The following is a 72,089-nucleotide window of genomic DNA, read 5'->3' as shown; positions in this document are numbered from 1 at the left end:
GAAGTCCCAAACTAAGAATTATATACAAGATGGAGAAGAGTATAGAATGATAACAAATAATGCAGATTTGGTATCTCCAATGATAAAAATACTATTTATGTTTTACCAGTCAAACCGCATTTTTGGAATGCCTAGTCATCTCCTTTTAGAGGTACCGATAAAGATAAGTGATATGGATCAAGGATATCTTGGAGCAAATGAAAAACATGTATCATCCCATTAAACTTATCTCACCTTCTCATAGAAACGGCAACGATTGCATCCGGACACTCGACTATCTCACAAGACTGTGAGCCCTCACCACAATAGCTGTGGTGACGACCATACCCACGTGCCATCAAGTATAGAAATTTTCTCATATAAAATGCTTTCAATAAGTTGATGCGGTAAATTTTTATTGAATAAAAATAATTATGACATGATATAGTGACACACCCAATAAGGGCATACAATTTTTAATCAAGAGGGAGTTAAAAATTGGGATTTATCCGTGAAGAACCCCAAATACCATATTATCCTCTCAAGTCTGAGCAGTTGGGATCTTTTTCCCAATTGCTAAACTTGAGCTCATTTTTTCGGACTTTCAATCTAATTTCAAGCGAGTTTGAATAATGGGCTTAAAATTAAATATTTTGATTCTATCTAGATAGAATGAATGCCTAGACAAACACAATGTAAAATAAATAAAGATAACAAATTTAGACTGCTCTGATATACAGCTATGTAACACATCCTTACAAGATGATATCTGAGATGAAAGGCAAATACAAACATAAGTTTATATATTGGAAGAGTTTTTACATTTTTGAAATAATTAAAAAGAAAGGACCTATCCTGGGCTACCATTCCTAAAAGGTACAAAGGTCATAACTGCAGCTTAGTTCCAAGATTTGGGAAACAAAATTTGCAACTAGATAAAGAAAACAATTACTGCATACCCCACATGAAAATATAATTCACATCTTCTTGTGATCTTGATTATTGCTTTTAGAATGAAGCCAAGCGGTATGCTAAAATGGACTTTTATTTTATGATTCAAAGAAAATCATCAAAGAAAAAGTGCAATGCAAGTTCACACAAAGTATATAAGATGCAACAAAAATTCATGCCAGAAAATGGCATTAAAAAAAAAAAAAAAAAGAAGCGAGGGAGTATGAACATAATAGATTTCAACATGGCATGTAAAATCCATGGAACAGATATAATGGCTTTCCTTCTCCATGCAAGCCATTTCTATCATATACAATCATTCCCACCAAGAAGAGAATATAATTCATGTAAGCAAAAAGTTAAAAAAAAGCTTATACATTTCTGACACAATTGCTTATTTGTCCATTGGTGATTGGTCCAAGACCATGTGATAACTTCTCAGTGATTATATGGTGCGTGCTCTTTTTCTATTGTACATTGGTTCTTCTAATTTTCTTGGTTACTCCAACTCGGTTCTTGGTGCCTGCAATAGAGAAGACCTCCCACTCGGTTATTGGTGCCTCCAATAGAGAATACTATGCTTGCTCCCCAAAGCCTCCATTTACTTTGTCGATTAAGACAAAGCTCTCTGTGCACAAAATGCATGTCCATGTACTCCAAGATACTTGACCTTTTGAGTCTTATGTCAACTGAAAGTAGCCTCATTTCTTGTAAGAACAACATCGCCATTCCCCTTCAAGCCAATAATAACTCTCACATAAGCTCCTCTACCAAAATCATCAGAATTGAACAGATTGGTCCACGACTCCACAACACCGTATTGTTTCATCGCCCTGATTGAGATGTTGCCTTCCAGAGGATCATTATGCAACACAAAAAGTGAGTCTTGAAAAACTCCAAGAGACATAAAACGTAGCCACCTTGGTAGCTCCATGGAGGAGAAAACCTTGCTACCCAAATTGATGTTAGGAATTATGTCTCAAATTCCCATTATTATTAGTTTCTATTTTAGAGTGTAATTTTATGGTAATTTCTTATAGAGACATGAATTGGGCTCTAAGAAATTGTAATCCTTGTCCACAAAGGAATTGGGTATGTGACTCTATAAATAGACACTTAGGCTATCGTTAAGAGTTATGAGTTGAGAGAGATGTAGCCTCATGAGGGAGTACGATGATGGTAGGGGTGAGTTACGGGTTTGGTAGAGTGAACACTGATGGCGAGAGGAAGTCTCGTGGCGTACACAGAGAACTCGGTCAAGAGTTTGTGTGCATGGTCCGGTGTTGAAATTCTCTACTATTGTAATTTCTCTACATATATAATAAATCTCTTTTCATCCGTGGATGTAACACTGATTTTGGGTGAACCACGTATATATCTTGTGTTGTGATTTGAATTATTTTTTCTTTTTTTTTTTTGCCTTTTGCTTCCGCTGTGTCCCAACAACTGGTATCAGAGCCAAAGGTGAAGGAGATCCAGAAAACACAAGAAGTCTCAACATGTACTACAACGGGCTTCAGTTGTAGGTGAAGTCAATCGGCTTGATTACATGGCATGGAGCTTGAGAAGTTAAGGTGGAGCCTTGGGGTTTGATTGATTGAGCAACGTATAGTGTAATACCCCTAATTTTAAAAGGATAGTCTCGGTATTTATTTATTTATTTTTATTGTATTTTTTTTAATTGTTTAATTGATTATTTGACTAATTGTTTATGTGTTTAATTGAATTAAGTGTTACTTGATTAATTGGCTACTTATCTATGTGTTATTTGTATTTTGTCTAGGTGTTATTTGTATTATTTGTTTAATTAGATTGTGTGCTTAAATGATGTATTTGATTAATTGTAATTAATTGTAAATTAAATGATTAAATATTTTATTTTATTTTATTTTATGGTTATGATTAGTGGTAATGAGCTAACTAATTGGGTCCCATGGACTACTTGGATAGGAGGTTGGATGGGTATGGATAATTACCCATGGATAGTTGTATATGTATATATATAGATATATATGTATATACATATATATAAAAAGGAAAGTAATTTATTAATATTATAGTAACTTTAGTATTAATAAATAATCTGATGTATATATTTTATATATTTATATAATAAGGATATACATATATTTTATACGTAACATGTTTTAAGTTACCTTTTTAATATTATGGTAACTTTAGTATAAATAAATAATCTGATGTATATATTTTATTTATTTAATGAGGATATAGATAGATTATATACGTAACATGTTTTAAGTTACCTTTTAATATTATGGTAACTTTAGTATTACTAAATAATCTAATGTATATATTTTATTTAATTAATAAGGATATACATAGATTATATACATAACATATTTTAAGTTACATTTTTAATATATATATATATATATATATTTTTTTTTTTTTCTTTTTCTTTATTAAGTTGACTTGAATTGGGAAAAGGAATATGGTTATTATTTAGCCTATAAATACACAACTATAGGTTGAAAAAGGAGTGAAAATATATCACGTAATATATTCTAGAGAGAGAGAGTTAAAGAGAGAAAGAGAAATAGGAAGGAATGAGGAGAAAACCCTTTAGAGAGAAGATCAAGGAAGAAGAAGTTTAACTTTCAATCCGAAAGTTTAAGGTAAGTTCTTCTTCTATCTCTTTCCCTTTGATTCGTGTTTCTGTACATGCCTAGGAAATTTCAAGATTTATTAAACACATAAAATTAAATAATTATGCATGTTTAATTGGATTAAAACATAGGTTTTTATAAAATTGGTTCATATCTGTTCTTGTATTATGAATTGATAAAATGCATGATTTTGATTTGATTTCTTATGTGAATTTTTACATGTTTAAATTATGTATTTTTCATATCTGTGGAATGATAGAACGTAGAAACATGCCTAAGATTCCTGAACATTAAATAGGGATTAGGTTTGGATTTTAATAAATTTAAATAGACTCAATTATAATGATGCTTGCTATTTGAATGTTTTAAACAAACGAATAGATTTAATCTTTTAAAATATTTTAGCAATTGAGATTAAATGTGTAGGATGAATTGGATATGGAGAATCCTTATTTAACGGTATAATAAAATATCATCATGTATAAGATTCAGTTTGTGTAGGACATATGATATAGGAAGTTTAAAGAAATAATAAGTCATTCATATTATGTGATAACTTGATATCATATTTATCATAGTTATTTATGGAATGTTTGATGTATTTCCTTAATTGTTATATCAATTGATGGATTGTGTGGTTTAATGCACCGGTATGGGACGGTGGCATTCTAGGGATGGATTAACTTATTAGTTAAGTCCTACCTATTTTATATAAGGGAATTGATTAACTAAAATGTTAAGTCCTACTTATATTTAAGTCAGGTCAGCTGAACAAGTTGAATGACTTATAGATGATTAATTTATTATATAAGGGAATGGATTAACTAAAATGTTAAGTCCTACTTATATTCAAGTCAGATCAGCTGAACAAGTTGAATGACTTATGGAGGATTAATTTATACTGGATATGATGGTTACTAGATTATATATATATAAGTATGGTGCCATGATATGAGCTCGAGTCTCAGGATCAATGGTTAGGGCGCGTATATCGCCAGGGATGTGTAACTAGATATAGTGTAGTTGTGTACCCTGGTAGGTCTAGGTACTCATGCCCACTATATGTGCGTTTTGCATGTTGCCTACTATTCAAGTTGAGACAACCCTATAGTCTAGTGAGGTTCCTTTAGTGTGTGTATATATATATATACGGACTATTAGTTATTGTTGGATTGACTAGGATGTATACGTGTATCGGATCTCTGCTTGGACTGTAGTAGAGTAGAACTTGTTTGTGGGCCTGACCCACCATTATTTTTCAGGTGTTCGTCACGAGTAGAGGTTGTTCGTGCTGAGCGGGGATCAGTCTACTTCATTCTTCCGATGCTACATAGGAGTTCCTTTATGATTCAGTTTCCTGTTTTAGATTACTGTCATTTGTTTAGTTTGGATTTTCTCGGGGTCCACACAGTATGGATTCCCGAGTTGTATTTTGGAGGATCAGTTGTATCAGAAAAGTTTATTAATTAATGGAAATATATTATGAGGTTTATTATTAGATTATCATTTTAGTTTCTTGTCAGCATTTTATTTATTCTTCTTTATTCTTTTGTACTCTGTGTTCGTTTATTATCAATTTGTTTTGATATCCTCGAGTATTCGGGCGTAGGCCTGGCCAACCCGCATTCGGAAATTCGGGGGTATCACAGTTGGTATCAGAGCACTCCAGGTTCAAGTGTCCTTAGGAGTGTCTTTTGTTATGTGACTTCCGCGTTGCGTCTCTTAAAACTTAGAGCCCATATTAGGATTTGTTGTACTTTATTTACGGTTTGTTAGGAGGAGCTGATGTCAATTATATTCTGTAGTCATAGAATGGTTGGCACTAGAAAAAGGATGGGTTCAAGGCGAAAGCAATAAAGACCCAAAGGAGTAGAGGAGTATGTTATCGATTTCGTTGCCAGAAGGCAGAGTTAAGGATTGACGGTTTAGGTTCGTTTGGCGTTACTTTAAAAGTATAAACCAAGGAAGGATTTAGGTATACGTGATAGGTCACCGCATATCGGGACCAACACGACTTCAGTTGATCTCAAAAAGGAGACAAGCAAGGAGTAGGAGCCGAAGAGGATCCTAATGGAGGAGATTTATGTGTATCCAATAGAGAGGGTACTAAATCTTGAAGAGGGATGATTGCGCGAGGTGATCTAAATTGCTAGTAGTATAGCGAATGTTATTAGTAGAATTGTGGTTGATCAATCTACAAATAATTAAATCTTTCTTATCATCTCTAAAAGAGGTATATAAGAAGTATTGTTCAGGAGTTTGGGGATCGGATGTGTTCTTATCAGAACGAAATACATAATTTTTAAATCACATACAAAAAGGCATTGGTATTATGTTGTGACGTTCTAATTTGATTTATAAAGTCAAGTAAGACAGTTTACATTCCGCATATAAGGAGGATGAGGGTTAAGCCCTTGGTATTTGCTTAGGAAAATATTTGTGCTTTTAAGCGATATTTTAAAGGATATGTTTCGAGGTTGAATGATTATTTACGAAACTATAAAAGGAAATTTTGAAACAATCTAGTAAGGTTGATTTCAAAGGAGACTTTCTTTTCTAGAAAGAACGATGTCCTAAGTAGGAGTATATTGTGTTCTATTGTGTTTATCATACGTGTTTTATTTTATTTTTTTTGTTAATTACTCGGGATCTGGTATGTGGTTTAGTTGGGGACATAAGTGTGTGATCAACCAATTATTGTTTTAATAACATGGAGTCATAGCGCTATTTACGTTAAATTTGTGAGCATACGGTCATAGGATTTGGTAGATACACATAAATCTAACCAATCTATTGGACCTGGACATGTGTCATTATGGTGTGTTTTGGGATGGGATAATTAAACCATCACTACGAGTCAAACAATCTAGAACGATTAATTTGATATACTTTACGTTATGTATGGATTCGTATCATATTATAACGCCATGATATTGGTGATTGTTAATGTTTCGGTATACGTGAGGTAGTGGTAAATAAAGATCACTAAAACGCCATGATAATATATTAGAGGTGCTGGATTTGCTGAACATCTTCTTGAAAATTTCAGAAGTTGTTACCAAGTCAGAAGGAGGATTTAGTACTGGATTAAGTACTTATTGGAATGACACCGAGTGAGGATAGGAGACTGAATAAATATTCATCAGTAAATTCTTAATCAAGAATTTATTCAAGAGGGTGTGTCATTGGGAGGAATTTGCCGGTGTTGCACATGGAGGAGGAAACTAAGTCTCTTCATTTCCATAAATAATATGGAATTATTTTTTTAGTCACAATTTGCAACAATTAGCTGTTACTAGGAAATTGATAACTTATATAGAGGATGAAAGGATTTCATATTCTTTTGAAGTTAGACAAAGAAGTCGGATTGTCATTAACTTGTTTTAAAGAAGCAGGGTGTGTCAAAGACAAGATGGTGAGACCAAACACCTTTATAAAGATGAGGTGCATGGTATGTATGGAAAGGTCGTAATTTGTTAACTTTTGTTGAATTAAAGTTATAGTTGACTATTGATAAATGGAATTACTGATTGATTTTCAATATCGGCAAATTTATCACGGATCAGTAGTGGATAGATCTAGTTCCAGAATTCGCTTTTGAAGACGCTCCAATTTAAACGTTGGGTACAGATGAAAACTGGTGGTACTGGATTAACAATACTTTCTGCAGACAAATTGGATGGAGGATGCAAAGACTGAGTTTCACAACTCTTAGTTCTTTATTTATCCTAGTGGAAATATGATACTTCACGGTATGAAGCAGACGTTTGGAGGACAGGCAGGAGGGGGGACATAGTGATTTTGTCTCCCATTGTAATTTTTATTAGATAGTCGAGATGGACCATTAGAGATCATTAGATCATTTACAGCTATTCCCTATATTGAAGTGGAAATGAGATAGCATTTTCCACGGAATTAGTTGAGGGATTGCTGACTTCGCACAAGGGTCATGATTCTGGATGGGATATTGGTTAACTGATACATTAGGTCAACTTGATTCTTGTCTATTTCGAACTGGTAGGACTTTAGTTCATACGAATAGAATGGATCACAAGACGGTTTAGATGGATTACATTGGTGATTCACACTTTATATTAAGTTCCATCTGGTGGAAGCAATGATGTAAATGGATGCTCTCAACAAATGATAGAATATTTAAATCTTTCGGTTAGTTGTTGAGTTATTAGATGCATTTATAACAGGTGTAATAATAACACTTGTTATTACTACGGTAGTTGAGAAGGTCAACTTTGAATATTGGAGCTGACCTTGGAGACGGTGTTACCTTACTCAGATGGAGTTTAAGGTACTCAAGGAGGATTTTGTAGTTTCTGTAAATAATGATATGACGGTCGGGCGACTGAGTTAGAAAATTTATAATTTTTCCTGGTGTGATCAAATGGTTAGAAGGTACATCACGACATCAAATGTCGATTTTGGTGAACAGATACAGATAAGGATGCATATACAATTGCCCTAAGTGTAAAACCTGCTACAAAGGTGGAAAGTTAATCATCGGATATCGTAGGAATCTTTAGCCACTTCCTATAACAAATATGGAAGTTGAATTAATTAGGAGTGACGGTCGATGGGAATGATCGACATTGATTTGGAATTTCAATTTTCCATATGGAATCTGAGTGGTGGATTGAGAAAGATCGCTTGAGGACATAAATTTGAGTGATACTTATTTTAGAACTTCATAGTAGTTCTATAGTTCAGTGATGGTGGTGTTATAGCATGTGAATGTCCATATTAGTGGATGCAAAGTGCTATTTCGAAGGAGCTTTATGAAGATTTTGGAGCAGCAGCTCTACTTTATATCTATAGACGGAGGAATTAATCGAGAGATTAAATTAGACCATAAAGGATATGTTTGAGGTGTATATCCTAGATTTTCATGGACAGTTGGAAGTGTTTACTTCACTTGTCGGAATTTTATCTGTGATATTGTTGGCACAAGGAGGTGAGTATGACAACTTTGGAGGTTTTGTATCTTTCACAATGCATACCTCTCATTTGTTGGTTGGAAATGGAAGTAAGGGTTGTACAATCAGACCTCGACTTCATTTAAAAATACGTCGGAGAGAAATACTCCCCTTTATAATGGACTGCGCACAATTTGAAGGAAGCAGTGGGATGTTGTAAATAATCGACCTCATATACTAGATTTTCTATCTGGGAGTAGTTTGCTCGTTCTGTTTTCTATGTAGGAAGAAAGACGATTTTTGGAGAAAGGTCCATTTTACTTATTACATTGACTTTTAGAGGATTGTGTTTCGCAATTGAAGTAGTTGCCTCTGAATTAGCGTTACCTAATTATTAGCGTTGGGTGCATAGGAGTTTGTGCGTATATTCTATGGCACTTGGAGGTATGTAGATCATTCCCTTGTTGACATGGGAGGATTGCGTTGTTATTTGATACAACCTACGCATCGTATGATTATTGTGTTTCTTAAAATATAAGAACCCTGTCTACCACTTGATATATTGGAGTTAAGTGGAGCCCTTATAGTGAGGTTGCGTCTACTTGGAAATAGGAGGATGTTTTTCGCTCACAGTTTCCAAGCATAATGGAAGAATAATGGAAGGAAGTAAGGGCGAATTTCGAGGACGAAATTCCTTTTGTTAGGGGGGAAGAATGTAATACCCCTAATTTTAAAAGGATAGTCTTGGTATTTATTTATTTATTTTTATTGTATTTTTTTTAATTGTTTAATTGATTATTTGACTAATTGTTTATGTGTTTAATTGAATTAAGTGTTACTTGATTAATTGGCTACTTATCTATGTGTTATTTGTATTTTGTCTAGGTATTATTTGTATTATTTGTTTAATTAAATTGTGTGCTTAAATGATGTATTTGATTAATTGTAATTAATTGTAAATTAAATGATTAAATATTTTATTTTATGGTTATGGTTAGTGGTTAGTGGTAATGGGCTAACTAATTGGGTCCCATGGACTACTTGGATATGAGGTTTGATGGGTATGGATAATTACCCATGAATAGTTGTATATGTATATATATTGATATATATGTATATACATATATATAAAAAGGAAAATAATTTGTTAATATTATAGTAACTTTAGTATTAATAAATAATCTGATGTATATATTTTATATATTTATATAATAAGGATATACATATATTTTATATGTAATATGTTTTAAGTTACCTTTTTAATATTATGGTAACTTTAGTATAAATAAATAATCTGATGTATATATTTTATTTATTTAATGAGGATATAGATAGATTATATACGTAACATGTTTTAAGTTACCTTTCAATATTATGGTAACTTTAGTATTACTAAATAATCTAATGTATATATTTTATTTAATTAATAAGGATATACATAGATTATATACGTAACATATTTTAAGTTACATTTTTAATATATATATATATATATATATTATTTTTTTTCTTTTTCTTTATTAAGTTGACTTGAATTGGGAAAAGGAATATGGTTATTATTTAGCCTATAAATACACAACTATAGGTTGAAAAAGGAGTGAAAATATATCACGTAATATATTCTAGAGAGAGAGAGTTAAAGAGAGAAAGAGAAATAGGAAGGAAGGAGGAGAAAACCCTTTAGAGAGAAGATCAAGGAAGAAGAAGTTTAACTTTCAATCCGAAAGTTTAAGGTAAGTTCTTCTTCTATCTCTTTCCCTTTGATTCGTGTTTCTGTACATGCCTAGGAAATTTCAAGATTTATTAAACACATAAAATTAAATAATTATGCATGTTTAATTGGATTAAAACATAGGTTTTTATAAAATTGGTTCATATCTGTTCTTGTATTATGAATTGATAAAATGCATGATTTTGATTTGATTTCTCATGTGAATTTTTACATGTTTAAATTATGTATTTTTCATATCTGTGGAATGATAGAACGTAGAAACATGCCTAAGATTCCTGAACATTAAATAGGGATTAGGTTTGGATTTTAATAAATTTAAATAGACTCAATTATAATGATGCTTGCTATTTGAATGTTTTAAACAAACGAATAGATTTAATCTTTTAAAATATTTTAGCAATTGAGATTAAATGTGTAGGATGAATTGGATATGGAGAATCCTTATTTAACGGTATAATAAAATATCATCATGTATAAGATTCAGTTTGTGTAGGACATATGATATAGGAAGTTTAAAGAAATAATAAGTCATTCATATTATGTGATAACTTGATATCATATTTATCATAGTTATTTATGGAATGTTTGATGTATTTCCCTAATTGTTACATCAATTGTTAGATTGTGTGGTTTAATGCACCGGTATGGGACGGTGGCATTCTAGGGATGGATTAACTTATTAGTTAAGTCCTACCTATTTTATATAAGGGAATTGATTAACTAAAATGTTAAGTCCTACTTATATTTAAGTCAGGTCAGCTGAACAAGTTGAATGACTTATGGATGATTAATTTATTATATAAGGGAATGGATTAACTAAAATGTTAAGTCCTACTTATATTCAAGTCAGGTCAGCTGAACAAGTTGAATGACTTATGGAGGATTAATTTATACTGGATAGGATGATTACTAGATTTTATATATATAAGTATGGTGCCATGATATGAGCTTGAGTCTCAGGATCAATGGTTAGGGCGCGTATATCGCCAGGGATGTGTAACTAGATATAGTGTAGTTGTGTACCCTGGTAGGTCTAGGTACTCATGCCCACTATATGTGCGTTTTACATGTTGCCTACTATTCAGGTTGAGACAACCCTATAGTCTAGTGAGGTTCCTTTAGTGTGTGTATATATATATATATATATATACGGACTACTAGTTATTGTTGGATTGACTAGGATGTATACGTGTATCGGATCTCTGCTTGGACTGTAGTAGAGTAGAACTTGTTTGTGGGCCTGACCCACCATTATTTTTCAGGTGTTCGTCACGAGTAGAGGTTGTTCGTGCTGAGCGGGGATCAGTCTACTTCATTCTTCCGATGCTACATAGGAGTTCCTTTATGATTCAGTTTCCTGTTTTAGATTACTGTCATTTGTTTAGTTTGGATTTTCTAGGGGTCCACACAATATGGATTCCCGCGTTGTATTTTGGAGGATCAGTTGTATCAGAAGAGTTTATTAATTAATGAAAATATATTATGAGGTTTATTATTAGATTATCATTTTAGTTTCTTGTCAGCATTTTATTTATTCTTCTTTATTCTTTTGTACTCTGTGTTCGTTTATTATCAATTTGTTTTGATATCCTCGAGTATTCGGGCATGGGCCTGGCCAACCCGAATTCGAAAATTCGGGGGTATCACATATAGTGAGGGGATAATCCGAGTTCTGCAATAAGATCGCGAAGATTGAAGTTGCAGAGAGTTGTCCAGATTCAATTGCCATAAGAAGCGATGATTGATGTAATGGAATTTGAGCCAAGGTGGAGATTGTTAGGAATTATGTCTCAAATTCCCATTATTATTAGTTTCGATTTTAGAGTGTAATTTTATGGTAATTTCTTATAGATACGTGAATGGGGCTCTAAGAAATTGTAATCATTGTCCACAAAGGAATTGGGTATGTGACTCTATAAATAGACACTTAGGCTATTGTTGAGAGTTATGAATTGAGAGAGATGTAGCCTCATGAGGAGTACAATGATGGTAGGGGTGAGTTACGAGTTTGGTAGAGTGAACACTGATGGCGAGAGGGAGTCTCGTAGCATACACAGAGAATTCGGTCAAGAGTTTGTGTGCATGGTCTGGTGTTGAAATTCTCTACTATTATAATATCTCTACATATATAATAAATCTTTTTTCATCCGTGGATGTAACCCTGATTTTGGGTGAACCACGTATATATCTTGTGTTGTGGTTTGAATTATTGTTTTCTTTCTTTATTTTGCTTCCGCTGTGTCCTAACAATTAAAAGACACAATGAACGGGTAACGATCACCGGGCTCAGAAATCCAGTGGATAGTCCCATTGAGAGAAGCATGAGATGAATCAAAACGGATACAGGGTATGGTACCAGAAACACTAATTCTTGTCCAACAGCCCTTTTTAAGAGAATAAATGTCAACCTCAGGGTCACTAGAAACATAAGCAATTTTGGTAAAAGATTACGAAATTATTTTTAGTGATGAGAGAACATTATGATTTGCAGACACACGTAATTTGCATAAGTATTCTCACCGGCAGTCTTAGAGTTTTTAATTATTGAATTATAGATATGCCCCCAAACGGGTATGCTTAGAATTATGAAACAATTATTTTGACAGGATGTATCGATTATTAAAAGTTATTAATACCATACTATAAGGGGAGCGCCCCGGTGAGAATATCAGATAATTTGTACTCATATTTCCTTTGTTTTATAATAAAGATAGATAGATACAATTTAGAGAAAGTGCAATCCAATTATTCCCAAATTCGCAAACTTGAACAACAACTTCCGTACGTAATTGCCAGACTATTAAATTGGCCCATTTAAATCATTAAAGTATAATATTAACATTTATAAGTCTTTTTATTTGACCAAAATGACCCTTTGAAAAAAAAAAAAAAAAAAAAAAAAACCACCACCAAACTCCACCACTGTGACTGCCAAACAAACAAGGGTGGAGCCAAGAATTTTTTAAGGGGGTAACTAGTAATGTAAAATTAAAATTTTAAAATAATATAAAATCATTATAAGAAAATTTTTTCTTTCCAAGTTTAATATGCTCGCTGAAATAGATGGATTAATTATATTATCTAATACTTAAACAAAATTCTAATACCAAACTCTTATTTAGCATTTCAAAAAGTAAGAAATATGATTTTTAAATATATATTTTTTATTATTCCGTAGTAATATATTAAATATTAAAAGACCATTTTTAATAGCCATATATTAAATATCACACATAAACTAATCTTTTTATTTCTTAGTGTTTACTAAAACATTATTTACACAACTTGTCACATTTTTCTTCTACAAAAACAAAGAAAAAAAAGAAAAAAAGAAAAAAGAAAAAAACAGGTCACAATGCAATCATATTTGTTTTTTCATTCTTGAGGGCTATTTTGGTCAATTAATAGGAGATTATAAAGGTAATTCAATATTTCACATGGGTCAATTCAGAAGTCAAAGGCAAGTATGTACTTTTATTGTATTTTATCGTTGGGGTGTCTTTATTCATTTTACCAAATCTAAAGATATCATCATCTGAAAAGTGTTTAAGTTGTAAATAATTGTCTTTAACTCACAGCGTGGGAGGGGCTATACAACTGGTAGACTTGATGATTATTCTATGAGTAAATTGCACTTAAGTTTTGGTCAAACAATGATGTAACTAATTTTTTAAGTTGCTACAAAAATTATTCAAATTTTGTTATAAAATCTTTGATGAAAAACCACAATATATTTTTTTTCTTTCGTACATTAGAAATTGCATGACAGAATGTCACTTATTATTATTATTTTTTAACCCCAGGTGAATGAGTTGGCTTAAATCTAACCAAATTATAACAATAATCAAATTGGTATTATAAAAAGTCTTCATTTAAATCCACAACCCAATTAACGTTACTTGATTAATGATAATTTGTTTCTAATTTTTTTGTACCAATTTTATAGTATTTTATGAAAAATGTGATGATATTGGCACTCCAAAATTTATCCCTGGGAAAATTTTACCCTCCTACATCTCCTTCAAAAAAAAAAAAAAATTGTCGTACTGACCCAAAGCATTAGGTAGGGGCAAGAATGAATTTTTTAATAATTTTAAGGGGGTAATTTCAATATTTTATAAGTATATAATGAAAAAAAAGGAAAAAATAGCAAGTTAGGTAAATTAGTTAAAAAAAAAAAATTGGCAAAGCTAAATCGGCTTACCAATTTGAAATAATTTATTTTGCATTACGTGGAAGTAGAATAAAATTTTTAAATCAAAATCACCGCCCGAACCAAAAAGTTGAAGGGATCAATGGTCTTTCTTTCTGTTTATTTTTTATTTCTCAACTAAAGAGAGAGAGAGAGAGAGAAAAAAAAAAAAAAAAAAAAAAAAACAGAAGTTATTGGGTTGGAGGGGTGAGAGGGTAAAATTGTCAATTTATTAGATAATTTTTTTTTTTTGTCTTTAATTTCTAAATTGGAGGCGTTAACCTTTATGGCAAGTAAGTTACCTATATAAAAAGGCCAAGGAACGCTCGGCTCTCATCATTTCTATCTAGATTTTAGGTTTTCCAAATAAAGACCAAATTGGAGGCGGCAAATCGGATTTTAGGTTTTACAAAGAAAGACTACTGCACCTACCGCCGACTGCTTTTCTGGAATAGACCTAGCGCTTTGGAGTCCTTGGCTGACCAAATCAATAGGGCTCAACTCCGTCTAGCTTTACAGGGAGTTATTGCATGTGAAGAGGTGACTCGAGGTGCTGCTGATCAGGAAAGATATGGAAGAAATTTTCATTGGTTATAAGTTTCATCCAACCGACAGTGAGTTAATTCAGTATCTTGTGTGCAAGGCGAAGGAAGAAGCCCTGCCATGGGAGGGTGTTGTGAAGGACTGTGACATTTACGGCATGGAGCCCTCGGAGCTTTCCGAGGGTTCGGAAGAAAAAGTTCTTTATTTTTTCACCAAGTTGAAGAAGAAACACGGAAACGGTTCGAGGATCGATCGTGTGACGACGACGATGGGTACATGGAAGGGACAAGACAAGGCTAAACCTATAAAATATGTCAATGGTACTACTGGTACCCGGGAAGAAGATGATCAAGAACAGCTTCTTTGATAGGAAAGAAGAGAACTTTTACATATAGGATGAAATCGGATGGTAAGACGGCGAAGGCTAAGAGTGGATGGAGCATGACTGAATACATTCTTGCCGGCACTAATCTTTAAGAAGCAAAAGTACAGTGTGTGTATATATGTCTCTTATATTGTATAATATTGTATATATTTGTGGCACCTTGTTTTTTATGTTACTAAAACCGTAATTAGATTTTATTCATATACACACACTATATACTTGTTGATTTTATAGTATTACTAGCTTTGTTCAGCTTTCCAAATTTTATTTTATTTTTTATATTTTTACAATTCAACCGTCGATCTGATATGTTAATCAGGACAAAGATTATGTAATTTGCCGAATTAAAAGGCAAAAGCGGGAAGAAATTAAGGTGGAATCCCAAGTTAAGGTGATGCAAGCAGAGGAGTGCAAAGTGACTGTAACTCCGGCACTTGAAGACTGCCCAAATTACTGTCGTTAGTACTAATGCAAGCTGAAGACTGCAGCAACCTCATCACACAAGCAATCGAATTTGATGGAACAACAGTACTAACGCAACCAGAAGAAGATTGCATGGATTGGTTGAACGATTTTGACTGCAGCAACCTCATCACACAAGCAATCGAATTTGATGGAACAACAGTACTAACGCAACCAGAAGAAGATCGCATGGATTGGTTGAACGATTTTGCTACACAACTCCTCCAGAATCAAGAACATTTAGAGGACAGTGAAACACTGATGTTGCCCAACATTTTTTATGCAGATAGTTGGTCCCTCTTAGCTTGATTTAGATTGTCTACAATCAAGTACTGTACCCTACTTTTAACTGTGTTTGGGTTATGTGTGTAACTTTGTGCAAAATTTAATAAATATATGAAGATAAATTGATTGTCGACCTTTAATTAAAATGTATCTGATATATACATGTGTATGTGTGAGAGATGGGCTTTCACAAGGCTGATACAACCTTCTTCTCCCTTAATTCTCAAAGAAGATGCTGCTACTACTAGCATAATATAATTTGATTCAAAATGGTTGTTTGTCTTATGAAATTTTTGTGTCATCACCATTCGACACTTGAATAACTTGCACACACAATGGTATGATTGGTCCAAGACCAATTGTCCTGGGACCATGTAATAACAAACCAATCTCTACCATAGAATGAAGTAATGGCAAGGATAGAAGGCTTAAACCAAACCAGTCTCTACCAGTGAACAATTAGAACTGGAAATCACCTTTTGTTCCCGTTCCACTTATATAACCTTTTGTTAAGCTTCCACTGATATCACCTTTTGTCCCGATTCCATTGATATCACCTTTTGTTTTGGTTCGATTGATATCACCTTTCCTTTAGCTTCCATTGACATCACCTTCCCTTCCATTTGACTCGGCCAATTACATAATCTTTTACCTGAGTAACATGTCAAACAAAAAAAAATTATCATACCAACTCTTCGTTTTTTTTTTTTTTTTTTTTAAATATATAAATTTGGATAGCTGAACATAGTAATAATATAAAAAATCAACAACTATTTGTGTGTGTGTATATATATATATATATATGAATGTTTAATTTTTTAAGTTAATGCAGTTAGGCAAAAGAGAAAAACCCCTTAAATCAGGTTACAGGAGCGGTATTGTTTTCTTAGTTATATCTAGTTACAGTTTTGGAAAGAATATATATATATATATATATATATATATATATATATATATATATATATATATATAGTTTTCGGGTTTTTGAAGACAAGGGCCGTAGATTGAGTGTATTTGGATTAATGAGGGTTAATCTTCAGGAATTAATTTAGGGCTTTTCTCCTTTAGCTCTTTTATTATTACAGGGTTTTCAAAAATGTTTCTACAAGTCGGGTGTTTGGAAGGAGAGAAAATTGGAGTTTCTTGATGTTAAGAGAGGTGTTGATAAAGGCTATGTAGTAACCTCTTCGCTTTATTTTTGAATGCCAAGGCCAAGAAGGGTGTCGTGTTCTTTTGCAGTGGTGGTGGTGAATTGGGTGTGATGTTTCCGGGTTTGTTAATGTGAGAGGATGGTCAATTTGGTACATTGGTGTTAAATAGGTCATAGATGGATTGGTAACTATACATTGGTCAGTGAGGTTAAATATATCATTTTAAACATTAGAAGAGCAAAATTGACCCTCAAACAATTTTCTCATGCTGACATCAACATAATATGTCAAGTACTTAACGGCATGGGGCAATTTGTTATATAATTCAAAACCTCAAAGGAAGCAGGCTGATATAACTTCAAGTTATTCCAACTTAGATTTTTTATTTTGTAATATTATTATTATTATTTATAAGTTATCTATTTTATTCAAGAAAACACAGCACAGAATTAAAAGGGGCATTCCCCAATAGTACAAACAAGAACTAACCAAAGCTCAACAGCAAACCAACAGAAAGAATCAAACATTCCAGAAAGGAATGTATTCAACAGTATGCCTTTTGAATCTAGTTGCAGGAAAGGGCAACATTTTAAGTCTAATCAAGTTGTAATTTGAAGAGACGCAGAGAATTCATCCAAATATGAATTGGAGTATCTTACAGAGTTTGTTTCTCTCCAAATCATGTGAAGATTTTGCAAACTTGATGGTACCAATTCCTCTTAGACTGACACTTGTGATTGCTCCATTTGAGAATCTCAAACAGCAATAGCAACAGACTCTTAGATCAAGGCATACTGACTTATAAAGAATAGATGCTGAACACTTTCAGCAGTCCTTTTGCAAAGGATATATTGGTCTGATTGAGCCATACATCATTGAAGGAGCTTGTTCATAGTGCTTAGTCTATCCTTAGCAGCAAGCCAGAGGATGAAACAATGCTTTGGAACACCTCCATTGAATCAAACAGCCCCACAAGTTATGGTTGACTCTGACATCTTCACAAGCATCCTTAACTGAGAAGGGCTTATTGGAGCTGGACCAAACTGTTGGGAGTTACATGTCCTGGCATAGCAAATTCTCATTTGGATTATAGTGACATAAGTTCCTAAGGTTTCTGAAATATTTATACTTTATACAATTGGTGAATTCAATGTATTATGTTTCGATTTATTATAGAATTGATTGTGTCCACTTGATTACAAGAAATATTTATATATGTATGTGATGACGATCAATACATGAATATAAATAGTAATCATAAATTGTTCATAGTCGGTAATTATGGATGGACTCATAATTAATTAAGACTTGAATTGGATCCGCGTTAGGTTGAGATATACTGCGAGAGCTATCGTATGCAATTGCTCCCTATCACTGTCATGGTATTTGACTCTTAAGTATGAGAAAAGTATAAATTCTTTTATTAATTAATAATTACTTTGATTTGTTCAGCGGATATTTCGGGATCCTTAGACCGACACTTTGGGTAGTTATGTAATTAATAGTTAAAGGGTTATATTTTCAATATTTGCATCATTGCTACTTGTATTTATTTTATATTAATTATGGTTGATCACAAAGTAAATTCGAAGGCCTTCGTGTGTTTTTAGACATAATGATTTATTATACATTTATTTATTTAAATTATTATTTTTGTCAAACAAATGCTTTATTGTGATCGAGTCAGAAATAATCAAAGGTACCAAAATAAATATATTAATTAAGTAGTCGGATTGATGCCTATATTTATCCGATAACTAATTATGCATAGAGGGGTCAAAGTGCAACATTGACTTAGAGGTTATTTATTATTTAATTGGAGTTCAATTAATTTCTTTTAGTGGAGTAGAAATTAATTTATGAATTAATTGAATTGGGTCCATGGACCGGGCCAATTATTAATTCATTATAGCCAATAAAATAATAAGCCCAAAGAATTCTCACTCATAGTCCAACTTGATATTGGAATCCTATTAAATTTGAGACATGTGAATTAGAGATTAAGAAGGATTTATTGTTTCCTTTTCTTTATCTTTATGTTGCCTATATATATACATGGTCTATGTATATTTTATGAGTGATTTTTTTTGGAAAATGAAAAAAGAATCTATTTTCTTTCTCTAGAAAATTAAGGTTAATGTTCTCATCTAATGGAGGCTCCCACAAGCCTAGTTTTCCAAGGTCATTCATAAAGGCTTATGAGTGATTCCTAAAGGCAAAACAATTACCAAGAAGATGGAGATCTAAGGAGAAGGCATCTTGCTAAGGAATCTACAATAAGTGAGAACGTTCACTTTAGAGGAAAGATTTAAAGGTTTATTCAGACCTTTGATGTAAGTATTCAATCCATTAATTGAATAATACATCATATTGTATTTTTGCATAAAACTTGTCTCTATGTGATGAATCAAGATCTGTGAATGGAAATCCCTTGAAAAGTTTTTAAAACAGGCACGTTTCCTAACAGTGGTATCAGAGTATGGTTTGATTCATTACTAGAGATCATGTTTTTATCAAAATTCATCATTCATGGATCCAATTTTAATATGCATATATTTATTTATTAATGTATGTTGATGTATGAATTAATATATTGATACATAATGATGTATGTATAATTGTGAATGGATGATGATGTGTGTTTGGGCCATGGATGAAGTTTATAGGCTTATTGAATGTAATTTTATTTTTGGATGAATGTAATTAAGGCTTTGATTTAGCCGTTTGAAAGTTCAATGATGTAATTTAATTTTTCTTATTGTATTTCCAATTGTAAATTTATTTAAAGCCATGTAATCTTCATAAAAGGAAGCTATGAAGCTTCAAGAAGGTCCAAAAGGGTTAAATTATGCTTCAGGAATTTTCTGAAATTTTTCTGAAATTTTTCAGAATTTTTCTGGAATTTTTTTGGGCTTAATTTAATATTCTGGGTTTTTAAATATTTTTCCAGCAATTTTCCAGTGGCTGGAGCACCGTCGGCGGCAAAGGTGGCGCCGGAGTAAGGCTGTCGATCCGGTGCAATGCGGTGCACCAACATTCCATGCAACCGGATCTGCAACCATTAGATCAGCATAGGCAAGGGTGAAGATCCGGTGAAGCGCACTTAATATGCGCGTTAATGAGCACCCAATCCAAGGGCGCGTGAGGAGCACGCGCCGATGCAGTACGCACCAACAGGCGCATGCCAGCGCGACAGGAGCACGCGTCGATGCAACACGTGCCAACAGGCGCGTGCCAGCATGTGACACGCGCTGGCAACTCCCACGCGCCCGTGCAGGCGCGTGACGAGCAATGCCACCTCCCTCCAGCGCGTGGGAGCGCATAAGGACTCTTTGCACACTCCCCAAGTACGTGCCAGCGCGTGGGGACGTGCTGCGAACTCTCCGATCGCGTCCTATGTGCTGTTTTACCTCTTCAGGCGCATACCAACCTCCTGCGGGTGTTTATAAGTCGACGAAAGACCCTCACGCAATACTTAGAGCAATTAAATGTTAAAAGCTGATTCCATTGGCCATTTTTATTTGCTTTATCTGTCATTAATTGATGTATGTGATGCATAGAATAGATAATTGTTTATTAATTATTATTTATGCATTGGATCCATGATATTTAATTAAATGATTTGATTTATATTAATTAAATTATGAAAATTAATTGGATTTGATTAATAATTAATTTGAGGGCACTTATTGGGAAACGAAAAATTATTTTTGTAAATTATTTTTAAAGTGTGCTTCAAATTAAATATTAGCGAATCATTTAAAGTCCAAATATTTTCTAAATTTAATTGGATTAAAATTAAGACGTTTTGCATGCATTATATCATGTAAATGAATAAAATAAAAACCCTAATTATGAATGATTAAAAATTGAGTGGGAACGAGAATTTTTATACATTACCCTATAGCCTTCGTTATTAAAACCATTGTAATTAGATCTTCAAAAATAAGGTCCCAAGCATGATTCAAAAATAAGTTTACTCATGTTTTGAATAAATTTACCTGATGCGACACAAATCTTAAACTTTTGGTATATTGCGAGAGTGTTAAGACTGATGTGCAGCAAAGATTAGGTAAACTTATCAAGACACTTCGATCTGATCGTGGATATGAGTATTTCTTGGGATACTGCAAAGACTATATGGTCAATAAGGATGTTGTGTACCAGTTTTCCGCAATTGATGCTAAATTGATTTAGGTGTCAAATAAGAATAATAGAATTTTGTTTAACATGGTTAGATCTATGATCAATTATGCTACATTATCTCTTTCATTTAAGAGTTTAGCGTTAATGATATCAATGCACATTATGAACTGCATTCCATCTTAGTCTGTCTCAAGGATACCGTTTGAGCTGTGTTTTTTTTACTAAATCTTAGTTTGAATCACATGCACATATGGGGTAGTCTTGCATATGTGCGCTTGATATGAACAAGTAAGTTGGAAACAGATCATACGCATGATAGATTTGATAGCTACTCTAAAAAGCACTAAGATGGATTATTTTATGATCTCAATGATAAAATTTGATTGTTTACACTCACTGTTTATCTATACGAGGATCATATTATGAATCACATACCTAGTAGCATAATGTTAGAGAATATGGCATGAGTACCAGATGTACCATATGTGAACACACTTATTATAGAGATTAAGAATAATATATGAATTCCCTATTGATGTGTTAACATCATCTAGTACACAGATTCCTGGATCGGTACATTGTTGTAGTGGGAGGATTATCATCCAATCTGACAGAATCATGTTTTTAGGTGAGATCTTTATGGACATCCCTGTTAAACATGAGTTGGACCCGGTAAGCTACACGGAAGCGTGAACCGATATGGATATAGATCATTTTGGCAAGTTGCTATGAAATCAGAGTTGGAATCTATGTATTCTAATTAAATCTGGGATCTTGTAGAACTTTCTAGTAGAGTGATACCTATGGAAGGCAAGTTAATCTACTAAAAGATACCAGAAGATTTCTTAATGAATAAATCATGAGGGTACAAGAGAATGTCATTATTTTTCTAATTCTATATATATTGATGACATCCTACTCATTTAGAATGATATGAAAAGTTTTGTTATCAATAAAGAGGTTCAATTACTTTTGAAATGAAGGATCTTCAAGATGTAAACTATATTCCTAGGATCAAGTTTTGGCAAGATCAGGTTAAAAGGAAAAATAGGCTTATCTTAATAATCTTACATTAATAAAGTTTTAACCAAATTTGGTATGCAAAACTTAAAGAATGAGTTCTTGCATTATTGACATGGATTGCTCTTTCTAATAAACAGTTTTCCAAGACTATCAGAGGAGATTGAGCAAATGAGACTGGAACAATATGCTTCGGCATATGGGAGTCTCATATATGCCATGGTCTTCACCAAACAGGTCATCCGCTACTTGGTAGGGATAGTTAGTAGATATCAGTCTGAACTCGGATTTGATAACTGGTCTGTTGTGAAAAATATCATAAAGTACCTTAAGAGAACCAATGATCTCATACTCATTTATGGATGTGATGATGTGGTTCCAGTCAGATATGATAGTTCTGATTTTAAATCAGTTATATAAAGTTCATGACTTAGTGTATGTTTACTCAATGGAAGGGAAATCAATTAGTAAATTGTTAAGTAGATTTTAACCGCTGACTCAACCTGAAGGTGAAGTACATTGCAGCCTTAAAGGCAACAAAGGAAGTTTTTTGGTTTGATCTCACTGATTTAGAGGTTATGGAGCATATTAGCCTGCCTATCAAGCTATATTGTGACAATAGTGCAGAAGTAGTCCAAACCAATGACCCAAGGTTCCATAGAGGAACAAGGTATATTGAAAGGAAAGTATCACGTCCTACATGATATTGTTCGGTAAGAAAATGTACTCGTGGCTATAACATTGCGTTGGAACACAACTTTGTTGATCCATTAACAAAGGTGTTATGATCAATAGTTTTGATCGTCACCTGGATAACATTGGAGTTAGATGCAATCTGAATTGGCTATGAGGGCAAGTGAAAGCTGTTGGGATTTATATACCCTGGCATAGCAAATTCTCATTTGGATTATAGTGACATAAGTTCCTGACGTTTCTGAAATATTTATACTTTATACAATTGGTGAATTCAATGTATTATGTTTCGATTTATTATAGAATTGATTGTGTCCACTTGATTACAAGAAATATTTATATATGTATGTGATGGCGATCAATACATGAATATAAATAGTAATCATAAATTGTTCATAGTCGGTAATTATGGATGGACTCATAATTAATTAAGACTTGAACTGGATCCGCGTTAGGTTGAGATATATTGCGAGAGCCGTCGTATGCAATTACACCGTATCACTGTCATGGCATTTGACTCTTAAGCATGAGAAAAGTATAAACTCTTTTATTAATTAAAAATTACTTTGATTTGTTTGACGGATACTTCGGGATTCTTAGACCGACACTTTGGGTGGTTATGTAATTAATAGTTAGAGAGTTACATTTTCAATATTTGCATCATTGCTACTTGTATTTATTTTGTATTGATTATAGTTGATCACACAGTAAATTCGAAGGTCTTCGTGTGTTTTTAGACAAAATGATTTATTATATATTTATTTATTTAAATTATTATTTTTATCAAACAAATGTTTTATTGTGATCGAGTCAGAAATAATCAAAGGTACCAAAATAAATATATTAATTAAGTAGTCGGATTGATGGCTATATTTATCCGATAACTAATTATGCATAGAGGGATCAAAGTGCAACATTGACTTAAAGATTATTTTTTATTTAATAGGGGTTCAATTAATTTCTTTTAGTGGAGTAGAAATTAATTTATGAATTAATTTAATTGGGTCAATGGACCGGGCCAATTGTTAATTCATTGTAGCCAATAAAATAATAAGCCAAAGGATTCTCACTCATAGCCCAACTTGATATTAGAATCCTATTAGATTTGAGACATGTGAATTAGAGATTGAGAAGGATTTATTGTTTCCTTTTCTTTATGTTTATGTTGCCTATATATATACATGGTCTATGTATATTTTAGGAGTGATTTTTTTTGAAAGAAGGAAAAAGGAATCTATTTTCTCTCTCTAGAAAATTAAGATTAATGTTCTCATCTAATGGAGGCTCCCACAAGCCTAGTTTTCCAAGGTCATTCATAAAGACTTATGAGTGATTCCTAAAGGCAAAACAATTACCAAGAAAATGAAGATCAAAGGAGAAGGCATCTTGTTAAGGGACATATAATAAGTGAGAACGTTCACTTTAGAGGAAAGATTTAAAGGTTTACTCAGACCTTTGATGTAAGTATTCAATTCATTAATTGAATGATACATCATATTTTATTTTTGCATAAAACTTGTCTCTATGTGATGAATCAAGATCTGTGAATGGAAATCTCTCGACAAGTTTTTAAAACATGCATGTTTCCTAACACAAACAATATCATTATTCCCTATCCTAGAAGGTACAGAGAGTTTGCTTAATTGACGTACTTAATTGAACTTTATTATCAATTCTTTCATATTATGAACCTTTGATTTTGATATAGAACTGTCTACATTAGAAAACACATTATTTGTTTGCGTATGGTTTGTGATTCAAGTTCATGCCCTTAATTCAGAATAGGACGACGAATCCTTATGTTATAGATTGAGGCGTGACAATTTTGATAAGTGAGATGCACGAGTATTATTCTTCTCACTTTGTATAATCTTTACTATACAATCCTGAAAACCCTCTTATTAACCTGTTTCAACAACTTTTCTTGCAAGTTATAAGTAAGTTCACACTTAGTAGGAAAATTGTTATAGGCCATGGAGTTCAAATTTCTGTAGTTTCTGCGAAGAATCTGAATATAAAGTTCAATTAAGTATGTCAATTAAGCAAACGAGAGAACTTCATCATAAATGTAAATTAAAAAAGTGCCACAGTATTTATCAAGGATATACTGCACAAAACTTATAAAAATCATCATGTGATTGTCCAGGCACTTTTCCAAGATGTGTTTTATGGTCTCACGCGGATATCCCCGATCTCTTTGGCATGCATAATTTTCCTTTTTCTAATCTTTGCATTTCATTGCAAAGTTAGCCTAAGAACGGGATCCGCGATATTCCACGTTATGATTCCAGGGCACGGTATATACGTTCCTTATCGATGTTTCTTAACCATCAAGGTGCACTTCAATGCTAATGTGATTCTGATACTGATAATGACGGAAATTGTAATACTAATATGGTGGTTATAAATAGTGAATTTATTGTTAAGTGATGCGTATAACATATAAAAAATTAATAAAGAGTTCTTTATGGACAGACGGGCAAGGAAATGACAAAAGAGGGCTAGTCCAGTGCACGATGCACCTGCCATTACAGAATTTAGGGAGGGTCAAATGTATGCAACCTTTCAACGGCATGCGGAGATGTTGTTTCAGTGACTCAAACCAGTGACCTCTACGTCACAATGAAGCAACCTTAAGGAAATGACAAAAGAAATCGTCCTCAAATTGGATGGCAAGTCAAATTAATACTACCTTTAAATATTTTCCTATTTATTAACTCAAAAACTCAACAAAACCTTATATTCCAAAAACTTGGAGTTGGGTTACACATGAAATTTTGTCATACAGCTTTATTAGGGGCTTTCCATTCTCATAAATCACACTTCATCACATATTTTCTCATCTAGGGATAAAAAGAATCACGTTTTTTCTATTCGATCCGACAGCCTTCTGGTCTTCATCTTGACCTAGTCATTCCTTCCAAACTTAAATTGTACCTATGGTCCTTGTTCAATTGGTGACATTTCTAGTTTGAAGTCTAGTACATATGTGAACATTTCCACTTTTTTTTTTTTTCCCTGAAGGAAGTAAGAAAAATTATATTTTTATTAGGTAATTAGAATTATATATTACAATTGTTCATGAATCCACTCTACATAAGGGCATTTCAAACCTAGGCCTACCCAAGGGAGAATCCAGGAATTGTTAGGGGAGGGGGGACTAATATTAAACAAGGGGGAATTGAGGATCGAAATATTAAAGAATTGAAAAATTTTAGAGTAAATAGGGTTAGACTTTAGAGGGAAAGAATGAACAAGCTCTCTGATTTGTGCAAGATTAGAAATTTAGGAGTTCTCTGTCATTTGGCTTAATGATTATTTAGGGCTTGTTTAGCTTGGGCCTATTTGGTTGGGCCTTTGTTTTAAAATTGTGGCTTAAATATTGGGCTTATTTGGATGGATTAAAATTTAGGGGGCTACTACTGCACATATATTCATTTTTCTTAATAACCAAACTATTACAATACCTTGTTTCCTATAACATAAACATATATATATACACACACATATACATACACAAACCGAAAGAGAGAGATACTTGGGAGAAATTGTGGAAATGGGAGGAGAATAAAAGGAAGATTTTGTCGAGAAGTGGGTTTGGGGAAGCGAATGTGTCTAAGAATGTGAGGCAATTCACAGCAGTGGATACGATAGAGCTATGGAGATGACGAACAATGTTTACATTGAATTGGAGATGGGGTTTAGAGTGAGAGGACTGCGTGAAGAATTGGGGAGGGAATGGGGTGTTGATAAATGGGGAAGGGAGTAGGAGTAAACTGTTGTAACCGAACCCGTTGGCCATGGATCGGAAAAGGAAAATTTAAAAATTAGATCTTTATTTTTTATTTTCTATCAATACTTATTGACGCGCTCCCCACGTAGTAGACCTTCTGTGCGTGTGGCCTCTGTGTGATAAAATTGAAAATTTGAAATTCTCACCCATTTCTCAATTTAGTCAATAAAATTTTTATTCTCTTGATTAAACACAAGTGTGAATGTTCGCTGTATAAAAGAATATTAATATATTCGTATGGCATTTTTGAAAATTTATTGTATCATATATATATATATTTGTATTGCATTTTTAAGAATTTATTATTTATTTTATCCCTTCCGTTTATGTATGAAAGAAGGTACCCTTTAACAATTTTTTTATATTTTCAAATTACAAACAAAGCAGGCTTAAATTTCACAACATTATAAAAAAAAAAAAAAAAAAAAAAAAAAAAAAAAAAAAAAATTGTTTTTGCATTTTTAACCAAATCATTTTGTCAAAATACATATATTTTTTGCTAGCTTGCCCCACCAAGCACATTTTTTGGGTAAGCATCTAACCGAGCTATATAACCTATGGCAATGTACGCTCAGGCTGAACCAATTCCAAAATCAAATTTCCTTCATTCTTTGTAAAGCTTAATTTACAAGCATCAATTGTTTTATTCAATTTTTCTTTGGTCTTTTTTCAGCTTAAGAAGTCCCAAACTCAGAATTATATACAAGATGGAGAAAACTAGAGGATAGAATGATAACAAATAATGCAAACTTGATATCTCCAAAAATAAAAATACTATTAATGGTGCACCAGTCATATCGCATCTTTGGAATGCCTGGTCATCTCCGTTTAGTGATACCTATAAAGGTAAGTGATACGGGCTAAAGAGATTTTGGAACATATGAAAAACATGTATCGTCCAATGAAACTTATCACACCTTCTCATAAAAAGGGCAATGATAACATCCTAACACTCGACTACTCGGATATCTCACAAGAGTGTGAGCGCCCCCTCACCACAAGAGCTATGGTGACGCCCATACCCTTGCGAGACACTCAACGATCAGGTGTCATCAAGTATAAAACTTTTCTTATATAAAATGCTTTCAATAAGTTGATACGGTACATTTTCATTGAATGAAAATAATTATGACATGAAATACCTGGCACACCCAAAAAGGGCATGCAATTTTGAATCTAGAGGGATTTAAAAATTCAGATTTATCCATGAAGAACCCCAAATGCCATATTATGCTCTCAAAGTCTGAGCATCTGGGATCTTTTGGTCAATTGCTAAACTTGAGCTCATTTTTTCGGGCTTTCAATCTAATTTCAAGTGAGTTTGAACAATGGGCTTAAAATTAAAGGTTTTGATTCTATCTCGATAGAATGAATGCCTAGACAAACAAAATGAAAAATAAATAAAGATAACAAATTTAGGCTGCTATGATATACAACTATGTAACACATCCTTACAAGATGATATCTGAGATGAAAGGCAAATATAAGTTTCAATATGAAAGGCAAACATAAGTTTAAATATTGGAAGAGTTTTTACATTTTTGCCATAATTAAAAAGAAAGGACCTATCCTAGGCTACCATTCTTGAAAGGTACAAAGGTCATAACTGCAGCTTAGTTTCAAGATTTGGGAAACCAAATTTGCAAATGGATAAAGAAAACAATTACTGCATACCCCACATTAAAATATAAATCACACCTTCTTGTGATCTTGATCATTGCTTTTAGAATGAAGCCAAGCAGTATGCTAAAATGGACTTTTATTTTCTGATTCAAAGAAAATCATCAAAGTAAAGTGCAATGCAAGTCCACACAAAGTATATAAGATGCAACGATACCGGCAACAATTTAGCGCACGCAACCAAAATTCATGCCATAAAATGGCATTAAAAAAAAACAGAGAGAGAAGCGAGGGAGTATGAACAAAATAGATTTTCAACAAGGCATGTAATATCCATGGAACAAATATAATGGCTTTCACTCTCAGGCAAGCCGTTTCAATCATATACCATCATTCCCACCAAGAAGATAATATAATTCAGGTCAAGTCTCATTCTAGTTGAATATTAGTCTCAAATGAACCATTAGTGGAGCTAATAGCATGAACCATTAGTGGTAACAAATAAGATCAACATTGAAACTGTAGCTAATACCATGAAAATAAAAATAAAAAATCACACTTTCTTGTGATCTTGATTATTGCTTTTAGAATAAGGCCAAACGTTATGCCAAAATAGGCTCTTACCTTCTAATTCAAAGAAAAAATCAAAATTAAAGTGAAATGCAAGTCCATACAAGGAATATAAGAGGTAAATACTAAATATATCAGCAACGATTTAGAAAAAGCAACCGCCGAAATATGACGTTAAAAAAAGAAGGGTTAATTTCACCTATACCCCCTGACGTTTGCCTATATTCCACACACACCCCATCTACATTTCATAATTTCACCTACACCCCCCTGTCAGTAAATTTGTGATTTTACTATTTTACCTTGAATTATATATTAAAATTAATAACTCAATGAAAAAGACTTTTAACTCCCTCAGTTTAAATTAAATTTCTCTCTCTCTCCTCTCTCTCTCTCACACACACACACACAGATATATATATATTTTTCCTTTCTTCTTCATCGTTGCCGGTGAGACCACCGAACTGAACTGACCTTCACCAGACTTGGGATCGCCGGACTGAACTGGGTCGAGGTAGCTGTGAACTTCGCCGCCGTTGTCTTTGATCCCGCTTACCTCGTTCTTGTCCAGCGTTACGACGGTGAGTACACGGCCGTAGATGCGACAGCGTTGAAGTCCAGCGTTTGGACTGAACTAAAGGATTCCTCCTTTTTCAGTCCGGCGAGCAGCGATTCAGTTATGCGAAACCCAATTCAGCGATTCAGTCATTCTCAAAGCTAGAACGAACTAAGTTCGACCAAACCCAGTTCAGCCCGGCGAGCAGAGATTCCTCAACCCACCTCGGTGAAACCCAATTCAAAACGGCCATAGACACGCCAGAGCTCTGTAGAAGAATTCGGCCTAGCTCTGTAACTTTGTCACCATCCGAACCATCACCATCACAACCCCAAGAATCTGATTCCATTCCTGTGAAGAAAAACGAAGTCAGATGTCGGCTCCTCCGCCTCCACCACCGCCAAATGGACGTCAATGCCGAAGAATCGAAGGCGAAGTCGATTGCGGAAGACGACGCTAAAGACCAAGTTGATGTCGGCAGCAGGTGTCGGATTACAACCTCTACGGCATCGCAATTAATGTCTCTCCACGTCGGATTACAGGCTCGATGGCATCGTAATCGGCGGCAAAAATCAGTGTCTCGTGCTCCGACGGGAGACCGGACCCAGCCTTTACAGCTTCTCCAACATTGCGCTGTTAATCAACATCGTCGGCACCGAAACCCTCAACCGTGACTTTCTGGTATATATATATATATATATATATATATATATATATATATATAATGGTATATAACATCACCTATATGGTGGCATGCACATTGCACAATTATTCAGGGGACAAAAAGTATCTTAAGTGGAGATTGGCCAGTTTACGCTTAGACTTTCTCTCTCTATTTAATCATTCGTTGGTTGGATACATGCATACATAGTGTGTGGATAATATCTATAGCGTAATAATCTTTTATTCATAAAATGAGTAAGAAATTCAACTACAGTTATATCGAATGATCATTATTCATGGATGAAATTTTTATTCATTGGTGATTAGCAGGACTATTATATAAGCCTTGACCCATGGGCAAATTGAAAAAATTAATTTAATTAATAATTTAAAAAGAAATTAAAATAAAATAAAATAAAATTTTTTTTAAAAAATTAATGGGTCTGTGTGAAAGGAAGAAGATGATATATGAATATATATGTCTATATATATATATATATATATATATATATATATATATATAGAAGTGAAAGGTAGGGTATTTCTTGAGTTAATTAAGGGTAGTTTTGTAATTGCGTATTGGTGAACTGAGGTTAAAGATGTCATTTTAGACATTAGAAGGTTAAAATTGACTTTTTAACAATTTTTTGATGTTGACATCAGCACACACCGTGAGTTGCTTAACGGCGGGGGTAATTTGCTATACAAACCAAAACCTTAAGGAAGGTCGGTAGAATATTGAAATATAGGGGGGTGTAAGTAGAATATGGGCAAACGTCAGGAGGTGTGGTTGGAATTAACCCAAAAAAGAATTAGAAAAGAAATGGACTATGAACAAAATACATTTTCAACATGGTATGGAACAAAAAAAAATGGCTGTCTTTCTTCATGCCAACCACTTCTATCATATAAAATCATTCCCATTAAGAAGAGAATATAGGTATTAATCACTCCCATGAACATTGAAAATGTAGCTAATGTTCCACTAAGTCATCTAAAACCTACTATTTCGTTGATACCACGAAATATGTTCAAGTATGGATCACATAAGGTGCTGAACAAGAAATACCATCGAGATTATCAATGTCTATAGGTTCTGATCAAACGAAAATTTTAAAGCAATCACGACTACACCGCATCATTATAAGACAAAAAATGAATACTGGCAAAAGGTTGTTGACCTAGTTCATGCATTCTACAATTGAATACTGGCTAGTTGAACATGATGGCAGAACACCGGTACCAACGTTCTAATAAGTAATACCAGTTTTGACACTTGCAAATATGGTTGTTAAAATCCTGATTCGAATCTTATGATCCTACAATTTTGTGATTCAAATGTATCAAATTGATTCTGATCCCGCAAGAAACCCAGTAGGATAGAAATTAGAATTTATGCTTAATCCTTGTAAAATCACAAGAATCACAAGAGATCTTGAGTTGCATCCAGATTTGCTGAACCTGCTTTACAACCTTATAATGTGACATTTGTATTCTTCTTTTTTTTCCTTGGTAAGAAACTCACACACCCATTTGTCCCTATGGGGGTATTTTTCTTTTTTTTCCTTGGTAAGAAACTCACACACCCATTTGTCCCTATGGGGACTTGAACCCTCCTCACCTACCACTTTGGAAGGTAGAGGAGATACCACTAGGACTTGTAATCATTTTTAATAAACAAGGTTCTGAGACTCAAATAATATTACAAAACAAACACCAAAAAATCCACTTAAATGGCCTAAATAATACAACAATGTCTAATCTTTTTTATTTATTTATTTTTATTTATCATTTTAACTCTACAAAGATTCTTGTTATCTGCTTTAAACTAGTAAAATAGTCAATTACTTTAACACCTGATTAGACCGTTAACTAATATGGACTCAAAATTGTTTCCTTTCCCTTATTCATTTTTCTTTTTAGTTGATTATTTTGCTATGACGTGTGGTGGAAAGTGGGACAAATTTTTGCTTCACACAATCAACTTCAAATTCCACCTCTAAAACTAAGTTAGTTTGCTTCAAACCGATGGATCTCCTATCTTCACTTATCTCAGTACTCATTTTTTTTTTTTTTTTTTTTTGAGCCTATGTTATAGGCTTTGTTGCAAAATCTTTCATGTCAAGTAGACCAAGAATTTCAAAACGTAGTTTTGTATTTTCATATGTAGTTTTGTATTTTCATGCAATGTATGTTTACATATAAATGATTATTTGTGAACTTATTTTCATCTTAAGTTCTACATTCAATATGATAAATTGCTTTTATTATTAGTTAGTGCTATGTAATTTGGAGGCTCTTATGCCAATAATTTTTTTGCTTTTGTGAGGGTAATGTGTTACAAAATTATTAGACGGAGCTTTTGTAAGTTTATGCACTCTAAATATTTATCTTAATTCTTTTCTTTTCTTTTTTTCATGAAATTTAAGATTGTTCATGGTGTATTCTTAAGAATTTTCGAGATGCACAGATAGAAATATTACAATTTTTATTGGAATAGACTATAGAGTAAGATTCCATTATGTTGGGCTATGATCTTCTTGAGGAGCTCACTCCATACCATTCTTTTAGGTAATACTCTGATGGCTCAAGTATAGCAGATTTTGGCAGCAGTGTTGTCATTTATTTTTAGTTGCTCTTTTAGTTTATTTTGAGGACTATTGTAATTTTGTTTTTGAACTTGATGTGGTTGGATCATGGTCAGGCTTTATTATCAATTCTTTCATATTACGAACTATGATTTCGATATAGAATTGTCTACATTAGAAAACACGTTATTTGTCTGCGTGTGGTTTGTGATTCAAGTTCACGCCCTTAATTCAGAATAGGACGAGGAATCCTTATGTTATAGATTGAGGCGTGGCAATTTTGATAAGTGAGATGCACGAATATTATTCGAGTATTATTCTTCTCATTTTGTATAATCTTTACTATCCAATCCTGAAAACCCTCTCATTAACCTATTTCAACAACTTTACTAGCAAGTTATAAGTAAGTTAACACTTAGTAGCAAAACTCGAAGGTACAGAAAACACATTTTTTCACCCATGAGCTACCTTAGTGATTTTAAGATCAAGTGGTGGGAAAGCAACCGGCCAAGGTAGATTAGAGCTAATACATATAAAGTTTCTGATGATCTTACACAACACAAACTGGCCACAACCCTCAAAAAAAAAAAAAAAAAAAAAACAATATTTCATATAATTAATTCGCAATTGTAAACTACTGCATCAAAAAGCCGCCAAAGTCATGTTTACCAAATGTAAACTTCAAAATTTTAGTGGCATACCTGAGTGGGCTAACAATGGCTGGAGGAGAGTTAGGGAACCAGGTTAAAACAAGCCTGACAACCAATAGTGTATTGTAAATATTCAAGAAATTCAGAATGCCATTAGTCACCACAATCCCAGCCACAGAATCGCCTGGTATAATGGCAGCAAAATTGTGATTGGCCATGGAATTCAAATTTCTGTAGTTTCTGCGACGAATCTGAATATAAAGTTCAATTAAGTATGTCAATTAAGCAAACAAGAGAACTTCATCATAAATGTAGAAGTATGAAAAAAGCGCACAGTATTTATCAAGGAAATACTGCACAAAACTTATAAAAATCATCATGTGATTGCCCAGACACTTTTCCAAGGTGTGTTTTATGGTCTCACATGGATCTCCCTGATCTCTTTGGCATGCATAATTTTCTTTTTTCTAATCTTTGCATTTCATTGCAAAGTTAACCTAAGAACTGGATCCGCGATCTTCCACGTTATGATTCCAGACACTGTATATATGTTCCTTATCGATGCTTCTTAACCATCAAGGTATGCTTCTTAACCATCAAGGTGCACTTCAATGCTAATGTGATTCTGATACTGATAATGACGGAAATTGTAATAATAAATATGGTGGTTATAAATAGTGAATTTTATTGTTAAGTGATGCATATAACATATAAAGAATTAATAAACAATTCTTTATGGGCATGGCTAGTCCAGTGCACGATGCTCCCACCATTACGGGATTTGGGGAGGGTCAAATGTACGCAACCTTTCCTCCGCATTCGAAGAGGCTGTTTCAGTGACTCGAACTTGTGACCTCCACGTCACAATGGAGCAACCTTAAGGAAATGACAAAAGAGATCGCCCTCAAATTGGATGGCAAGTCAAATTGATACTGCCTTTAAATATTTTCCTATTTATCAACTCAAAAACTCAACAAAACCTTATATTCCAAAAACTTGGAGTTGGGTTACACATGGAATTTTGTCATACAGCTTTATTAGGGGCTTTCCATTCTCATAAATCACACTTCATCACATACTTTCTCATCAGGGGATAAAAAGAATCACATCTTTTCTACTCTATCCGACATCCTTCTGGTCTTCATCTTGACCTTATCATTCCTTTCAACTTAAATTGTACCTATGGTCCTTGTTCAATTGGTGACACTTCTAGTTTGAAGTCTAGTATATATGAGGAAATAAGAAAAATTATATTTTTATTAGGTCATTAGAATTATATATTACAATTGTTCATGAATCCACTCTACATAAGGGCGTCTCACCCAACTGGGTGGATACCAAATGAACTAACACTCATCTTCTATAATTCATCATTAGAACTGACAAGCTACCCACAATAAAATAGCAGGATTCAACTCCTAATTCTTAATAAACAATTAATATTAAACAGATAATAAACAAAATAAACGCAACTTCGGAAATGCACATACATTATTCATTTTTCTTAAAGACCAAACTATTATAATACCTAGTTTCCTATACTTAAAACCATCCTACATAGACATAAAAAATATATATATAAATACACACATACACAGACACAAACACAAACCGGATGAGAGAGATACCTGGGAGAAATTGTGGAAATGGGAGGAGAAAAAAAGGAAGATTTTGTCGAGAAGTGGGTTTGGGGAAGCGAATGTGTCTAAGAATGTGAGGCAATTCTCAGCAGTGGATACGATAGAGCTATGGAGATGACGAACAATGTTTACATTGAATTGGAGGTTGGGTTTAGAGTGAGAGGACTGCGTGAAGAATTGGGGAAGGAATGGGGTGTGAATAAATGGGGAAGAGAGTAGGAGTAGACTGTTGTAACCGAACCCGTTGGCCATGGATTTCTGCTGCTGCTGCTTTGAAGAAGAAGAAGAAGAAGAAGAAGAAGCGTCCATTTCTTTCTGTGCTTTGGCGCAAATGGATAGAAAAAGAGAGCCCACTGTTTTCTATATCACCTATTATTTAGAGGAGATTGGGATATGGATCGGAAAAGGAAAAAAAAATTAGATATTTTTTTTAATCAATACTACTTGTTGACGCGCTCCCCACGTAGTAGACCTTCTGTGCGTGTGCCTGTGTGTGATAAAATTGAAAATTTGAAATTCTAACCCATTTCTCAATTTAGTATGTCCACTGTATAAAAGAATATAAATATATTTGTATTGCATTTTTAAAAATTTATTGTATCATATATACATATATATATATATATATATATATATATTTTGTATCGCATTTTTAAGAATTTGTTGAATCATTGTACTTGTGTGCGCTATTTATGTATGAAAGAAGGCACCCTTTAACATTTTTTATTTTTTATTTTTATTTTTATGTTGTGAAAGTAAAAAAAAAAAAAAAAAGTTTTTGCATTTTTAACCAATTCATTTTGTCAAAATGCATATTTTTTTGCTAGAACATTTTTTGGGTAAGTATCTAACTGAGCTATATAACCTATGCCAATGTACGTTCAGGCTCAACCAATTCCAAAATCAAATTTTCTCCATTCTTTGTAAAGCTTAATTTACAAGCATCAATTGTTTTATTTAATTTTTCTTTGGTCTTTTTTCAGCTTCAGAAGTCCCAAACTTGGTTATGTATCTCTACAAGAATTATATACAAGATGGAGAAGACTAGAAGATAGAATGATAACAAATAATGCAAATTTGGTATCTACAACGATAAAAATACTATTTATGATGCACCAGTTATACAGCATCTTTGGTATGCCCATTCATCTCCGTTTAGGGGTACCTATAAAGATAAGTGATACAGGTCAAAGAAATCTTGGAGCAGATGAAAAATATGTATCATCCAATAAAACTTATCTTAGTATGAGAAGGGCAATGATAACATCCCGACATTCGTCTATCCGAGTATCTCACACAAGAACTTATTGAGATGTTGCCTTCCAGAGGATCATTATATAACACAAAAAGTGAGTTTTGAAAAACTCCAAGAGACATATAACGTAACCACCTTGGTAGCTCCATAGAGGAGAAAACCTTGCTAACGGTTAACGACCACCGGGCTCGGAAATCCAGTGGATAGTCCCATTGAGAGAAGCATGAGATGAATCAAAACGGATACAGGGTATGGTACCAGAAACACTAATTCTTGTCCAACAACCCTCTTTAAGAGAATAAATGTCAACCTCAAGGTCACTAGAAACATAAGCAATTGTAACCACCTGATAGTCATTAGTTGTGGAATCGAATCCGAATCCAAAAGCAAGATCAAAACATAAGCAATTTTGGTAAAAGATTACGAAATTATTTTTAGTGATGAGAGAACATTATGATTTGCAGACGCACATGATTTGCATAAGTATTCTCACCGGCAGTCTTAGAGTTTTTAATTATTGAATTACAAATATGCCCCCAAACGGGTATGCATAGAATTATGAAACAATTATTTTGACAAGATGTATCGATTATTAAAAGTAATTAATACCATACTATAGGGGGAGCGCCCCAGTGAGAATATCATATAATTTGCACTTATAATAAAGATAGATAGATAGATACAATTTAGAGAGAGTGCAATCCAATTGTTCTCAAATTTGCAAACTTGAACAACAACATTCCTTACGTAATTGTCAGACTATTAAATTGACCCATTTAAATCATTAAAGCATAGTATTAACATTTATAAGTCTTTTTATTTGACCAAAATGACCATTTGACAAAAAAAAAAAAAAAAAAAAAAAAACCACCAAACTCCACCACTGTGATTGCCAAACAAACAAGGGTGGAGCCAAGAATTTTTAAGGGGGTAACTAGTAATGTAAAATTAAAATTTTAAAATAATATAAAATCATTATAAGAAATTTTTTTCTTTACATGTTTAATTCGCTCGCTAAAATAGATGAATTAGTTATATTATCTAATAGTTAAACAAAATTCTAATACAAAACTCTTATTTTGCATTTCAAAAAGTAAGAAATATGATTTTTAAATATATTTTTATTATTATTCCGTAGTAATATATTAAATATTAAAAGACCATTTTTAATAGTAATATATTAAATATCACCTTCAAGTAATCACACATAAACTAATCTTTTTATTTCTTAGTGTTTACTGAAACATTATTTACACAACATGTCACATTTTTCTTCTACAAAAACAAAGAAAGAAAAAAAGAAAAAAGAAAATAACAGGTCACAATGCAATCATATTTATTTTTTCATTCTTAAGGGCCATTTTGGTCAATTAATAGGAGATTATAAAGGAAATTTAATATTTCACATGGGTCAATTCAGAAGTCAAAGACAGATACAGATACGTACTTTTATCATATTTTATGTTTGAGGTACCAAATCCGAAAGATGTCATCATCTAAAAAGTGTTGAAGTTGTAGATAATTGAAGTTGTAGATAATTGTTTTTAATCCACAACGTGGGAGGGGCTATACAATTAGTAGGCTTGATGATTATTCTAAGGGTAAATTTCACTTAAGCGTTGGTCATACAATGATGTAACTAATTTTTTAAGTTGCTACAAAAATTATTCAAATTTTGTTATAAAATCTTTGATGAAAAACCACAATATATCTTTCGTACATTAGGAATTGCATGACAGAATGTCACTTATTATTAATATTTTTTAACCCAGGTGAATGAGTTGGCTCAAATCCAACCAAATTACAACAATAATCAAATTGGTATTATAAAAAGTCTTCATTTAAATCCACAACCCAATTAACAACCCAATTAACGTTAATTGATTGATGATTATTTGTTTCTAATTTTTTGTACCATAATATTTTATGAAAAAGGTGATGATATTGATGCTCCAAAATTCAACCTAGCGATCCACTTTCTTTTATTATTAATTGTAGTGAAAATTTTACACTCCTACATCGATCTCCTTAAATTAAAAAAAAAAAAAAAATGTCGTCAGTAAATTTTTTACCTATTTTACTTGGCCTTGTTTAAATTAACAGAAGAAGAGATGAGAGATCTGATCCAATAGAAAAATCTTAATTTATGATAGTATCACAGACCAAAAAGTTGCAGGATAAATGGTCTTTCGTTTTTGTTATTTTTTATTTCTCAACTAAAGAAAAAAAGAAAAAAAGAAAAAAAAAAAAAAAAAAAAAAGGTTAGAGCAAAACATAAGTTATTATATTAGGCTTGGAGGGGTGAGAGCGCAAAGCTGTCAATTTATTAGATTTTTTTATTTTTTGTTTTTTTGTCTTTAAGGCGGCGAACCTTTATTAATATATTTTTTTTTTGTCTTTAATTTTTAAATTGGAGGCGGCGAGGCGTACCTTTATGGTAAGTAAGTTGCCTATAAAAGGGCCCTCATTATCTATAGGATTTTAGGTTTTGTAAAGAACGAAGGTTCCAAGAATTCAGTCAAGCGGCGGCTCTCTCTGGCCCGCAGGTACGATCAGTCTAATTTCTCAGAAGTTTGATCTCCGTTCTGCCGTGGAAACTTAGTTCATCGCGTTGATGCCCAGAAGCATTACGAAGCCTGTCAAAAGGAGAGAAAAAGATATGGAAGAAATTTTGATTGGTTATAAGTTTCTTCCAACCGACAGTGAGTTGATTCAGTATCTTGTGTGCAAGGCGAAGGAAGAAGCCCTACCATGGGAGGGTGTTGTGAAGGACTGTGACGTTTATGGCAAGGAGCCCTCAGAGCTTTTTGAGGGTTCGGAAGAGAATGTTCTTTATTTTTTCACCAAGTTGAAGAAGAAGCACGGAAACGGGTCGAGGATTGATCGTGTGACGGCGACGATGGGTACATGGAAGGGGCAAGACAAGGCTAAACCTATAATAAAAGATGTCGATGGTACTACTGGTACCGGTGAGGGAGATGATCAAGAAACTGGCTTGATAGGAAGGAAGAGAACTTTTACCTATAGAATGAAATCGGATGCTAAGGCGGCGAAGGCCAAGAGTGGATGGAGCATGACTGAATATAATCTTGACGGCACTAATCTCCAAAGAGCAAAAGTAAGTACAGTGTGTGTGTGTATATATATATATATATGTCTCTTATATTTTTTTTTTATCTTTTTAGAATTCAACAGTCTCTAAATAGTGATTTGATATGTTACTCAGGTCAAAGACTATGTAATTTGTCGAATTAAAAGGCAAAAGCAGGAAGAAATTAAGTTGGAATCCCAAGTTAAGGTGATGCAAGCGGAGGAGTGCAAAGTGACAGTAACTCCGGCACTTGAAGACTGCAATACCATCACACATGCAATGGAACCCATATTACAAGACTGCAGCAACCTCATCACAGAAGCAATCGAATTTGATGGAACAACAGTACTAACGCAACCAGAAGAAGAAGAAGATTGCATGGATTGGTTGAACGATTTTGACTGCAGCAACCTCATCACACAATCAATTGAATTTGATGGAAAAACAGCACTGATAGAAGCTGAAGATTGCAGCAACCTCATCACACAAGCAATTGAATTTGATGGAAAAACAGTACTAATGCAAGCTGAAGACTGCAGCAACCTCAGCACACAAGCAATTGAATTTGATGGAAAAACAGTATCAACGCAACCAGAAGAAGATTGCAATTGGTTGAACGATTTTGCTACACAACTCTTCCAGAATCAAGAACATTTAGGAGACAGTGAAATACTAATGTTGCCCAACATTTTTTATGCAGATAGTTGGTCCCTCTCAGCTTGATTTAGATTGTCTACAATCAACTAGTGTACCCTGCTTTTAACTGTGTTTGGGTTATGTGTGTAACTTTGTGCAAAATTTTATAAGTACATGAAGATAAATTGATTGTCAACCTTTAATTAAATTTTATCGAATATATTCATGTGTATGTGTGAGAGATGGGGTTTCACAAGGCTGATAGAATGAAATAATGGCAAGGGATAGAAGGCTTAAACCAAACCAGTCTCTACCAGTGAACAATTAGAAGGGAGGAAAAGCTGAAACCCTTACCATAACCTTTGAAAAGGTAATCACCAAATTTAAACTATTAATGTTAATTTTGACTATTAATCAAATTTAAAATGCCTGCCCGCCACCTTCTTCTTTTTTCATTCGCTAGGTAAACAGATTAAAAAAGCAATCAAATTGTTCCACCAAAGTTATATGGAGGCAATATATGACTTTTATTGAAGTTAAGTTGTTTATTCCAAAATGGACAAGCAAAGCCAAAGGCATAATACAAAGCTACCCACCAGAAATCCCAAAAGAAACCCCAAAGTAGAGGAAGCAAAAAAACCTGCTGCAACTGACCTCAGTCCTCGGTAAAATGAAGAGGACACCATCAAGAACTGGAAATCACCTTTTGTTCCCGTTCCACTGATATAACCTTTCGTTCAGCTTCCACTGATATCACCTTTTGTCCTGATTCCATTGATATCACCTTTCCTTTAGCTTCCATTGATATCACCTTTCCTTTAACTTCCATTGAACATATCAAACAAAAAAAAATTATCATACCAAGTCATTTTTTTTTTTTTTTTTTTTTTTCAAGTTGCTTGATAGAAGAAAAATATATAAATTTGGATAGCAGAACATAGTAATAATATAAAAATCAACAACTATTTGTGTTGTATATATATATGAATCTTTAATTTTTTAAGTTAATGCAGTTAGGCAAAAGAGAAAAACACCTTAAATCAGGTTACAGGAGTGGTATTGTTTTCTTAGTTATATCTAGTTACAGTTTTGGAAAGAATATGTATATATATACATAGTTTTAGGGTTTTTGAAGACAAGGGCAGTAGATCGAGTGTATTTGGATTAATGAGGGTTAATCTTCAGGAATTAATTTAGGGCTTTTCTCCTTTAGCTCTTTTATTATTCCAGTGTTTTCAAAAACGTTTCTACAAGTCGTGTTTGGAGGGAGAGAAAATTGGAGTTTCTTAATGTTGAGAGGAGTGTTGATGAAGGCTATGTAGTAACCTCTTTGCTTTATTTTGAAGGCCAAGGCCAAGAAGGGTGTCGTGTTCTTTTGCAGTGGTGGTGGTGAATTGGGTGTGATGTTTCTGGGTTTGTTAATGTGAGAGGAAGGTCATTTTGGTACATTGGTGTTAATAGGTCACGGATGGATTGGTAACTGTATATTGGTAAGTGAGGTTAAAAATGTCATTTTAAACATTAGAAGGGCAAAATTGACCTTCAAACAATTTTCTCATGCTGACATCAGCATAATCCGTCAAGTACTTAACGGCAGGGGGCAATTTGCTACATAATTCAAAACCTCAAGGGAAATAGGCTGATTTAACTTCAAGCTGTTCCAACTTAGATTTTTTATTTTGTAATAGTATTATTATTATTATTATTATTATTATTATTATTATTATTATTATTATTTATAAGTTATCTATTTTATTCAAGAAAACACAGCACAGAATTGAAATGGGCAACCCCCAATAGTACAAACAATAACTAACCACAGCACAGCACAACAGCAAACCAACAGAAAGAATCAAACATTCCAGAAAGGGATGTATCCAACAGTATGCCTGTTGAATCTAGTTGCAGGAAAGGACAACATTTTAAGTCTAATAGAGTGGTAATTTGAAGAGACGCAGAGAATTCATCCAAATAAGAATTAAAGTATCTTCCAGAGTTTGTTTCTCTCCAAATCATGTGGAGATTTTGCAAACTTGATGGTACCAATTCCTCTTAGACTGACACTTGTGATTGCTCCATTCGAGAATCTCGAACAGCAATAGCAACAGACTCTTAGATCAAGGCATACTGACTTATAAAGAATAGATTATGAACACTTTCAACATTCCTTCTGCAAAGGATATATCGGTCTGATTGAGACATACATCATTGAAGGAGCTTGTTCATAGTGCTTAGTGTATCCTTAGCAGCAAGCCAGAGGATGAAACAGTGCTTTGGAACACCTCCCTTAAATCAAACAGCCCCACAAGTTATGGTTGAGTCTGACATCTTCATAAGCATCCTTAACTGAGAAGGGCTTATTGGAGCTGGACCAAACAACATCATTATTCCCTATCCTAGAAGGTACAGAGAGTTTGAGCAACCAAAGAACCAATATCCCAAATATTATCTCGCATGCAATTCAGGCCATTCCCACCCTCTATCAGATATAATGTCAGCCAACTTGAGCATCTTTAGGAATACCTAAGTTGAAAACTCTATGACCCTCTGAAAGAACAATAGCGCCACGTGAAAGCCAAGAATCAAACAATAAGGAGGTGTTCTGGCCTGAGTTACTACATAACCCATATGAAAATATAAATCACACCTTGTTGTGATCTTGATTATTGATTTTAGAATGAGGCCAAACATTATAGTAAAATAGACTTTTATTTTCTGATTCTGATAAACGCATCAAAGTTAAAGTGCAATGCAAGTCCACACAAAGAATATAAGAGTCAAATGTTATCTGCAATGATTTAGCGCACACAACAACAAATTCATGGCAGAAAATGGCATTAAAAGAAAATAAAATAAAAGGGAGTATGAACAAAATACATTTTCAACAAGGCATGTAGAAGCTATTGAACAAACAAACTGGCTTTCTCCCTCCATGCTACCAATTCTATCATATAAAAATCATTCCAGGTAAGAAGAGAATATAATCCAGGTCAAGTCTCATACGAAATGAAAATCAGTCACAAATGAACCATTAGTGGAGCTAAGTACATCATCACTCTAAAGTGTTAATTGCATCCCTGTCCAAGTAGTGAAAGCAACTGAGGTAACAACAAAATCAACATTGAAACTTTAGCTAATACTCCACCTAGTAAGACACCTAAAACCTACTACTCTTTACTAGTAGAGATACATGACCACAAACTTTATATTGACCATGACCACACAGATATGTCATTAAACTAGCATTTGACATTCATATACATGTCATGCAGGAAGGACTACTAATAGGATTAAAAAAAAGTGGGGTACATATATATATATATATATATATCTTGCCTGCTCTTTCTATTGTTTCTTGGTTCTTATAATTTTCTTGGTTCCTCCAACTCTGCTCTTGGTGCCTGCAACAGAGAAGAGCGTGCTTGCTCACCGAAGCCTCCATGTACTTTGTCAATTAGCACTAAGCTCTCTGTGTAAACATTGACACAAAATGCCTCATCATATCCACGCATCCCAACATTCTTGAACTCTTGAGTCTTAATGTCAACTGAAACCATCTCCTCATCTTTAGTCAAAAGAACTTCACCATTCCTCTTCCAGCCAATAACTTTCACAGAACCTTCTCTATCAAAATCAAGACCAAACAGATTGGTCCACGACTCCACAGCACCATCCTGTTTCATCATCCAGATTGATACTTTGCCATAATAATCATTCTTGAACACAAAAACTGAGTCTTGAAACACTGCAATAGACAACCTACGTGGTGCCTTTTTATAAACTAGACTCCTTGGTAGCTCCATCAAAGAGAATACCTGAGTACCCAAAGTGAATGTCACAATGAACGGGCCAGGAAAATTACCACCTCCGGAAAGCCAATGGATAGTCCCATTGAGAGAAACTTGAGATGAATCACAACAGAGAGGGAGTACAGGACCAGAAACACTAAGGTTTCTCCACCATCCCTCCTTAAGCGAATAAATGTCAATCTCAACAATGCTATCATAGAGGTAAACAATTCTAACCACTTTATAGTCATTGTTTGTGGAATCTAATCCGAATCCAAGAGCACACTGATAAAAGCCGTGCGAAAGGCAGTTAATGCGAGGTTCTGGAACTACTACAAATTTCCTAATACTGGGGTTCCACAGATATCACCCTCAAATTGGATGGCAAGTCAAATTGATATTACCTTTAAATATTTTCCAATTTATCAACTCAAAAACTCAACAAAACCTTATATTCCAAAAACTTGGAGTTGGGTTACACATGGAATTTTGTCATACAGCTTTATTAGGGGCTTTCCATTCTCATAAATCACACTTCATCACATACTTTCTCATCAGGGGATAAAAAGAATCACATCTTTTCTACTCGATCCGACAGCCTTCTGGTCTTCATCTTGACCTTGTCATTCCTTCCAAACTTAAATTGTACCTATGGTCCTTGTTCAATTGGTGGCATTTCTAGTTTGAAGTCTAGTACATATGTGAACATTTCCACTTTTTTTTTTTTGCCCTTAAGGAAATAAGAAAAATTACATTTTTATTAGGTCATTATAATTATATTTTACAATTGTTCATGAATCCACTCTACATAAGGGCATTTCAAACCTAGGCCTACTGAATCTCACCCAACTGGGTGGATACTAAATGAACTAACGCTCATCTTCATTATTCATCATATAGAACTGACAAGCTACCCACAATAAAATAGCAGGATTCAACTCCTAGTTCTTAATAACCAATTAATATTTAACAGATAATAAACAAAATACACACAACTTCGGAAATGCAAATACATTATTCATTTTTGTTAATGACCAAACTATTACAATACCTTGTTTCCTATACTTAAAACCATCATATATAGACATAAAATATATATATATATATATATATATATAGATAAATAAACACATACACATACACATACACATACACAAACCGAAAGAGAGAGATACCTGGGAGAAATTGTGGAAATGGGAGGAGAAGAAATGGAAGATTTTGTCGAGAAGTGGATTTGGGGAAGCGAATGTGTCTAAGAATGTGAGGCAATTCTCAGCAGTGGATACGATAGAGCTATGGAGATGACGAACAATGTTTACATTGGATTGGAGGTTGGGTTTAGAGTGAGAGGACTGCGTGAATAATTGGGGAGGGAATGGGGTGTGAATAAATGGGGAAGAGAGTAGGAGTAAACTGCGTGATTTCTGCTGGTGCTGTTGCTTTGAAGAAGAAGAAGAAGAAGAAGCGTCCATTTCTTCCTGTGCTTTGGCGCAAATGGCTGTTTTTTATTTCACCTATTATTAAGAGGAGATTGGGATATGGATGGAAAAAAATAAAAAATAAAAAATTAGATTTTTTTTTTTGTTTTTATCAATACCACGTAGTAGACCTTCTGTGCGGGTGCCTCTGTGTGATAAAACTGAAATTTTGAAATTCTAACCCATTCCTCAATTTAGTCAATGAATTTTTTATTCTTTTGAATAGACACAAGTTTGAATGCCCACTGTATAAAAGAATATAAATATATTTGTATGGCATTTTTAAAATTTTATTGTATCCTCTATATATATATATATATATATATATATATATATTTGTATTGTATTTTAAAGAATTTATTGTATCATTGTACTTTTATTTATGAAAGAAGATAACCTTTAACAATTCTTTTTATATTTTTAAATTACAAATTAAGCAGGCTCTAATTTCACAACAATAAAAATATATATTTTTACATTTTTAACCAAATCATTTTGTCAAAATACATATTTTTTTGCTAGCTTGCCCCACTAAGCACATTTTTTGGGTAACAATCTAACCGAGATATATAATCTATGCCAATGTACGCTGCTCAACCAGTTCCAAAATCAAATTTCCTCCATTCTTTGTAAAGAATTTACAAGCATCAATTGTTTTATTACTTCTGCTGTCACATTTGAATTTGCGTGTGAGTAGGGTTTGAATTTAGTGTTTGGTCTTTTTTAAGCTTCAGAAGTCCCAAACTAAGAATTATATACAAGATGGAGAAGAGTATAGAATGATAACAAATAATGCAAATTTGGTATCTCCAATGATAAAAATACTATTTATGTTTTACCAGTCAAACCGCATTTTTGGAATGCCTAGTCATCTCTTTTTAGAGGTACCGATAAAGATAAGTGATAGGGATCAAGGATATCTTGGAGCAAATGAAAAACATGTATCATCCCATTAAACTTATCTCACCTTCTCATAGAAACGGCAACGATTGCATCCGGACACTCGACTATCTCACAAGACTGTGAGCCCTCACCACAACAGCTGTGGTGACGACCATACCCACGTGCCATCAAGTATAGAAATTTTCTCATATAAAATGCTTTCAATAAGTTGATGCGGTAAATTTTTATTGAATAAAAATAATTATGACATGATATAGTGACACACCCAATAAGGGCATACAATTTTTAATCAAGAGGGAGTTAAAAATTGGGATTTATCTGTGAAGAACCCCAAATACCATATTATCCTCTCAAGTCTGAGCAGTTGGGATCTTTTTCCCAATTGCTAAACTTGAGCTCATTTTTTCGGACTTTCAATCTAATTTCAAGCGAGTTTGAATAATGGGCTTAAAATTAAATATTTTGATTCTATCTAGATAGAATGAATGCCTAGACAAACACAATGGAAAATAAATAAAGATAACAAATTTAGACTGCTCTGATATACAGCTATGTAACACATCCTTACAAGATGATATCTGAGATGAAAGGCAAATACAAACATAAGTTTATATATTGGAAGAGTTTTTACATTTTTGAAATAATTAAAAAGAAAGGACCTATCCTGGGCTACCATTCCTGAAAGGTACAAAGGTCATAACTGCAGCTTAGTTCCAAGATTTGGGAAACAAAATTTGCAACTAGATAAAGAAAACAATTACTGCATACCCCACATGAAAATATAATTCACATCTTCTTGTGATCTTGATTATTGCTTTTAGAATGAAGCCAAGCGGTATGCTAAAATGGACTTTTATTTTCTGATTCAAAGAAAATCATCAAAGAAAAAGTGCAATGCAAGTTCACACAAAGTATATAAGATGCAACAAAAATTCATGCCAGAAAATGGCATTAAAAAAAAAAAAAAAAAAAAGGAGCGAGGGAGTATGAACATAATAGATTTCAACATGGCATGTAAAATCCATGGAACAGATATAATGGCTTTCCTTCTCCATGCAAGCCATTTCTATCATATACAATCATTCCCACCAAGAAGAGAATATAATTCATGTAAGCAAAAAGTTAAAAAAAAGCTTGTACATTTCTGACACAATTGCTTATTTGTCCATTGGTGATTGGTCCAAGACCATGTGATAACTTCTCAGTGATTATATGGTGCGTGCTCTTTTTCTATTGTACATTGGTTCTTCTAATTTTCTTGGTTACTCCAACTCGGTTCTTGGTGCCTGCAATAGAGAAGACCTCCCACTCGGTTATTGGTGCCTCCAATAGAGAATACTATGCTTGCTCCCCAAAGCCTCCATTTACTTTGTCGATTAAGACAAAGCTCTCTGTGCACAAAATGCATGTCCATGTACTCCAAGATACTTGACCTTTTGAGTCTTATGTCAACTGAAAGTAGCCTCATTTCTTGTAAGAACAACATCGCCATTCCCCTTCAAGCCAATAATAACTCTCACATAAGCTCCTCTACCAAAATCATCAGAATTGAACAGATTGGTCCACGACTCCACAACACCGTATTGTTTCATCGCCCTGATTGAGATGTTGCCTTCCAGAGGATCATTATGCAACACAAAAAGTGAGTCTTGAAAAACTCCAAGAGACATAAAACGTAGCCACCTTGGTAGCTCCATGGAGGAGAAAACCTTGCTACCCAAATTGATGTTAGGAATTATGTCTCAAATTCCCATTATTATTAGTTTCTATTTTAGAGTGTAATTTTATGGTAATTTCTTATAGAGACGTGAATTGGGCTCTAAGAAATTGTAATCCTTGTCCACAAAGGAATTGGGTATGTGACTCTATAAATAGACACTTAGGCTATCGTTAAGAGTTATGAGTTGAGAGAGATGTAGCCTCATGAGGGAGTACGATGATGGTAGGGGTGAGTTACGGGTTTGGTAGAGTGAACACTGATGGCGAGAGGAAGTCTCGTGGCGTACACAGAGAACTCGGTCAAGAGTTTGTGTGCATGGTCCGGTGTTGAAATTCTCTACTATTGTAATTTCTCTACATATATAATAAATCTCTTTTCATCCGTGGATGTAACACTGATTTTGGGTGAACCACGTATATATCTTGTGTTGTGGTTTGAATTATTTTTTCTTTTTTTTTTGCCTTTTGCTTCCGCTGTGTCCCAACAACTGGTATCAGAGCCAAAGGTGAAGGAGATCCAGAAAACACAAGAAGTCTCAACATGTACTACAACGGGCTTCAGTTGTAGGTGAAGTCAATCGGCTTGATTACATGGCATGGAGCTTGAGAAGTTAAGGTAGAGCCTTGGGGTTTGATTGATTGAGCAACGTATAGTGTAATACCCCTAATTTTAAAAGGATAGTCTCGGTATTTATTTATTTATTTTTATTGTATTTTTTTAATTGTTTAATTGATTATTTGACTAATTGTTTATGTGTTTAATTGAATTAAGTGTTACTTGATTAATTGGCTACTTATCTATGTGTTATTTGTATTTTGTCTAGGTGTTATTTGTATTATTTGTTTAATTAGATTGTGTGCTTAAATGATGTATTTGATTAATTGTAATTAATTGTAAATTAAATGATTAAATATTTTATTTTATTTTATTTTATGGTTATGATTAGTGGTAATGAGCTAACTAATTGGGTTCCATGGACTACTTGGATAGGAGGTTGGATGGGTATGGATAATTACCCATGGATAGTTGTATATGTATATATATAGATATATATGTATATACATATATATAAAAAGGAAAGTAATTTATTAATATTATAGTAACTTTAGTATTAATAAATAATCTGATGTATATATTTTATATATTTATATAATAAGGATATACATATATTTTATACGTAACATGTTTTAAGTTACCTTTTTAATATTATGGTAATTTTAGTATAAATAAATAATCTGATGTATATATTTTATTTATTTAATGAGGATATAGATAGATTATATACGTAACATGTTTTAAGTTACCTTTTAATATTATGGTAACTTTAGTATTACTAAATAATCTAATGTATATATTTTATTTAATTAATAAGGATATACATAGATTATATACGTGTGATGACCTTGTGGGCGGGTGTGCCGTGGGCGGGTGCGAGAGACACTGTCAGGCTATGTGATACCCCCGAATTTCCGAATGCGGGTTGGCCAGGCCCACGCCCGAATACCCGAGGATATCAAAACAAATTGATAATAAACGAACACAGAGTACAAAAGAATAAAGAAGAATAAATAAAATGCTGACAAAAAAGAAAATGATAATCTAATAATAAACCTCATAATATATTTCCATTAATTAATAAACTCTTCTGATACAACTGATCCTCCAAAAAACAACTCGGGAATCCATACTGTGTGGACCCCTAGAAAATCCAAACTAAACAAATGACAGTAATCTAAAACAGGAAACTGAATCATAAAGGAACTCCTATGTAGCATCGGAAGAATGAAGTAGACTGATCCCCGCTCAGCACGAACAACCTCTACTCGTGACGAACACCTGAAAAATAATGGTGGGTCAGGCCCACAAACAAGTTCTACTCTACTACAGTCCAAGCAGAGATCCGATACACGTATACATCCTAGTCAATCCAACAGTAACTAATAGTCCGTATATATATATATACACACTAAAGGAACCTCACTAGACTATAGGGTTGTCTCAACCTGAATAGTAGGCAACATGCAAAACGCACATATAGTGGGCATGAGTACCCAGACCTACCAGGGTACACAACTACACTATATCTAGCTACACATCCCTGGCGATATACGCGCCCTAACCATTGATCCTGAGACTCAAGCTCATATCATGGCACCATATTTATATATATAAAATCTAGTAACCATCCTATCCAGTATAAATCAATCCTCCATAAGTCATTCAACTTGTTCAGCTGACCTGACTTGAATATAAGTAGGACTTAACATTTTAGTTAATCCATTCCCTTATATAATAAATTAATCCTCCATAAGTCATTCAACTTGTTCAGCTGACCTGATTTAAATATAAGTAGGACTTAACATTTTAGTTAATCCATTCCCTTATATAAAATAGGTAGGACTTAACTGATAAGTTAATCCATCCCTAGAATGCCACCGTCCCATACCGGTGCATTAAACCACACAATCCAACAATTGATGTAACAATTAAGGAAATACATCAAACATTCCATAAATAACTATGATAAATATGATATCAAGTTATCACATAATAGGAATGACTTATTATTTCTTTAAACTTCCTATATCATATGTCCTACACAAACTGAATCTTATACATAATAATATTTTATTATACCGTTAAATAATGATTCTCTATATCCAATTCATCCTACACATTTAATCTCAATTGCTAAAATATTTTAAAAGATTAAATCCATTCGTTTGTTTAAAACATTCAAATAGTAAGCATCATTATGATTGAGTCTATTCAAATTTATGAAAACCCAAATCTAGTCCCTATTTAATGTTCAGGAATCCTAGGTATATTTCTATGTTCCATCATTCCACAGATATGAAAAATACATAATTTAAACATGTAAAAATTCACATAAGAAATCAAATCAAAATCATGCATTTTATCAATTCATAACACAAGAACAGATATAAACCAATTTCATAAAACCTATGTTCTAACCCAATTAAACATGCATAATTATTTAATTTTATGTGTTTAATAAATCCTGGAATTTTCTAGGCATGTACAGAAACACGAATCAAAGGGAAAGAGATAGAAGAAGAACTTGCCTTAAACTTTCGGATTGAAAGTTAAACTTCTTCTTCCTTGATCTTCTCTCTAAAGGGTTTTCTCCTCCTTCCTTCCTATTTCTCTTTCTCTCTCTAACTCTCTCTCTAGAATATATTACGTGATATATTTTCACTCCTTTTTCAACCTATAGTTGTGTATTTATAGGCTAAATAATAACCATATTCCTTTTCCCAATCCATGTCAACTTAATAAAGAAAAATAATAATAAAAAAATATATTAAAAAGGTAACTTAAAATATGTTACGTATATAATCTATGTATATCCTTATTAATTAAATAAAATATATACATTAGATTATTTAGTAATACTAAAGTTACCATAATATTAAAAGGTAACTTAAAACATGTTACGTATATAATCTATCTATATCCTCATTAAATAAATAAAATATATACATCAGATTATTTATTTATACTAAAGTTACCATAATATTAAAAAGGTAACTTAAAACATGTTACGTATAAAATATATGTATATCCTTATTATATAAATATATAAAATATATACATCAGATTATTTATTAATACTAAAGTTACTATAATATTAATAAATTACTTTCCTTTTTATATATATGTATATACATATATATCTATATATATACATATACAACTCTCCATGGGTAATTATCCATACATATCCAACCTCCTATCCAAGTAGTCTATGGGACCCAATTAGTTAGCCCATTACCACTAACCATAACCATAAAATAAAATAAAATAAAATATTTAATCATTTAATTTACAATTAATTACAATTAATCAATTATATCATTTAAGCACACAATCTAATTAAACAAATAATACAAATAACACTTAGACAAAATACAAATAATACATAGATAAGTAGCCAATTAATCAAGTAACATTTAATTCAATTAAACACATAAATAATTAGTCAAATAATCAATTAAACAATTAAAAAAATACAATACAAATAAATAAATAAATACTGAGACTATCCTTTTAAAATTAGGGGTATTACATTCTTCCCCCCTAACAAAAGGAATTCCGTCCTCGGAATTCGCCCTTACTTCCTTCCATTATTCTTCCATTATGTTTGGAAACTGTGAGCGAAAAACATCTTCCTATTCCCAAGTAGACGCAACCTCACTATAAGGGCTCCACTTAACTCCAATATATCAAGTGGTAGACAAGGTTCCTATATTTTAAGAAACACAATAATCATACGATGCGTAGGTTGTATCAAATAACAACGTAATCCTCCCATGTTGACAAGGGAATGATCTACATACCTCCAAGTGCCATAGAATATACGCACAAACTCTTATACACCCAACGCTAATAATTAGGTAACGCTAATTCAGAGGCGACTGCCTCAATTACGAAACACAATCCTCTAAAAGTCAATGTAATAAATAAAATTGACCTTTCTCCAAAAATCGTCTTTCTTCCTACATAGAAAACAGAACGAGCAAACTACTCCCTGATAAAAAATCTAGTATATGAGGTCGATTATTTACAACATCCCACTGCTGCCTTCAAATTGTGCGCAATCCATTATAAAGGGGAGTATTTCTCTCCGACGTATTTTTAAATGAAGTCGAGGTCTGATTGTGCAATCCTTACTTCCATTTCCAACCAACAAATGAGAGGTATGCATTGTGAAAGATACAAAACCTCCAAAGTTGTCATACTAACCTCCTTGTGCCAACAATATCACAGATAAAATTCCGACAAGTGAAGTAAACACTTCCAACTGTCCATGAAAATCTAGGATATACACCTCAAACATATCCTTTATGGTCTAATTTAATCTCTCGATTAATTCCTCCGTCTATAGATATGAAGTAGAGCTGTTGCTCCAAAATCTTCATAAAGCTCCTTCGAAATAGCACTTTGCATCCACTAATATGGACATTCACATGCTATAACACCACCATCACTGAACTATAGAACTACTATGAAGTTCTAAAATAAGTATCACTCAAATTTATGTCCTCAAGCGATCTTTCTCAATCCACCACTCAGATTCCATATGGAAAATTGAAATTCCAAATCATCCCATCGACCGTCACTCCTATTTAATTCAACTTCCATATTTGTTATAGGAAGTGGCTAAAGATTCCTACGATATCCGATGATCAACTTTCCACCTTTGTAGCAGGTTTTACACTTAGGGCAATTGTATATGCATCCTTATCTGTATCTGTTCACCAAAATCGACATTTGATGTCGTGATGTACCTTCTAACCATTTGGGTGTACCAAGAAAATTATAAATTTCCATCTCAGTTGCCCGACCGTCATATCATTATTTATAGAAATTACGAAATCCTCCTCAAGTACCTTAAACTCCATCTGAGTAAGGTAACACCGTCTCCAAGGTCAGCTCCAATATTCAAAGTTGACCTTCTCAACTACCGTAGTAATAACAAGTGTTATTATTACACCTGCTATAAATGCATCTAATAACTCAACAACTAACCGAAAGATTAAAATATTCTATCATTTGTTAAGAGCATCCACTTCCATAATTGCTTCCACCAGACGAAACTTGATATAAAGTGTGAATTACCACTTTTATCTATCTAAACCGTCTCATGATCCATTCTATTCGTACGAACTAAAGTCCTATCAGTTCGAAATAGACAAGAACTAAGCTGACCTAACTTATCAGTCAACCAATATCCCATCCAGAATCATGACCCTTGTGCGAAATCAGCAATCCCTCAACTAAATCCGTGGAAAATGCTATCTCATTTCCACTTCAATATAGGGAATAGCTGTAAATGATCTAGTGATCTCTAATGGTCCATCTCGACTATCTAATAAATATTAGACTTAGAGAAAAAACACTATATTCCTCTTCCTACCTGTCCTCCAAACATCTGCTTCATACTGTGAAGCATCATGTTTCTACTAGGGTGAATAAAGAACTAAGAGTTGTGAAACTCAATCCTTGCATCCTCCATCAAATTTGTCTACAGAAAGTACCATTAGTCCGGTACCACCAGCTTTCGTCTGTACCCATTGTTTAAATTGGAGCATCTTCAAAAGCAAATTATGTAACTAAATCTATCCACCACTGATCCGTGATAAACTTGCCGATATTAAAAATCAATCGGTAATTCAATTTATTAATAGTTAACTATGACTTTAACTCAACAAAAGTCAACAAACTACGACCTTTCCATACATACCATGCACCTCATCTTTATATAAGTATTTAGTCTCATTATCTTGTCTTTGACACACCTTGCTTTTTTTAAGACAAGTTAATGACAATCCGACTTCTTTATCTAACTTCAAAAGAATATGAAATCCTTCCATCCTCTACATAAGTTATCAATTTCCTAGCAACAGCTAATTGTTGCAAATTGTGACCTAAAAAAAAAAAAATTTTCATATTATTTATGCAAGTGAATAAGACTTAGTTTCCTCCTCTATATGCAACACCGGCAACTCCTCCTAATGACACGCCCTCACGAATAAAATTCTTGATTAAGAATAGACTGATGAATATTTATTCAGTCTCCTATCCTCACTCGGTGTCATTCTAATAAGTACTTAATCCAGTACTAAATCCTCCTTCTGACTTGGTAACAACTTCTGAAATTTTCAAGAAGATGTTTAGCAAATCCAGCACCTCTGATATATCATCATGGCGTTTTAGTGATCTTTATTTACCACTACCTCAAGTATACCGAAACACTAACAATCACCAATATCATGGCGTTGTAATATGATACAAATCCATACATAACGTAAAGTATATCAAATTAATCGTTCTAGATTGTTTGACTCGTAGTGATGGTTTAATTATCACATCCCAAAACACACCATAATGACACATATCCAGGTCCAATAGATTGACTAGATTTATGTGTATCTACCAAATCCTACGACCGTACGCTCACAAATCTAGCGTAAATAGCGCTATTACTCCATGTTATGTTATTAAATTAATAGTTGGCTGATCACACACTTGTGTCCCCAACTAAACCACATACCAAATCCCGAGTAATTAACAAAAAATAAAAATAAAAACACGTATGATAAACACAATAAAACAAAATATACTCCTATTTAGGACATCGTTCTTTCTAGAAAAGAAAGTCTCCTTTGAAATCAACATTACTATATTATTTCAAAATTTCCTTTAATAGTTTCGTAAATAATTATCCAACCTCGAAACATATCCTTTAAAACATCGCTTAAAAGCACAAATGTTTTCCTAAACAAATACCAAGGGCTTAACCCTCATCCTCCTTATATGCGGAATGTAAACTGTCTTACTTGACTTTATAAATCGAATTAGAACGTCACAACATAATACCAATGCCTTTTTGTATGTGATTTAAAAATTATGTATTTCATTCTGATAAGAACACATCCGATCTCCAAACTCCTGAACAATACTTCTTATATACCACTTTTAGAGATGATAAGAAAGCTTAATTATTTGTAAATTGATCAATCCCAATTCTACTTATAACATTCGCTATACTATTAGCAATTCAGATCACCTCGCATGATCTTCCATCTTCAAGATTTAGTATCCTCTCTATTAGATGCACATAATCTCCTCCATTAGGATCCTCTTCAGCTCCTACTCCTCGCTTGTCTCCTTTTTGAGATCAACTGAAGTCGTGTTAGCCCCGATATGCGGTGACCTATCACGTACACCTAAATCCTTCCTTGGCTTATACTTTTAAAGTAACGCCAAATGAACCTAAACCATCGATCCCTAACTTTGCCTTCTGGTAACGAAATCGATAACGTACTCCTTTACTCCTTTGGGTCTTTACCGCTTTCGCCTTGAACCCATCCTTTTCCTAGTGCCAACCATTCTATGACTACAGAATATAATTGACATCAGCTCCTTCCCAACAAACCGTAAATAGAGTACAACGAATCCTAATACGGGCTCTAAGTTTTAAGAGACGTAACGCGGAAGTCACATAACAAAAGACACTTCTAAGGACACTTGAACCTGGAGTGCTCTGATACCAACTGTGATACCCCCGAATTTTCGAATGCGGGTTGGCCAGGCCCACGCCCGAATACCCGAGGATATCAAAACAAATTGATAATAAACGAACACAGAGTACAAAAGAATAAAGAAGAATAAATAAAATGCTGACAAAAAAGAAAATGATAATCTAATAATAAACCTCATAATATATTTCCATTAATTAATAAACTCTTCTGATACAACTGATCCTCCAAAAAACAACTCGGGAATCCATACTGTGTGGACCCCTAGAAAATCCAAACTAAACAAATGACAGTAATCTAAAACAGGAAACTGAATCATAAAGGAACTCCTATGTAGCATCGGAAGAATGAAGTAGACTGATCCCCGCTCAGCACGAACAACCTCTACTCGTGACGAACACCTGAAAAATAATGGTGGGTCAGGCCCACAAACAAGTTCTACTCTACTACAGTCCAAGCAGAGATCCGATACACGTATACATCCTAGTCAATCCAACAGTAACTAATAGTCCGTATATATATATATACACACTAAAGGAACCTCACTAGACTATAGGGTTGTCTCAACCTGAATAGTAGGCAACATGCAAAACGCACATATAGTGGGCATGAGTACCCAGACCTACCAGGGTACACAACTACACTATATCTAGCTACACATCCCTGGCGATATACGCGCCCTAACCATTGATCCTGAGACTCAAGCTCATATCATGGCACCATATTTATATATATAAAATCTAGTAACCATCCTATCCAGTATAAATCAATCCTCCATAAGTCATTCAACTTGTTCAGCTGACCTGACTTGAATATAAGTAGGACTTAACATTTTAGTTAATCCATTCCCTTATATAATAAATTAATCCTCCATAAGTCATTCAACTTGTTCAGCTGACCTGATTTAAATATAAGTAGGACTTAACATTTTAGTTAATCCATTCCCTTATATAAAATAGGTAGGACTTAACTGATAAGTTAATCCATCCCTAGAATGCCACCGTCCCATACCGGTGCATTAAACCACACAATCCAACAATTGATGTAACAATTAAGGAAATACATCAAACATTCCATAAATAACTATGATAAATATGATATCAAGTTATCACATAATAGGAATGACTTATTATTTCTTTAAACTTCCTATATCATATGTCCTACACAAACTGAATCTTATACATAATGATATTTTATTATACCGTTAAATAATGATTCTCTATATCCAATTCATCCTACACATTTAATCTCAATTGCTAAAATATTTTAAAAGATTAAATCCATTCGTTTGTTTAAAACATTCAAATAGTAAGCATCATTATGATTGAGTCTATTCAAATTTATGAAAACCCAAACCTAGTCCCTATTTAATGTTCAGGAATCCTAGGTATATTTCTATGTTCCATCATTCCACAGATATGAAAAATACATAATTTAAACATGTAAAAATTCACATAAGAAATCAAATCAAAATCATGCATTTTATCAATTCATAACACAAGAACAGATATAAACCAATTTCATAAAACCTATGTTCTAACCCAATTAAACATGCATAATTATTTAATTTTATGTGTTTAATAAATCCTGGAATTTTCTAGGCATGTACAGAAACACGAATCAAAGGGAAAGAGATAGAAGAAGAACTTGCCTTAAACTTTCGGATTGAAAGTTAAACTTCTTCTTCCTTGATCTTCTCTCTAAAGGGTTTTCTCCTCCTTCCTTCCTATTTCTCTTTCTCTCTCTAACTCTCTCTCTAGAATATATTACGTGATATATTTTCACTCCTTTTTCAACCTATAGTTGTGTATTTATAGGCTAAATAATAACCATATTCCTTTTCCCAATCCATGTCAACTTAATAAAGAAAAATAATAATAAAAAAATATATTAAAAAGGTAACTTAAAATATGTTACGTATATAATCTATGTATATCCTTATTAATTAAATAAAATATATACATTAGATTATTTAGTAATACTAAAGTTACCATAATATTAAAAGGTAACTTAAAACATGTTACGTATATAATCTATCTATATCCTCATTAAATAAATAAAATATATACATCAGATTATTTATTTATACTAAAGTTACCATAATATTAAAAAGGTAACTTAAAACATGTTACGTATAAAATATATGTATATCCTTATTATATAAATATATAAAATATATACATCAGATTATTTATTAATACTAAAGTTACTATAATATTAATAAATTACTTTCCTTTTTATATATATGTATATACATATATATCTATATATATACATATACAACTCTCCATGGGTAATTATCCATACATATCCAACCTCCTATCCAAGTAGTCTATGGGACCCAATTAGTTAGCCCATTACCACTAACCATAACCATAAAATAAAATAAAATAAAATATTTAATCATTTAATTTACAATTAATTACAATTAATCAATTATATCATTTAAGCACACAATCTAATTAAACAAATAATACAAATAACACTTAGACAAAATACAAATAATACATAGATAAGTAGCCAATTAATCAAGTAACATTTAATTCAATTAAACACATAAATAATTAGTCAAATAATCAATTAAACAATTAAAAAAATACAATACAAATAAATAAATAAATACTGAGACTATCCTTTTAAAATTAGGGGTATTACAGGCTACCACACTGGCGAGCTACGGGTGCACAGTCCCACATCGCCTGGGTAGAGGAAAGGTGAAGTGCTTATATGTCATCTCCAATTGGTATGAGGCCTTTTGGGGTGAAGCCCAAGAACAAAACCGTGCGGGCTCAGGCTCAAAGCGGACAATATCATACCATGTGGTGGAGTGGGTCGTTACAAATGGTATCAGAGCCTGACCCAGCCGGAAGTGTGCCGACGGGGACGTCGGGCCTCCAAGGGGGGAGGATTGTGATGACCTTGTGGGCGGGTGTGCCGTGGGCGGGTGCGAGAGACACTGTCAGGCTACCACACTGGCGAGCTACGGGTGCACAGTCCCACATCGCCTGGGTAGAGGAAAGGTGAAGTGCTTATATGTAAGTGTGTCATCTCCAATTGGTATGAGGCCTTTTGGGGTGAAACCCAAGAACAAAACCGTGCGGGCTCAGGCCCAAAGCGGACAATATCATACCATGTGGTGGAGTGGGTCGTTACAATACGTAACATATTTTAAGTTACATTTTTAATATATATATATATATATTTTTTTTTTTCTTTTTCTTTATTAAGTTGACTTGAATTGGGAAAAAGAATATGGTTATTATTTAGCCTATAAATACACAACTATAGGTTGAAAAAGGAGTGAAAATATATCACGTAATATATTCTAGAGAGAGAGAGTTAAAGAGAGAAAGAGAAATAGGAAGGAAGGAGGAGAAAACCCTTTAGAGAGAAGATCAAGGAAGAAGAAGTTTAACTTTCAATCCGAAAGTTTAAGGTAAGTTCTTCTTCTATCTCTTTCCCTTTGATTCGTGTTTCTATATATGCCTAGGAAATTTCAAGATTTATTAAACACATAAAATTAAATAATTATGCATGTTTAATTGGATTAAAACATAGGTTTTTATAAAATTGGTTCATATCTGTTCTTGTATTATGAATTGATAAAATGCATGATTTTGATTTGATTTCTTATGTGAATTTTTACATGTTTAAATTATGTATTTTTCATATCTGTGGAATGATAGAACGTAGAAACATGCCTAAGATTCCTGAACATTAAATAGGGATTAGGTTTGGATTTTAATAAATTTAAATAGACTCAATCATAATGATGCTTGCTATTTGAATGTTTTAAACAAACGAATAGATTTAATCTTTTAAAATATTTTAGCAATTGAGATTAAATGTGTAGGATGAATTGGATATGGAGAATCCTTATTTAACGGTATAATAAAATATCATCATGTATAAGATTCAGTTTGTGTAGGACATATGATATAGGAAGTTTAAAGAAATAATAAGTCATTCATATTATGTGATAACTTGGTATCATATTTATCATAGTTATTTATGAAATGTTTGATGTATTTCCTTAATTGTTACATCAATTGTTGGATTGTGTGGTTTAATACACCGGTATGGGACGGTGGCATTCTAGGGATGGATTAACTTATTAGTTAAGTCCTACCTATTTTATATAAGGGAATTGATTAACTAAAATGTTAAGTCCTACTTATATTTAAGTCAGGTCAGCTGAACAAGTTGAATGACTTATAGATGATTAATTTATTATATAAGGGAATGGATTAACTAAAATGTTAAGTCCTACTTATATTCAAGTCAGATCAGCTGAACAAGTTGAATGACTTATGGAGGATTAATTTATACTGGATATGATGGTTACTAGATTATATATATATAAGTATGGTGCCATGATATGAGCTCGAGTCTCAGGATCAATGGTTAGGGCGCGTATATCGCCAGGGATGTGTAACTAGATATAGTGTAGTTGTGTACCCGGGTAGGTCTAGGTACTCATGCCCACTATATGTGCGTTTTGCATGTTGCCTACTATTCAAGTTGAGACAACCCTATAGTCTAGTGAGGTTCCTTTAGTATGTGTATATATATATATACGGACTACTAGTTATTGTTGGATTGACTAGGATGTATACGTGTATCAGATCTCTGCTTGGACTGTAGTAGAGTAGAACTTGTTTGTGGGCCTGACCCACCATTATTTTTCAGGTGTTCGTCACGAGTAGAGGTTGTTCGTGCTGAGCGGGGATCAGTCTACTTCATTCTTCCGATGCTACATAGGAGTTCCTTTATGATTCAGTTTCCTGTTTTAGATTACTGTCATTTGTTTAGTTTGGATTTTCTCGGGGTCCACACAGTATGGATTCCCGAGTTGTATTTTGGAGGATCAGTTGTATCAGAAAAGTTTATTAATTAATGGAAATATATTATGAGGTTTATTATTAGATTATCATTTTAGTTTCTTGTCAGCATTTTATTTATTCTTCTTTATTCTTTTGTACTCTGTGTTCGTTTATTATCAATTTGTTTTGATATCCTCGAGTATTCGGGCGTAGGCCTGGCCAACCCGCATTCGGAAATTCGGGGGTATCACAGTTGGTATCAGAGCACTCCAGGTTCAAGTGTCCTTAGGAGTGTCTTTTGTTATGTGACTTCCGCGTTGCGTCTCTTAAAACTTAGAGCCCATATTAGGATTTGTTGTACTTTATTTACGGTTTGTTAGGAGGAGCTGATGTCAATTATATTCTGTAGTCATAGAATGGTTGGCACTAGAAAAAGGATGGGTTCAAGGCGAAAGCAATAAAGACCCAAAGGAGTAGAGGAGTATGTTATCGATTTCGTTGCCAGAAGGCAGAGTTAAGGATTGACGGTTTAGGTTCGTTTGGCGTTACTTTAAAAGTATAAGCCAAGGAAGGATTTAGGTATACGTGATAGGTCACCGCATATCGGGACCAACACGACTTCAGTTGATCTCAAAAAGGAGACAAGCAAGGAGCAGGAGCCGAAGAGGATCCTAATGGAGGAGATTTATGTGTATCCAATAGAGAGGGTACTAAATCTTGAAGAGGGATGATTGCGCGAGGTGATCTAAATTGCTAGTAGTATAGCGAATGTTATTAGTAGAATTGTGGTTGATCAATCTACAAATAATTAAATCTTTCTTATCATCTCTAAAAGAGGTATATAAGAAGTATTGTTCAGGAGTTTGGGGATCGGATGTGTTCTTATCAGAACGAAATACATAATTTTTAAATCACATACAAAAAGGTATTGGTATTATGTTGTGACGTTCTAATTTGATTTATAAAGTCAAGTAAGACAGTTTACATTCCGCATATAAGGAGGATGAGGGTTAAGCCCTTGGTATTTGCTTAGGAAAATATTTGTGCTTTTAAGCGATATTTTAAAGGATATGTTTCGAGGTTGAATGATTATTTACGAAACTATAAAAGGAAATTTTGAAACAATCTAGTAAGGTTGATTTCAAAGGAGACTTTCTTTTCTAGAAAGAACGATGTCCTAAGTAGGAGTATATTGTGTTCTATTGTGTTTATCATACGTGTTTTATTTTATTTTTTTTGTTAATTACTCGGGATCTGGTATGTGGTTTAGTTGGGGACATAAGTGTGTGATCAACCAATTATTGTTTTAATAACATGGAGTCATAGCGCTATTTACGTTAAATTTGTGAGCATACGGTCATAGGATTTGGTAGATACACATAAATCTAACCAATCTATTGGACCTGGACATGTGTCATTATGGTGTGTTTTGGGATGGGATAATTAAACCATCACTACGAGTCAAACAATCTAGAACGATTAATTTGATATACTTTACGTTAGGTATGGATTCGTATCATATTATAACGCCATGATATTGGTGATTGTTAATGTTTCGGTATGCGTGAGGTAGTGGTAAATAAAGATCACTAAAACGCCATGATAATATATTAGAGGTACTGGATTTGCTGAACATCTTCTTGAAAATTTCAGAAGTTGTTACCAAGTCAGAAGGAGGATTTAGTACTGGATTAAGTACTTATTGGAATGACACCGAGTGAGGATAGGAGACTGAATAAATATTCATCAGTAAATTCTTAATCAAGAATTTATTCAAGAGGGTGTGTCATTGGGAGGAATTTGCCGGTGTTGCACATGGAGGAGGAAACTAAGTCTCTTCATTTCCATAAATAATATGGAATTATTTTTTTAGTCAAAATTTGCAACAATTAGCTGTTACTAGGAAATTGATAACTTATATAGAGGATGAAAGGATTTCATATTCTTTTGAAGTTAGACAAAGAAGTCGGATTGTCATTAACTTGTTTTAAAGAAGCAGGGTGTGTCAAAGACAAGATGGTGAGACCAAACACCTTTATAAAGATGAGGTGCATGGTATGTATGGAAAGGTCGTAATTTGTTAACTTTTGTTGAATTAAAGTTATAGTTGACTATTGATAAATGGAATTACTGATTGATTTTCAATATCGGCAAATTTATCACGGATCAGTAGTGGATAGATCTAGTTCCAGAATTCGCATTTGAAGACGCTCCAATTTAAACGTTGGGTACAGATGAAAACAGGTGGTACCGGATTAACAATACTTTCTACAGACAAATTGGATGGAGGATGCAAAGACTGAGTTTCACAACTCTTAGTTCTTTATTTATCCTAGTGGAAATATAATACTTCACGGTATGAAGCAGACGTTTGGAGGACAGGCAGGAGGGGGGACATAGTGATTTTGTCTCCCATTGTAATTTTTATTAGATAGTCGAGATGGACCATTAGAGATCATTAGATCATTTATAGCTATTCCCTATATTGAAGTGGAAATGAGATAGCATTTTCCACGGAATTAGTTGAGGGATTGCTGACTTCGCACAAGGGTCATGATTCTGGATGGGATATTGGTTAACTGATACATTAGGTCAACTTGATTCTTGTCTATTTCGAACTGGTAAGACTTTAGTTCATACGAATAGAATGGATCACAAGACGGTTTAGATGGATTACATTGGTGATTCACACTTTATATTAAGTTCCATCTGGTGGAAGCAATGATGTAAATGGATGCTCTCAACAAATGATAGAATATTTAAATCTTTCGGTTAGTTGTTGAGTTATTAGATGCATTTATAACAGGTGTAATAATAACACTTGTTATTACTACGGTAGTTGAGAAGGTCAACTTTGAATATTGGAGCTGACCTTGGAGACGGTGTTACCTTACTCAGATGGAGTTTAAGGTACTCAAGGAGGATTTCGTAGTTTCTGTAAATAATGATATGACGGTCGGGCGACTGAGTTAGAAAATTTATAATTTTTCTTGGTGTGATCAAATGGTTAGAAGGTACATCACGACATCAAATGTCGATTTTGGTGAACAGATACAGATAAGGATGCATATACAATTGCCCTAAGTGTAAAACCTGCTACAAAGGTGGAAAGTTAATCATCGGATATCGTAGGAATCTTTAGCCACTTCCTATAACAAATATGGAAGTTGAATTAATTAGGAGTGACGGTCGATGGGAATGATCGAAATTGATTTGGAATTTCAATTTTCCATATGGAATCTGAGTGGTGGATTGAGAAAGATCGCTTGAGGACATAAATTTGAGTGATACTTATTTTAGAACTTCATAGTAGTTCTATAGTTCAGTGATGGTGATATTATAGCATGTGAATGTCCATATTAGTGGATGCAAAGTGCTATTTCGAAGGAGCTTTATGAAGATTTTGGAGCAGCAGCTCTACTTTATATCTATAGACGGAGGAATTAATCGAGAAATTAAATTAGACCATAAAGGATATGTTTGAGGTGTATATCCTAGATTTTCATGGACAGTTGGAAGTGTTTACTTCACTTGTCGGAATTTTATCTGTGATATTGTTGGCACAAGGAGGTGAGTATGACAACTTTGGAGGTTTTGTATCTTTCACAATGCATACCTCTCATTTGTTGGTTGGAAATGGAAGTAAGGGTTGTACAATCAGACCTCGACTTCATTTAAAAATACGTCGGAGAGAAATACTCCCCTTTATAATGGACTGCGCATAATTTGAAGGAAGCAGTGGGATGTTGTAAATAATCGACCTCATATACTAGATTTTCTATCTGGGAGTAGTTTGCTTGTTCTGTTTTCTATGTAGGAAGAAAGACGATTTTTGGAGAAAGGTCCATTTTACTTATTACATTGACTTTAAGAGGATTGTGTTTCGCAATTGAAGTAGTCGCCTCTAAATTAGCGTTACCTAATTATTAGCGTTGGGTTCATAGGAGTTTGTGCGTATATTCTATGGCACTTGGAGGTATGTAGATCATTCCCTTGTCGACATGGGAGGATTACGTTGTTATTTGATACAACCTACGCATCGTATGATTATTGTGTTTCTTAAAATATAGGAACCCTGTTGACCACTTGATATATTGGAGTTAAGTGGAGCCCTTATAGTGAGGTTGCGTCTACTTGGGAATAGGAGGATGTTTTTCGCTCATAGTTTCCAAGCATAATGGAAGAATAATGGAAGGAAGTAAGGGCGAATTTCGAGGACGAAATTCCTTTTGTTAGGGGGGAAGAATGTAATACCCCTAATTTTAAAAGGATAGTCTCGGTATTTATTTATTTATTTTTATTGTATTTTTTTTAATTGTTTAATTGATTATTTGACTAATTGTTTATATGTTTAATTGAATTAAGTGTTACTTGATTAATTGGCTACTTATCTATATGTTATTTGTATTTTGTCTAGGTATTATTTGTATTATTTGTTTAATTAGATTGTGTGCTTAAATGATGTATTTGAAAAATTGTAATTAATTGTAAATTAAATGATTAAATATTTTATTTTATGGTTATGGTTAGTGGTAATGGGCTAACTAATTGGGTCCCATGGACTACTTAGATATGAGGTTGGATGGGTATGGATAATTACCCATGAATAGTTGTATATGTATATATATTGATATATATGTATATACATATATATAAAAAGGAAAGTAATTTGTTAATATTATAGTAACTTTAGTATTAATAAATAATCTGATGTATATATTTTATATATTTATATAATAAGGATATACATATATTTTATACGTAATATGTTTTAAGTTACCTTTTTAATATTATGGTAACTTTAGTATAAATAAATAATCTGATGTATATATTTTATTTATTTAATGAGGATATAGATAGATTATATACGTAACATGTTTTAAGTTACCTTTTAATATTATGGTAACTTTAGTATTTCTAAATAATCTAATGTATATATTTTATTTAATTAATAAGGATATACATAGATTATATACGTAACATATTTTAAGTTACCTTATATATATATATATATATATATATATATATATTTTTATTTATTAAGTTGACTTGGATTGGGAAAAGGAATATGGTTATTATTTAGCCTATAAATACACAACTATAGGTTGAAAAAGGAGTGAAAATATATCACGTAATATATTCTAGAGAGAGAGTTAGAGAGAGAAAGAGAAATAGGAAGGAAGGAGGAGAAAACCCTTTATAGAGAAGATCAAGGAAGAAGAAGTTTAACTTTCAATCTGAAAGTTTAAGGCAAGTTCTTCTTCTATCTCTTTCCCTTTGATTCGTGTTTCTGTACATGCCTAGGAAATTCCAGGATTTATTAAACACATAAAATTAAATAATTATGCATGTTTAATTGGATTAAAACATAGGTTTTTATAAAATTGGTTCATATCTGTTCTTGTGTTATGAATTGATAAAATGCATGATTTTGATTTGATTTCTTATGTGAATTTTTACATGTTTAAATTATGTATTTTTCATATCTGTGGAATGATGGAACGTAGAAACATGCCTAAGATTCCTGAACATTAAATAGGGATTAGGTTTGGACTTTAATAAATTTAAATAGACTCAATCATAATGATGCTTGCTATTTGAATGTTTTAAACAAACGAATGGATTTAATCTTTTAAAATATTTTAGCAATTGAGATTAAATGTGTAGGATGAATTGGATATGGAGAATCCTTATTTAACGGTATAATAAAATATCATCATGTATAAGATTCAGTTTGTGTAGGACATATGATATAGGAAGTTTAAAGAAATAATAAGTCATTCCTATTATGTGATAACTTGATATCATATTTATCATAGTTATTTATGGAATGTTTGATGTATTTCCTTAATTGTTACATCAATTGTTGGATTGTGTGGTTTAATGCACCGGTATGGGACGGTGGCATTCTAGGGATGGATTAACTTATTAGTTAAGTCCTACCTATTTTATATAAGGGAATGGATTAACTAAAATGTTAAGTCCTACTTATATTTAAGTCAGGTCAGCTGAACAAGTTGAATGACTTATGGATGATTAATTTATTATATAAGGGAATGGATTAACTAAAATGTTAAGTCCTACTTATATTCAAGTCAGGTCAGCTGAACAAGTTGAATGACTTATGGAGGATTAATTTATACTGGATAGGATGGTTACTAGATTTTATATATATAAGTATGGTGCCATGATATGAGCTTGAGTCTCAGGATCAATGGTTAGGGCGCGTATATCGCCAGGGATGTGTAACTAGATATAGTGTAGTTGTGTACCCTGGTAGGTCTAGGTACTCATGCCCACTATATGTGCGTTTTACATGTTGCCTACTATTCAGGTTGAGACAACCCTATAGTCTAGTGAGGTTCCTTTAGTGTGTATATATATATATATATACGGACTACTAGTTATTGTTGGATTGACTAGGATGTATACGTGGATCGGATCTCTGCTTGGACTGCAGTAGAGTAGAACTTGTTTGTGGGCCTGACCCACCATTATTTTTCAGGTGTTCGTCACGAGTAGAGGTTGTTCGTGCTGAGCGGGGATCAGTCTACTTCATTCTTCCGATGCTACATAAGAGTTCCTTTATGATTCAGTTTCCTGTTTTAGATTACTGTCATTTGTTTAGTTTGGATTTTCTAGGGGTCCACACAATATGGATTCCCGCGTTGTATTTTGGAGGATCAGTTGTATCAGAAGAGTTTATTAATTAATGAAAATATATTATGAGGTTTATTATTAGATTATCATTTTAGTTTCTTGTCAGCATTTTATTTATTCTTCTTTATTCTTTTGTACTCTGTGTTCGTTTATTATCAATTTGTTTTGATATCCTCGAGTATTCGGGCGTGGGCCTGGCCAACCCGAATTCGAAAATTCGGGGGTATCACATATAGTGAGGGGATAATCCGAGTTCTGCAATAAGATCGCGAAGATTAAAGTTGCAGAGAGTTGTCCAGATTCAATTGCCATAAGAAGCGATGATTGATGTAATGGAATTTGAGCCAAGGTGGAGATTGTTAGGAATTATGTCTCAAATTCCCATTATTATTAGTTTCTATTTTAGAGTGTAATTTTATGGTAATTTCTTATAGAGACGTGAATTGGGCTCTAAGAAATTGTAATCATTGTCCACAAAGGAATTGGGTATGTGACTCTATAAATAGACACTTAGGCTATTGTTGAGAGTTATGAATTGAGAGAGATGTAGCCTCATGAGGAGTACAATGATGGTAGGGGTGAGTTACGGGTTTGGTAGAGTGAACACTGATGGCGAGAGGGAGTCTCGTGGCATACACAGAGAACTCGGTCAAGAGTTTGTGTGCATGGTCTGGTGTTGAAATTCTCTACTATTATAATATCTCTACATATATAATAAATCTTTTTTCATCCGTGGATGTAACCCTGATTTTGGGTGAATCACGTATATATCTTGTATTGTGGTTTGAATTATTGTTTTCTTTCTTTATTTTGCTTCCGCTGTGTCCCAACAATTGAAAGACACAATGAACGGGTAACGATCACCGGGCTCAGAAATCCAGTGGATAGTCCCATTGAGAGAAGCATGAGATGAATCAAAACGGATACAGGGTATGGTACCAGAAACACTAATTCTTGTCCAACAGCCCTCTTTAAGAGAATAAATGTCAACCTCAGGGTCACTAGAAACATAAGCAATTTTGGTAAAAGATTACGAAATTATTTTTAGTGATGGGAGAACATTATGATTTGCAGACACACATAATTTGCATAAGTATTCTCACCGGCAGTCTTAGAGTTTTTAATTATTGAATTATAGATATGCCCCCAAACGGGTATGCTTAGAATTATGAAACAATTATTTTGACAGGATGTATCGATTATTAAAAGTTATTAATACCATACTATAAGGGGAGCGCCCCGATGAGAATATCAGATAATTTGTACTCATATTTCCTTTGTTTTATAATAAAGATAGATAGATACAATTTAGAGAAAGTGCAATCCAATTATTCCCAAATTCGCAAACTTGAACAACAATATTCCGTACGTAATTGCCAGACTATTAAATTGGCCCATTTAAATCATTAAAGTATAATATTAACATTTATAAGTCTTTTTATTTGACCAAAATGACCCTTTGAAAAAAAAAAAAAAAAAAAAAAAAAAAAAAAAAAAAAACCACCACCAAACTCCACCACTGTGACAGCCAAACAAACAAGGGTGGAGCCAAGAATTTTTTAAGGGGGTAACTAGTAATGTAAAATTAAAATTTTAAAATAATATAAAATCATTATAAGAAAATTTTTTCTTTCCAAGTTCAATATGCTCGCTGAAATAGATGGATTAATTATATTATCTAATACTTAAACAAAATTCTAATACCAAACTCTTATTTAGCATTTCAAAAAGTAAGAAATCTGATTTTTAAATATATATTTTTTATTATTCCGTAGTAATATATTAAATATTAAAAGACCATTTTTAATAGCCATATATTAAATATCACACATAAACTAATCTTTTTATTTCTTAGTGTTTACTAAAACATTATTTACACAACTTGTCACATTTTTCTTCTACAAAAACAAAGAAAAAAAAAGAAAAAAAGAAAAAAGAAAAAAACAGGTCACAATGCAATCATATTTGCTTTTTCATTCTTGAGGGCTATTTTGGTCAATTAATAGGAGATTATAAAGGTAATTCAATATTTCACATGGGTCAATTCAGAAGTCAAAGGCAAGTATGTACTTTTATTTTATTTTATCGTTGGGGTGTCTTTATTCATTTTACCAAATCTGAAGATATCATCATCTGAAAAGTGTTTAAGTTGTAAATAATTGTCTTTAACCAAGTTGAAGAAGAAACACGGAAACGGTTCGAGGATCGATCGTGTGACGACGACGATGGGTACATGGAAGGGACAAGACAAGGCTAAACCTATAAAATATGTCAATGGTACTACTGGTACCCGGGAAGAAGATGATCAAGAACAGCTTCTTTGATAGGAAAGAAGAGAACTTTTACATATAGGATGAAATCGGATGGTAAGACGGCGAAGGCTAAGAGTGGATGGAGCATGACTGAATACATTCTTGCCGGCACTAATCTTTAAGAAGCAAAAGTACAGTGTGTGTATATATGTCTCTTATATTGTATAATATTGTATATATTTGTGGCACCTTGTTTTTTATGTTACTAAAACCGTAATTAGATTTTATTCATATACACACACTATATACTTGTTGATTTTATAGTATTACTAGCTTTGTTCAGCTTTCCAAATTTTATTTTATTTTTTATATTTTTACAATTCAACCATCGATCTGATATGTTAATCAGGACAAAGATTATGTAATTTGCCGAATTAAAAGGCAAAAGCGGGAAGAAATTAAGGTGGAATCCCAAGTTAAGGTGATGCAAGCAGAGGAGTGCAAAGTGACTGTAACTCCGGCACTTGAAGACTGCCCAAATTACTGTCGTTAGTACTAATGCAAGCTGAAGACTGCAGCAACCTCATCACACAAGCAATCGAATTTGATGGAACAACAGTACTAACGCAACCAGAAGAAGATTGCATGGATTGGTTGAACGATTTTGACTGCAGCAACCTCATCACACAAGCAATCGAATTTGATAGAACAACAGTACTAACGCAACTAGAAAAAGATCGCATGGATTGGTTGAACGATTTTGCTACATAACTCCTCTAGAATCAAGAACATTTAGAGGACAGTGAAACACTGATGTTGCCCAACATTTTTTATGCAGATAGTTGGTCCCTCTTAGCTTGATTTAGATTGTCTACAATCAAGTACTGTACCCTACTTTTAACTGTGTTTGGGTTATGTGTGTAACTTTGTGCAAAATTTAATAAATATATGAAGATAAATTGATTGTCGACCTTTAATTAAAATGTATCTGATATATACATGTGTATGTGTGAGAGATGGGCTTTCACAAGGCTGATACAACCTTTTTCTCCCTTAATTCTCAAAGAAGATGCTGCTACTACTAGCATAATATAATTTGATTCAAAATGGTTGTTTGTCTTATGAAATTTTTGTGTCATCACCATTCGACACTTGAATAACTTGCACACACAATGGTATGATTGGTCCAAGACCAATTGTCCTGGGACCATGTAATAACAAACCAATCTCTACCATAGAATGAAGTAATGGCAAGGATAGAAGGCTTAAACCAAACCAGTCTCTACCAGTGAACAATTAGAACTGGAAATCACCTTTTGTTCCCGTTCCACTTATATAACCTTTTGTTAAGCTTCCACTGATATCACCTTTTGTCCCGATTCCATTGATATCACCTTTTGTTTTGGTTTGATTGATATCACCTTTCCTTTAGCTTCCATTGACATCACCTTCCCTTCCATTTGACTCGGCCAATTACATAATCTTTTACCTGAGTAACATGTCAAACAAAAAAAAATTATCATACCAACTCTTCGTTTTTTTTTTTTTTTTTTTAAATATATAAATTTGGATAGCTGAACATAGTAATAATATAAAAAATCAATAACTATTTGTGTGTGTGTATATATATATATATGAATGTTTAATTTTTTAAGTTAATGCAGTTAGGCAAAAGAGAAAAACACCTTAAATCAGGTTACAGGAGCGGTATTATTTTCTTAGTTATATCTAGTTACAGTTTTGGAAAGAATATATATATATATATATATATATATATATATAGTTTTCGGGTTTTTGAAGACAAGGGCCGTAGATTGAGGGTATTTGGATTAATGAGGGTTAATCTTCAGGAATTAATTTAGGGCTTTTCTCCTTTAGCTCTTTTATTAGTACAGGGTTTTCAAAAATGTTTCTACAAGTCGGGTGTTTGGAAGGAGAGAAAATTGGAGTTTCTTGATGTTAAGAGAGGTGTTGATAAAGGCTATGTAGTAACCTCTTCGCTTTATTTTTGAATGCCAAGGCCAAGAAGGGTGTCGTGTTCTTTTGCAGTGGTGGTGGTGAATTGGGTGTGATGTTTCCGGGTTTGTTAATGTGAGAGGATGGTCAATTTGGTACATTGGTGTTAAATAGGTCATAGATGGATTGGTAACTATACATTGGTCAGTGAGGTTAAATATATCATTTTAAACATTAGAAGAGCAAAATTGAGCCTCAAACAATTTTCTCATGCTGACATCAACATA

General features: G+C 33.2%; 4 protein-coding genes across 7 annotated transcripts; 2 read left to right on the top strand and 2 right to left on the bottom strand.

Moving 5' to 3' along the window:
- Nucleotides 1-14,980: 14,980 nt before the first annotated feature.
- Nucleotides 14,981-15,319, top strand: LOC132281740 (protein ATAF2-like). Its single transcript, XM_059783415.1, has one exon. The coding sequence runs from the start codon at nucleotides 14,981-14,983 to the stop codon at nucleotides 15,317-15,319; it is 339 nt and encodes a 112-aa protein (XP_059639398.1).
- Nucleotides 15,320-16,196: 877 nt separating this feature from the next.
- On the bottom strand, nucleotides 16,197-35,545 carry LOC132281202 (ylmG homolog protein 2, chloroplastic-like). 3 transcript variants are annotated; one of them, XM_059782929.1, is made up of 3 exons: nucleotides 35,163-35,545; nucleotides 33,586-33,785; nucleotides 16,197-16,736 (listed from the first exon to the last, which is right to left on the bottom strand). In XM_059782929.1, the coding sequence occupies exons 1-3, from the start codon at nucleotides 35,481-35,483 to the stop codon at nucleotides 16,733-16,735; spliced, it is 525 nt and encodes a 174-aa protein (XP_059638912.1). In that variant the 5' UTR covers nucleotides 35,484-35,545; the 3' UTR covers nucleotides 16,197-16,732. The 3 variants fall into 3 exon arrangements, with proteins under 3 accessions (XP_059638912.1, XP_059638911.1, XP_059638910.1); XM_059782928.1 differs by lacking the exon at nucleotides 16,197-16,736 and adding an exon at nucleotides 28,354-28,653; XM_059782927.1 differs by lacking the exon at nucleotides 16,197-16,736 and adding an exon at nucleotides 31,158-31,350.
- Nucleotides 35,546-38,611: 3,066 nt separating this feature from the next.
- LOC132285498 (NAC domain-containing protein 2-like) lies at nucleotides 38,612-40,343 on the top strand. The gene is made up of 2 exons (XM_059787690.1): nucleotides 38,612-39,547; nucleotides 39,656-40,343. Exons 1-2 carry the CDS (start codon nucleotides 39,044-39,046, stop codon nucleotides 40,241-40,243), a joined length of 1,092 nt encoding a protein of 363 aa, XP_059643673.1. The 5' UTR covers nucleotides 38,612-39,043; the 3' UTR covers nucleotides 40,244-40,343.
- A 95-nt stretch (nucleotides 40,344-40,438) lies between these two features.
- LOC132285499 (uncharacterized) lies at nucleotides 40,439-45,480 on the bottom strand. Of its 2 annotated transcripts, none has more exons than XR_009472562.1 (2): nucleotides 45,120-45,480; nucleotides 40,439-40,978 (listed from the first exon to the last, which is right to left on the bottom strand). XR_009472562.1 is itself a non-coding variant. In XM_059787691.1 (2 exons), the coding sequence occupies exons 1-2, from the start codon at nucleotides 45,414-45,416 to the stop codon at nucleotides 43,519-43,521; spliced, it is 609 nt and encodes a 202-aa protein (XP_059643674.1). In that variant the 5' UTR covers nucleotides 45,417-45,470; the 3' UTR covers nucleotides 41,042-43,518. The 2 variants fall into 2 exon arrangements, 1 of the variants encoding a protein (XP_059643674.1); XM_059787691.1 differs by lacking the exon at nucleotides 40,439-40,978 and adding an exon at nucleotides 41,042-43,830 and having other exon boundaries at nucleotides 45,120-45,470.
- Nucleotides 45,481-72,089: the final 26,609 nt, after the last annotated feature.

Source organism: Cornus florida, unplaced genomic scaffold (genome assembly GCF_030987335.1).
Source record: "Cornus florida cultivar Cherokee Brave unplaced genomic scaffold, ASM3098733v1 CherokeeBrave_3.0.0_Hap2_Chr11, whole genome shotgun sequence".
In the NCBI taxonomy this organism is placed as follows: Eukaryota; Viridiplantae; Streptophyta; class Magnoliopsida; order Cornales; family Cornaceae; genus Cornus; species Cornus florida.
This window is presented reverse-complemented; position numbering and strand designations above follow the sequence as displayed.

Excerpts from the sequence above, each read along its gene's own strand:
- LOC132281202 (XM_059782927.1), bottom strand. The coding sequence starts at position 35,483 with ATGGACGCTTCTTCTTCTTCTTCTTCTTCTTCTTCAAAGCAGCAGCAG. Across the intron at positions 33,786-35,162 it reads ATTTCCACAATTTCTCCCAG|ATTCGTCGCAGAAACTACAG; the intron begins GTATCTCTCTCA and ends CTTTATATTCAG. Across the intron at positions 31,351-33,585 it reads GCCATTGTTAGCCCACTCAG|CACCTTATGTGATCCATACT; the intron begins GTATGCCACTAA and ends TTTCTTGTTCAG.
- LOC132281740 (XM_059783415.1), top strand. The coding sequence starts at position 14,981 with ATGGAAGAAATTTTCATTGGTTATAAGTTTCATCCAACCGACAGTGAG.
- LOC132285498 (XM_059787690.1), top strand. The coding sequence starts at position 39,044 with ATGCCCAGAAGCATTACGAAGCCTGTCAAAAGGAGAGAAAAAGATATG. Across the intron at positions 39,548-39,655 it reads CTAATCTCCAAAGAGCAAAA|GTCAAAGACTATGTAATTTG; the intron begins GTAAGTACAGTG and ends TATGTTACTCAG.
- LOC132285499 (XM_059787691.1), bottom strand. The coding sequence starts at position 45,416 with ATGGACGCTTCTTCTTCTTCTTCTTCTTCAAAGCAACAGCACCAGCAG. Across the intron at positions 43,831-45,119 it reads ATTTCCACAATTTCTCCCAG|GATGGTGCTGTGGAGTCGTG; the intron begins GTATCTCTCTCT and ends ATGATGAAACAG.